Source organism: Ornithorhynchus anatinus, chromosome 18 (assembly GCF_004115215.2).
Source record: "Ornithorhynchus anatinus isolate Pmale09 chromosome 18, mOrnAna1.pri.v4, whole genome shotgun sequence".
Classification (NCBI taxonomy): domain Eukaryota; kingdom Metazoa; phylum Chordata; class Mammalia; order Monotremata; family Ornithorhynchidae; genus Ornithorhynchus; species Ornithorhynchus anatinus.
The window spans coordinates 9,526,057-9,598,145 of record NC_041745.1 but is presented as its reverse complement, the minus strand read 5'-3'; the positions used below and the strand labels follow the sequence as shown (position 1 = coordinate 9,598,145).

The window sequence follows — 72,089 nt, the reverse complement described above, 5'->3', positions numbered from 1 at the left end:
AAATAAAATTTTGCTGTGCTAGGCATGACTCTTGGAGTTTTGAATTGGGCACTTTCCTCTCTGACATTTGTCAGGGCTGCTAAGGAAATTTTTTGTTTTCCCAAGTGTCTGCAGCAATAACCACACAGTTATTTTCCAGGACCGGCAGTATTCTGCAGTAAGTTTTTGCTGCCTGTGTTTTAATGTTGTTTCCTTTTGTAAAAGCAAATTCCATTTGATAGTGACCTCATCTGGGCAGCTTTTTGCACTTTTTATATATGTTTGATAGTTCTCTTGCAGATATTTTGCCTCAGTGGTATTTACTGAGCAATTGCTGTGTGCAGAGCACTGTACTAAGTGCTTGGAGTTGTAATCATGATTCTTTGCCTCAAAGAGTTTACAATCTAGAAGCAATGTCCTGGGTCATGTTAGACTCAAGAATGGTGATTTTTTAGGGTGTGCTCCCCTGGCCTCAGAAAAGGCCAATGTATCTGTCATTTGGAAACACACATATGCAATTCATTTCAATCAGCCATATTTAGTGCTTACTGTGTGCAGAGCACTATACTATGTGCTTGGGAGAGTATAATATAACAGTGTTGGTAGACATGCGACCTGCCCACAAGGAGCTTAGGGTCATGTCCTGGCTTTTGAGCTGTGCTGTTCTTATCTTTGGATTAATGGGCCTGATGTGAGTCCTTTCAAAAGGCTTTGGGAAATCCCTGTTTAAAGGAAGACAGACCCACCAATAGTTAGGTTGCTTTGCTTGTCACAACTGTTTAAGGGCCTTGGAGGGAAGTCCATTTTCCAGTGATATTGAGGAAAATGTCAGTCATTAGAACATTTACTACATTTTTTCCCCTCAAGGTAACCCATTATATTATGTTCAATCATATTTATTGAGCACTTACTGTGTACAGAACACTGTACTCTGTGCTTGGGAGAGTGCGATATAATAAGCAGACACATTCCCTGCCCACAAGGAGCTTACAATCTAGAGGAGGGAGACAGACATCAATACAAATAAATAAACTACAGATATGTACATAAATTCGGTGGGGCTGGGAGGAGATAGACAAAGGGAGCAAGTCAGGGTGACACAGATGCGGGTGGGAGATCAGGAAAAGTGGGGCTTAGAATGTGAAAGGCTCTTGGTTGAGATGTGCCTTCAATTAGGCTTTGAAGCCTTATCCCACAATTAGCGGTAGGAGCCCAGATCACCATTTTTTTTGGTGTGGCTTTTTCTTAAATGCTTAATATGTGCCAGGCCCTGTACTAAGTGCTGGGGTAGATGCAAGTTAATCAGTTTGGACACTGTCCTTGTTCCACATGGGGCTTGCAGTCTTAATTATCATTTTACAAATGTGAAAGCTGTGGCACAGAGAAGTGAAGTGATTGCTCGAAGGTCACACAGCAGGCAAGTGGCAGAATGGGGATTAGAACCCAGATCCTCTGGCTCCCGGGCCGGAGCTCTATCCACTAGGCCATGCTGCTTCTCACCCTGTAACCTTATTACTGTTGGGGAAAAAAGGAGCTTGTGACAGGTTTTTCATATAGTCTCAAAAGGGTCACCAATATGGGGTTAAACACCTCTGTGCCCTCCCTGGAAGAGATTAGAAATGGTTGGCCAGGCTCTTCCTTCACCAGAGTATCAAATATCTGAAACTGTTTTTGGGGAAAAAAAGAAAGAAAAAGAGTTGATTATTTTTTTCCCCAAAGCACTAGGAGAGGGACTCTCTAGTTTGTCATTTATTCAGCATACGCTACCTGAATGTTCAAAAGTTTAGTGCTGTGACGCTATAATCACCAGGGGTGATTCCAAACCCACCAGCCATATGCTTCATTTCTCAAATTTTACCAAATTGGAGGAAATTGGAAGTTTCTTTGCTACCACTAGAGAACCAAGAAAAATACCTTCACTCCACCTAGTCAAATATTTAGGGCCAGGCAAACTCCTTGGGAAAGCTTAATTTTATTATTACTGAGTTATGAGTCTGGGAATGAAATGTTTTAGGGACCTTGCCACAAAGCCAGGAAAAATCAATATTTTCTTGTTAACAGGCAAGCTGTCATATAAACAAATAAGCTAAAAACCAGTACAAAACTGTTCAGACAAAATGCCTGCTACAAATGTGTACTTAAATCGAGGGGCTTTGCTTTGATTCAGCCTATGATAGAAAAAAAGCCTTTATCTAGTTTATGTTCAGTGCTTTTTGCCCTGTAGGAAAACCAAATGCCTTTGTCAAAGGAATAGATTGTGGGATTATTTTTTTGAGCTGAGAACAAGATCCTGGGTTTTGGGACGAGGTGACAAGGTCTCTCTCCACTTCCCCTTCAGAGACAAGGATGATGCATCCCAAAGCCCAGCACAAGTTTGAAGCCATCTTTATCAGGAGGAAGGCTGAGGCTTTCTGTCAAGTTTAACTATATTTCTCTGGGCTACCCAGAGCAACATCCAGGATCTGCTGAACTCTGGGTTTTTGTCTTGCCTCAATTCTAAAATAAGACCAATCAATAGTACAAAATGGGGGTGCAAGCGAAAGATATGCAGAGGGCCAGGGAATCACTCAACTTTCGACAGCAGGAGAGCATGCAGGTCATTCATTCAGGCCTATTTATTGAGTGCTTTCTGTGTGCCGAGCAATACTAAGCGCTTGGGAGAGTACAGTACAACAATAAACAGACATATTCCCTGCCCACATTGATCTTACAGTCTAGAGGGTCCACAGTCCTTGATACTCCAGAACAAACCTTTCTTTTTAAATTCCAGGTAGAGCAATTTTTGTTTAGTGGTCATCCTGGTAATAGTTCAACTCTTGACTGCTGGTGTTTCTACTCTTAGAGCCTGGGCTTTATCAGCCTGAAACTAGAGTTGGCCCCCAGGCCTTGTTGGAGAGGAGGTAGATAGCCAGCTGCAGGAGAACTAGTCTGGGAACCAGAGTAATAGCTTCTACCACCAGTTTTACTCAGTTGATCTTGAAGTGAGAAATTGACTTTGCTCTCTCCAGATCCGAAAAGAGGGGTGGGTTCATTGGGGACAAGTTGAAATAGCGATTGAAAGTTGATCCGTCCCTTTGCAAAAAAGGGAATGAAAGTCAGGGCCCTCTGACTCCCAGCAAACTGTCAGTCAATCAATCGGTGGTATTTATTAAGTACTTATATGCAGAGCAATGGACTAATCGCTTGGGAGGATACAATCCTTTAGAGTTGGTAGACCTGAATTCAGATTCCTGAATTCAAGCTTACAGTGTACAACCAACACTCTAAACACAGTGGATGTTTTGTTTTGTTTTTATGGTAATTGTTAAGCACTTGCCTGACACTGTACCAAATGCTGGGGAAGGTACAAGATAATCTCGTTGGAGACAGTCCATGTCCCACCTGAGGCTCACCGTCATAATCTTTGTTTTATAGACGAGGTGACCGAGGCCCAGAGAAGTGAAGTGACTTGCCCAAGGTTCACACAGACAACTGGCAAAGCTGGTATTAAAAGCCAGGTCCTTTTGACTCCCAAGCCTGGGTTCTAACCCCTAGGCCATGCTCTGGTTTTGTGTTCCTTTCTTCTGCTCTTTAGTCAGTATATTCAGATTTTTATGCCACTCAGCCTTCTCCCTCCAGCTCATCTTCCCAGTTCTTTGTCTCCTTGTCCCCATCTATCTCTTTGGGCGCTTCAGGGCCTCAACATATCTATTTAGGGCCCAGCACACATTCAAGGTCTTAACAGCACCACGGTTGAATTGTAATGATGAAATCCTTTCTTTGGCGCCGCGGCTTTCAGTGGAAGCTTTTCTCCAAAGGAGATTGGGGAAACTAATAGACCGTAGTTGAATGTATTGAAAAATAAATTATTCCTGGATGTTTCCCTGCCGATTGTTAGGTTTCAGGGTTTGTTGGTGTTTTTGTCAGGTCTTCCGGTCTCTTGGTGAGCTCGTTTACTAGACAAACTGGAACAGAATGGGCCTCTCCAAAGCTGGGCTGATTGCTATCATGCCACTTAGGCTTGCCATACTTGAGCAGACATTCTGTTCTCTCTACTTTGAAGAATGAGCTGGTTTGTTAATAAGGCTGCAGCTGCACCACGGTAGCTGGACTTGACCTGCGTTTTGTTCTCCCTCCACTCCCAAAGTCTCCCTGCTAGGTGTCAGCTGTTGAGGTGCTAAAGAGGAGGGCTCAGGAGACTGGGGGGGGGGGGTGGAGTTGGCCTTCCTTTTCCAAGTAAATTTTCCGCAATGCCAAGCCCTCGGGGAAGGAATGATTCTGAGCGGGATAGTGGGGGATGAGGCTATTTGGGACAAGAAGACTTCTCTCCTGCTCATCAGTCATACTCACTGCATGGCCTCCTGGAAAGAGCTCAAGCCTAGGAGCTCTAATCCTGCCTCCACCTCTTGCTTGCTGTGTGACCTTGGGCAACTCACTTAACTTCTCTGTGCCTCAGTTTTCTCACCTCTGCTATGGCAATAAAATATCTGTTTTCCCTCCCCATTGGACTGTGACCTCCATCTGAGCCTGGGACTGGATCGGGCATGAATTTCCTTATCTACCCCAGCACTTGATACAACCCATGTTGTAAGGGTTTTACATGCAGTTGCACAGTGTAAAACAGTGATGTCACATTCAGCTGCTCTGTGGTAATAGTTTTGTGATCAGTGACAACTTGGCAGGTCACCTGCACCTCACAGGGCACAGAAACTTTCAGGAAATCTCTTCCTGAAAACCCCAGTCTTAGAGGGAAGTCCTAAAGGGATCGAGTTTTCGATTCTGACTGAAGTGAGTTTTCAGCCTCGTGAAATCCCCCAGTACATTCTCCCTTGGATTCCTCTGCGGTCTCCAGAGAAGATTCAGCACAGCTACAGTGAGCAGATGGGAAATCTCTCCCCGCTGTCTTCCCCAGAGGCTCACACAGAGTTACAGAAAACTAACTCTGACTCTGTGCTGGTTCTGTGGTTGCCTGCTGTCTCTATTCCAGGTTCCTTAACTTGAGTGGGACTGGAGAGGGTCTCCTATAGTCTGTAAGTTCCCTGTCTAAGCCCTGGTTTCCTCTTTTCCCTCTCCCTTCTGCATCACTCTTGCACTTGGATTTGCACCCTTTATTCACCCCACTCTCAGCCTCATAGCACTTATGTGCATATTTGTAAGTTATTCGTGTTAATGTCTGTCTCCCTCTCTAGACTGGAAGCTCGTTGTGAGCAGGCAACTTGTCTACCAAGTCTGTTATATTGTACTCTCCCAAGCTTTCATTACGGTGTGAAGATTGTTCTCGAATGTCCCACGTTTTCACAAGTTCTGAGTCTCTGGTCTCAACTGCTGGTCTGCTAGTATGGCTCAGGATGTGAAAGTGGAAGAGGACTAGAAAAGGAAACTCTGGGAAAAAGAGTCTGGGCAATGTGACCTGAAGACAAAACTAGGGTGGGGGTGAATATCAAACATCTAATAAAGGGAAAAGATCCAAGTGCATAGGTGATGCAGAAAGGAGAGGGAGTTGGGGAAAAGAAGGCTTATTCAGGGAAGGCCTCTTGGAGGAGATGTGATTTTCAGTAAGGTTTTGATGGTGGGGAGAGTAGTGGTCTGTCATAAATGGAGGGGGAGGGAGTTCCATGCCAGAGAGAGGACATGGGAAAGGGGTCAGCAGTGAGATGTGAGATTGGAACCCACTGAGTAAGCTGACGCTAGAGGAATAAAATGAAAAGACCGGGCTGTTGTAGGAGATCCGTAAGGTGAGGTTGCGGGGGATGGTAAGTTGACTGAGTACTTTAAAGCCAATGGTAAGAAATTACAGTTTGATGTGCAAGTGGTTGGGCAACCACTGGAGGTTCTTGAGGAGTGGGGAATTGTGGGCCAAACCTTGTAGAAAAATGATCCGGGGAGCAGGGTGAAGTATGGTCTGGAATGGGGAGAGACAGGAGGCAGGGAGGTCGGTGAAAAGGCTGATGAAGTAATCAAGGAGGAATATAAGTGCTTGGATCTGCCTGGTAGCTGTTTTGGGTGGAAAGGAAAGGGTGGATTTGGTGACAGATGGAAGATGTGGTTTGAGAGATGAATTGAGGATAATGCCAAGGTGATGAGTCTGTGAAATAGGGAGGATAGTGGTATCATCTACAGTAATGAAGTCTCAGGACCAAGGCTGGCCCATCATTCTTATACGGGAGACTTCCTTCTTTGGTCCCCAAGAGAATGGGTGAGCTCTAAAGATGTCTTAATGGCATTTCAGTCAACCAGTCCTCCTACAAACATTCAGGTAGCGTCATCAGACAGGTGTGATCCTGCACACAGCCAGCTTCACGCTTATAACCTTCAGTCTCAAGGTTGTCATGAAACTCAGGGTAACTGGCTAGCTGAACCAGGCTTCAGAAAGACCACCGAAAGGCCCACTCTACAATGGTGGGGAAAAATGAACAATCATGATTGATATTTCAGAAGACTGCGTTCTCTGCCCTAAGATCTTTCTCCATCTTTGTTTTACACAGTACGGAGATTTTTCTGTTTGGCAAAGAACACATAAAAAAAAAAAACCCCAAAACAAAAACCCAACCCAGAATATCACTGCAAAACACTTCTAATAGGAATGCTCCCTTCCCTTCGACCTATACTGATTTAATTTTAAGTTTGGAGATTAGTTCTGACCTTATCTATCAGGGGCTGGGAGTTGTTTTAAGGGAAACGCAGCTTGAGAGTCTCTTTCACAGGCTTGCTTGCATATTATAACTTAGAAGCTCTGGGTTATCACCGATGCTTGCTATTGCTATGGAAACTGAGTTCATATGCATCTTTCGGAGAGCCCGTTTGGAAAAAAATAAGAGCAGGACAGGCCTCTTGAAAGAGCAAGTTATTTAGCACTCAGATTGCATAGGCAGGTTGAGACGTGGAAAGACTCTGTCTCCAAAAAGACAGAGGAAAATCTTTGTTTCCAGGAGCAGATACGGAAGTCGTAGAGCCACATTTGTTCTGACATACCAAAGTGTCGTAGGATTTCCTGCTAAGACTTCCCTTTGTTTTCAGGGAGTGTATAATCTGCCTAGCAGTCTTCAGTGTGCTCTACCAATTGTATTGTACTGTACTCTCCCAAGCACTTAGTACAGTTCTCTGCCCACAGTGATCACTCAATACCACTGATTGATTGATTGCTACAGACTGCAAGGAGTCAGACAACGATCCCCCCATCATCAAAGAAGCCCATAGAATTCAAGTGTCTGAGCGTCATTGGTTGCAACGCACGCTGAGTAAGGCCATCTTCTCTTTCCACTTGACCAGTCCATCCCCAGGGGTCTGGGAAAATCCTAGTTTTTAAATGGCATTGTGGGTTTGCTTTTTACACTTCTCCCGTTCAAATTGAAGAACAACTGGGACTTTGGCTGACCATTGCCCTCCCCTCATTCTGCCAAGGGGTAGCGGTATCATAACGTATTGGCCTGTCTAGCTTTTGATTTTAATCAATAAATGGCCGTTATTGAGTATTCACTGGGTACAGAGCACTCTACTAAGCACTTGTCTTGTTTTATGCCATCGAGTCGTCTCCGACCCATGGCGACACCGTGAACACATCCCTCACAGAACATCCCACCTCCTCCTGAAATTGTTCCGGTAGTGTATCCAGAGAGTTTTCTTGGCAAAAATATGGAAGTGGTTTACCATTGCCACCTTCTGTGCAGTAAACTTGAGTCTCTGCCCTCGACTCTTTCCCATGCCGCTCCTGCCCAGCATGGGTGAGATTTGACTTGTAGCAAATTGCCTTCCACTCACTAGCCACTGTCCAAGCTAGGAATGGAATGGATATGCCTCTGCTTGACTCTCCCTCCCATAGACGAGACTGGTAGAGTACTGGAAACTCTCCAGGTGCGACCCTGAGACGACACTAAGCACTTGGGAGAGTACAGTACAAGAGAGTGTGTCATCCTATTCCCTGCCATTTGGAAGCTTACAAATCTATTTTTACAAATTTAACATTCACTTTGAGTAAGAGCTGTGCATTTTTTCTTGTACAAATTTGACTTGGATGTACACAGGGCTAGGCCTTGTCCAGGATGGGAGCCTATATTAAATGATATTCGCCATCCTCCCTCGTTAGACTATAAGCTTCTTGTAGGCAGGCATCATGGCTACCAACTTGAATGTGAACAGTGTTCTGCACACAGTAAGCACTCAAATACCACTGAATGATTGCTTGTTCAGAGAAAGATAGTTGAGTTGTAAGCCCAGTGTGGACAGGGATTGTCTCTCTCTATTGCTGAATTGTACTTTCCAAGTGCTTAGTTCAGTGCTCTGCACACACTAAGCTCTCAATAAATAAGATAATAATGTTAATAATGTTGGTATTTGTTAAGCGCTTACTATGTGCAGAGCACTGTTCTAAGTGCTGGGATAGACCCAGGGGAATCGGGTTGTCCCACGTGGGGCTCACAGTCTTAATCCCCATTTTACAGATGAGGTAAGTGAGGCACAGAGAAGTTAAGTGACTTGCCCACAGTCACACAGCTGACAAGTGGCAGAGCTGGGATTTGAACCTATGACCTCTGACTCCAAAGCCCATGCTCTTTCCACTGAGCCACGCTGCTTCCCCACATATTGAATGAAGCAGTGGGCAGAGGGAAGGCAACGAGCAAGATTGATGCGGGAGAGAGCATGCAGGGCCAGGGTAGCAGAGTAGTGACTGCCCACTTACTCAGTATAGTGTGTTGCATCATCTGGGATGTATAAAATAGTGACACATTCCAGGCCCAGTGAAGTGACCTGCCCAAGGTCCTACAGCAGTCAAGTGGTACAAAATAGTGACACATTCCAGCAAGGCAGGTGACTTACCGATGGGCCTACAGCCAACAAGTGGTACAAAATAGTGACATATTCCAGGTACAGAGAAATAAAGTGACTTGCCCAATGTCGCAAATGAGGCAAGTGGCCAAACAAGGATTAGAATTCAGACTCTGAGTTACAGGGTGAAAGATTTTACAACAGGTGGGGATGGGGACTGTGTGTATGTGTGTGTGCTTATGTGTGCACGCGTGCACGTCCAGTTTTTCTGCCACACTTACCTTGGTCCCTTTTCATCTGAGGTGGCAGTGGAGGAAAGGAAGGGGGTAAGGGCAACACTTAATTCAGTCACTCAACCACAACGCTGGTGGCTGGGTTATTTATCCCAGACAAGCATTAATTCTGAGGTAGTTTACCTAAAAAGGACTTTCTGCATTATAAGGCTCTGTTGTGCTGCCAGGGCTTTCAGGAACTTCAAAAGCTGATCTATTAGGATATGGGAAGCCCATCAGGTAAGTCAGGAAAAAATCTTTCATTATTCCAAAATAACCAAAGCTTTCCTTTAAAGCAACTAAGGGAAGAGGTATCTCAGTTTAACACAAACACCATTTATCTTCCCAGCTGATAGGCTTAAGGCGGAAATGCATCTTTTTGGCTGTAAAGAAAATGTCAAGGGAGGCAGCAATTCCGTTGCAACACTAGTTAGCTTTTTTGTGTACAACACATCCCCAGGAGGCCCCCGTACATACCCTGTAATCTCTAGACTGTAAAATCCTTATGGGCGGGGAACATGCCTGCTGTTGCTGTTGTACTCTCCCGAGAGCTTAGTATAGTGTTCTGCAGCACTCAATAAATACCACTGATTGAGTGATGTGCTGTACACAGCACATAGTGCGGTGGGTTTGGCGGCTTTTCAAGATTGTTTAGGCCAGGAGAGTGACTCATGTATCATGAGAACTAGGGACTGTAATTGGCCTGATTTTCTCATATCTTAGCACCGTGCTTGGCACCTAGTAAACTTAATAATTACCACAAATATTGCTTTAAACTTAGTATTTCAAGAAAGATAGAGAAATTGTTAGAATTTCCAATATCACTTAATCGGTCGAGGCTCTTTTCATCTTCATGGTGTCTTTTCCTGTCTCTCTCTCTCTCTCTCTCCATCTTTCTCCATCACCATCTCTTTCCTCTTTTCCATTTCTGGAGGTCCCCAGTTCCGACCTTAACGGACTCAAAACTCTCACTGACAATAACAGTGTGCCCACTTACATTCCTACCTCTTTGTTCCTGTTTTCCAGGTTATCAATTTATATATGCATAAAAAACCTGATGGCCCAGTGGGGCTTCATCATCATTTTCCTTCTGATAATAATAATGATAGCATTTAAATGCTTACTATGAGCTAAGCACTGGGGTAGATACAGGATAATAGGATCAGATAGTCTCTTGTTCCATATGGGACTCTCAGTCCAAAAAGGGAGACCAACCTTTTCACAGTCTAAGACATCATCAGGGAGGCCATGAGGTTGAGTGAGTTTTTTCAAAGGGAGAATCAGTGAAGGATAAAATCTTTTCAACCAGAGGCAGTGGTTCAGCGGAGCCTGGAGAGCCTGAGTTGCCACAATTTGGATGAGACTCTTTCAAACAACAGATTTCGGGGAGAGCTTGGGTTGAGAAGACGAGAGAAGGTTGGGTTTACTCCAGAGAGGCTGAGAGAGGAAGTCCCGAATCTATCCAACTGAGTCAACGAGAGCGAGCAGATAGAGGATTTCCAAAAACAAAGCAGGGTATTTTTGGCCTGTATCCCACCTTGTAGAGAGAACTGGCAACTACCTGTTCTAAGGGTTAAGTAGCGGCAGATCCGTATGTGACGGGGAAGGAAGTTGGAAGGTTGGCCAGAGCACCAGGAGACTAGTGGTCCAGCAGGCTAAACCTTTACCTAGCCCAGTAATTGGGGTACAGGGCAAAACTGCTGCCTTTGGGTTCCTCCCAGAAGGCAAGCTATTTTCAACAGACCGTAGGTTACTCAGTGGCACCAGCTGGAACCCTGCCAATTTAAATGGGAAGATTTGGGCCAGGAGGAGAGGGTTAGAAAAGCAGGGAGAAGCAACACTCCCATCAGGAGAAGTCTGGTGAGGCTCATATATGAGCAATGTGTGTCCAATTTGATGATCTTTTATTTGCCCAAGCACTTAGGACAGTATTTGGCCCATAGTAAGTGCTTATGTGTCATTGTTCTTCAATAAATCAGTGGTTTTGTTGAGCGCTTACTGTGTTCATGGAGGAGCTGCTAAAGGAAGCCAAAGAGTGGCTCAGGGTAACCAGATCAGAGTAAGATTCTATTCTGGATATTTATCACTACGATGCACATGAGCAGTCCTGGCTCCAGCACTTTCCTGTGTGTGATCTTGGGCAAGTCCTGGGAACTGTAAGCTCCCCCTGTAGACTATAAACTCCTTGTGGGCAGGGAAAGTGTCTAGTAATTCTGTTGTGTTGTACTCTCCCATTTAGCACAGTGTTCTGTACACAATAAGTGCTGCATAAATACCAGTTTTCTCATCTGTAAAATGGGAATGAAATACCTGTTCTTCCTGTTTGGATGGTAAGCCCCATGTGGGACAGGGACTATGTGCTACCTGATTATCTTGTATCTACCCCAGTGCTTAGTGCAATGCTTGGCACGTAGTAATCACATAACAAATACCATAAAAAGAAGGGTGACAGGAAGCATCATGGAATGAGAGAGGCCTAGGGGAGAGTTTGTTAGATCTGTCCTGAGGCTTCTTCAGGGATAGGAGTCAAGATTTAGAAGGTCACACTCAGAAACTGTTATCTTTGGAAATATAGATCCATGTTATTCCTGTTCCTAGAGAGAATTTGAGAGATGTGGGAATTGGATGGAAGAAAAGAGGTTCAATAATTCTTCTTATGATGCTGACACTGAAACCCAGCAGGCCCTAGAAAATGTGGTTCAATACATGGTCTACATCCTAATGAATGACTCAACCGGGATGTTCTCCACAGGGAGGGGTGGAGAGATACTGTCACAATTTCAGGACCTGAACTGTGGTATTTTTGACTACCAAAGAATATCAGCTAGTGAATTATTCTGGTCGACATAGCCATCTTCTCTTTGACATCTGTCCAGCCTGTCTAGTTAATGCATTTCAGCTGTAGTGGGCATGAGTAAATTGAGTGGCATTTGGTGTGTTTTACCGAGGCTGCCCACACTCACACATGAGACCTCCATTAGTCGCCCTGCTTTGGTGACCTCTCTCTAAACCTAGAGGAGTGAGCAGAATATACAATCTCATCAGGCCTTGAATGGTCTACTTCCTTTAAAAAAAAAAAAATCTGCAGGGTATCCAAGACTCTGAAAAATTAATGCACCCCTGTGATCTTCTTTCTTGCATTCTTATTTGGAGGGGTGCAACTAGGCATTTCCCTCTTAGATCTTCCATTTCACCCCTCCCTTTTTTTTTTTGCATTCCTGTTTGCTGTTTGTTTCTTGCTGGCGTGGGAGGGGAATTATGGGCTTTGAGGCCTGTCAGTGCGTCTTGCAAAATGGCTTTGTGAGCCTCACTTTCAGGCTGCTGTTGGATGAAGTTGGCAAGACTTGTGGAGGTTTGATTCACTTCATTCAGTCATACTTACTGAGCACTTACTATGTGCAGAGCACTGTACTAAGTACTTGGGAGAATACAGTATAACAATGAACAGACAGATTCCCTGTCCACAATTAGCTGACAGTCTAGAGGGAAACCCAAGACTTTGGATAGAGCAGTGAGGGGTCAAGGCATGCCCCCTCCCTCCAAAACCTCCCTCCTCTTTAGACTGTGAGCCCGATGAAGGGCAAGGGACTGTGACCTACCTGAGTAACTTGTATCTACCCCAGCACTTAGGGCAATGCTTTACACATAGTAAGTGCATAACAAATATCATTTTAAAAAGTACTGTGATATGTTGTTCTTCAGTTTTATCAATTTCTTGTAGTTATTGAGCTTTTACCTTGTGCAGAGCACTGTACTAGCCCTTGGGAGGATACAAGAGAGTGGGTAGACATGTTCCCTGCTGCAGTGAGTTTACAGTCTAAAGCAAGGCTTTTTTTGTTTAGTATGATTTTGGTAATCATTTAGTTCTTATTATGCCTAAAAAACTGTGTTAAATGTTGATGGTATGAGATAATCATATCAGGCACAGTCTCTGTCCCACACGGGACTCACAGTGTAAGAGGTGGGGAGAGTGAGTATCTTCTCCCCATTTTACAGATGAAAAAACTGAGGCACTGGGAGGTTGTGACTGGTCCCAGATACCAGATTGAGTAGGAACATGGCCTAGTGGGAAGCGCCGTGGCCTGGAAGTCAGAGAACATGGCAGGCAAGTGGTGGAACTGGGATTGGTTCTAATCCTAGCTCCGCTACTTGTCTGCTTTGTGACCTTGGACAAGTCACTTAACTTTTCTGGGCCTCTGTTTACCTCACTGAAAATTGAGATTAATACTGAGAGTCCAGTGTGGGACAGGGACTGTGTCTAATCTCATTATCTTATATCTACCCCAGTGCTTAGTACAGAAAGTGCTTTACAAGTATCATAAAAAAAAAAATCACACCGCCGACAGTTGGCAGCGTAGGTCTTCTGACTCCCAAGCGCAAGTTCTTGTGCTGTGCTGCCTCAAAGCATGTATCTCCATGGCTGCCTCCCCAGCTTATTTTTTCATACCCTTGAGGGACAGGACTATATCAGAATGCTTCATCTTGTAGCTCCTAGTGCTTTGTGCAGGGCTCAGGATGGAGTAAGCATTTACTGAATGCCATTATGGTGATAATAATGATGGTATTTGTTAAGCACTTACTATGTGCGAAGCACTGTTCTAAGCCCTGGATAGAAATATAAAGATGATGCTTTCCACCCAGAACATCGCTAGTAAGTGAGGTGGATTATAAACAGGGACAGTCCCCAGGGGAATTTGTATTGGAGAGATGGATTTGGCTTGGGTAATAAGCATTTTTAATAGTGTCTTAAAGACTATCCCTAAAAATACCAGGTCTGAAGAGCTAAGACACAAACATGAAGTGAGACCTTTTTAGGTGAGGCTTATAAAACCACATATTTGTTATATAAAACCACGTATTTGTTATAGTAATGACCTATCCATGTCAAAAAGGAAAAAAAAACCCTTTCAATGTCTTTTAATAACAATTCTGATTGTTAGAAAGGTACATAGAGGAGAAATTCATTTCCAGATAGACTCCAAACTGCAAGATGAAAATCAGTAGTATGACATGCAGACATAAATAATGCATGGCCATAAAATTGATGCAGGATGCCTTATTGCAGATGTGAAGTAATGTATCAGAAAACCACTATGATTTGATGCTTAAATATAACCTGCTCCTTCTTGCCAGTGTAATGAAAAGTTTCAAGGCATGCTTATGCTAAGCTTATTACACCAATGTGTTTCTATGGTTTCATTCTCTAAAGTGTGTCAAGGCGAATGCCGTAATCAGGGTGGGAAGAATGGGGATGAACACAGAAATTCCCAGAGGCCATTAGTTGATTTTTGGGACATTAAACCCCATCATACAAGCTAATCAGGTTGGACACAGTCCCAGTCTCACTTGAGGCTCACATTCTTAATCCCCATTTTTCAGATGAGGTAAGGGAGGCCTAGTGAAGTGATTTCCCCAAGGTGACACAGCAGACAAATAGAGGAGTCAGGATTAGAACCCAGGTCCTTCTGACTCCCAGACCCTTCCTCGATCTACTAAGCCATGCTGCTTCTCTCTGTGGATATGAACACTGAAATGTTTGCCCTCAGAATGGCACATGCACACACCAGTACAACTTTATAAGGGAGTTATATTTGAAAAGCATTTGTATTAATCGAGAACTATTGACTAATACCCTTAATAAGCACCCAATGGCAATGGATATGCCATTGTGGAAAGTGTTGCGTATGGTTAGTTACAAAGATGCAGCACACGACCCTGGCCCTTAATGATCAAAAGGAAAGTGCACTTCAGAGAGAAAATTGGCCATGAAGAATATAAAATATTAGAAGATTAGTGGCCATAAAGAAAGGGGTTTTGGGTGCATTTTGATGAGAAGGAAGAGTCATGATGTGAAAAATGCAGAATATTTTAATTTCTGTTGCTTTTCCTGACAAGTTCTGGTTTGCAAAAATAGGAATGATGTTTTGTGAAAAAGACATGCAGAATTTGCCTATGGCTTTTGAAGTTTCCTCTTCATCTTATTTTCAAATTCAAATGTTCAGAGGGCCAGAAATACTTCTGAAGAACAAAATGACTATTTTGCCTCTTTTTAAGAGGTTTTACCCATTTAAAAAAATTCTACTCCCACTTTCCATCATTTTCCCCCGTTTCATCTTGACTTTATTTGTCCCATCATGTAAACTATTAGCCAGACTAAAGAGAAGCTCCGATTGATTAGAGTGATTATCATATGTTTCCGGAAATACCACGTTAGAAACAGTTGCGGATAAGATGATGTCAAAATCCAAAGGAAACAAAGATCAGAAATACAGTATAGGAGAGTCTGAGGCATGAAATATATAGAAAAGATGTTAGATTTTACTCTAGAAAAGAGGATTCTGGCAAGAATAATTTCAGCAAAGAACAAAAATAATGACTTAAAAAAAGGAATTGTAAATATGCTGAAGAAAAAATAATTTGGCAACTGAAAAGTAAAACTCACACTTTTTTTGGAACATAGCTCAAGAATATCATAAAAATGAGGTCATATTTTCAATCATTGAATTTATCAATCTTTCAATCGTATTTACTGAGTGCTTACTGTATGCAGAGCACTGTACTGTGTCCAGAGTGCTTGGGAGAGTACAGTACAACAGAGCTGGTAGGCACATTCCCTGCCCTCAAGGAGCTTACAGTGTAGAAGGGGGAGACAGACATTAAAATACTTATAGTTATGTGCAGAAGTACTGTGACACTGAGGGTGGAAGGAATAAATGGTACAAATCCAAATTTAAGGGTGACAGAGAAGGGAGAGGGAGTAGTGGAAATGAGGGTTTAGTTGGGGAAGGCCTCTTGGTGGAAATGGGCTTTTAATAAGTCTTTGAAGGTGAGGAGAGTGATGATCTGAAAGATATGAAGTGGGAGGGAGTTCCAGGCCAGAGGCAGGATTTCCACCTAGCCTGTTTTATTAGGGATCGGTTCAGGTTCAGGAGCCCAAACAAGGCTTATAGTGGCCCATATGAAATCATCCAAGTGTCCAACAAAATGAAGAGCTGGTTAAAAGACATAAAGAGGCATTTTGTTTCAAGCAGGAGCAATGAAAGGAAACCTGAAAGGAGCAGGGAGATAAATATACCAGTTCTTAAATCCCATGGGAGATAAATGCTGAGTTCAGAGGAAAGCTTGTGTTCTCACTGGGTTCTCTGCCTCTCTTTGTCGCAGGTGTCGTGGGTGGATTTCTTTTTTTTTTTTAAATGGTATTTGTTAAGCACTTACTATGTGACAGAAACTGTATGAAGTGCTGGGATAGATACATAGTAATCAGGTTGGGCACCGTCCATATCCCACATGGGACTCAGATTCTTAATCCCCATTTTCCAGATGAGGTAACTGAGGCACATAGAAGTGAAGTGACTTGCCCATGGTCACACAGCAGACAAGTGGCAGATCTGGGATTAGAACCCAGCTCCTTTTGACTCCCAGACCCGTGCTCTACCCACTAGGCCATGCTACTTCTCATGCCGTGCTCTCCCAATTGCTCTGCACACTGTAAGTGCTTAATAAATGCAATTGAATGAATGAATGATTCCCCTTATGCTGGCAAGTTCTGTATCCACCGTGCTAAATGAGATTGAGCCTTCCTACGTGACCCCTGGAGGACATTTCCCCTCTGCACACGACCATTTCTTCCAACACCCACGTGGGCGGGAAAGTCTTCCCTAATAACGCCATTCAGCTTGTAGCCAGAGCAGAGCTGTGGGGAGGAAGAATGAAGTTTTCCTGAAGTTGCCTCTCCCTCGGCAGGCACAGGGAGCCATACTGTCCCCATGAAAGCCCGCTAAGGGGAAATTGTCCTCTTGGTCTTGTAGAGGTTCTCTGGAAAGCTTGTTGCCATAAGGCAGGATATAAATATCGATTTATAGGTAATGGCTGTAATAACAAAGGGTTAGATACAGTGGTGGAACAAAGAAAGAGCGATGAGACTATTTAGGCTAATACCACATCTCTCTAAATGCTGTATAACCCTCACTAATCCAGGCACCGCAAATACAGAATTTAAGATTATTTGTACGGCAGACTGATGACTCTCGTACTTCTCTGCCTCTATTTTTGTCGCAGGAAGATAGGTTTTCATCCAAACAGGGATGATTTATGGGATTGTGGGCTCTGATTAGTAAATTAATCTCTGTTAATCTCCAGACCCTCTGGGATGCCAAAGACCATGGGAGCTGAGCAGGGGGGAAGCAGAGAGGCCTTCTGTCAACCCAGCTGCTCTACAGACAGGCTATAGTCAGAGAGAGAGACATACCAATCAAGCCTCTAGGAAGGTGAAGCCCTTGAAATGCACTCAGCCAGAAGCCAGCCAATCAGTCAGTCAGTGGTATTTATTGAGCGTTGACTCTGCGCAGCACTATGCTCAAGCAATTGGGGATGTACAATGCAGTAGAGTTGGTAGACATGATCCTGTGCCCCCAGAGAGCTTAGTCATAATGGGAAGCCAATAATGGGGCTGTCCTAAACAGACCAAATTCTACAATATCTACACATAATAATATTGATGGGATTTATTTTTATTAATAATAATAATGTTGGTATTTGTTGAGCACTCACTATGTGCAGAGTGCTGTTCTAAGCGCTGGGGTAGATACAGGATAATTAGGTTGTCCCACGTGAGGCTCACAGCCTTAATCCCCATTTTACAAATGAGGTAACTGAGGCACAGAGAAGTTAAGTGGCTTGCCCAAGGTCACACAGCAGGCATGTGATTGAGCCAGGATTAGAGTACAGATCCTTCTGACTCCCAGGCCTGTGCTCTATCCACTAAGCCACATTGCTTCTCCACATCCTTCCCAGCGTTGTATCTTCCTTACCACTTAGCACATAGTAAGTACTTAGTAAGCACCATTGTTCGTATTTTGACATTATTACAATTCAAGTTTTCACTAATTCAGATTAGTGTCTCCAATCCAATTTACTGAGGCTTTGCTATTTTGACAGGTTGTCACAACCGTGAAGTCGCTACTCCACAGGAGAAGCCCTATGTGACATCCTTTTTTATGTTATGGTATTTCTTAAGCGCTTATTACGTGCCAGGCACTGTACTAAGCACTGGGGTGGGTACACACTAATCAGGTTGGACACAGTCCATGCCCCACATGGGGCTCACAGTCTTAACCCCCATTTTACAGATCAGGTAACTGAGGCACAAAGAAGCTAATAGACTTGCCCAAGGTCAGACAGCAGACAAGTGGGGAACCAGGATTAGAACCCAGGTCCTTGTGGCTCCCAGACCCATCCTCTAGCCACTAGGCAAGGCTGCTTCCCAGGCTCATGCTGTCTTCATGTTTCTTCATCTGTATTTTTACGGACAAAGAAGCACAAAGTCTGCACAAGCCTGGGTCTTCTTTGCCAAGGCTTGAATTCGGCTTTTGAGCTTCCCTGGTTGCTGTTGGATAGATCAAGTGACTTCCAGGTAGTTCTGATGACCTGGAATTTTGAGGGATCCAATGCAGAGGAGTGCTGAGATGTCTTTGTTCTAAAGGAACTTTTTGAGAGGCTCTCTCAAATTCTCTGTACTCATTTGAATTGCCACTCTTCTCTCTTTAAAATGTAAGTCATTTTGCCAGACAAGATGTAAGGGCTCTATCCCAAACAGTGATACGAGTAAACTAGGTCAAGTCCAGTATATGTGACCACTGAAAGCACTCAAAGTCCCGGGCATGGAGATGCACCTTTCAGCCCACACATTTGTGCGGGGATTTTGTAAGGAGGTGTCGCATATGCCATTTTGTGAAATTCCACCCTGTTCATCCTAATAATAATTGTTGAATTTGTTAAGCACTTAGTTTATGCCAGACAGTCTACTAAGCCCTGGGGTGGATACAAGCAAATCGGATTGGACCCAATCCCTGTTCGACATGGGGCTCATAGGCTCAATCCCTGTTTTACAGATGAAGTAAGTGAGGCACAGAGAAGTGAAGTGACTTGCCTGAGGTCATTAAACAATTCGCCCTAACCTGGAGGGCATCTCTGGGGCAGTAACTAGGTCCCTCTACTTGCTCCAAGGCCCGACTTCTCCTCTCTCAGGTTTTCTCTGAACACGGAAGCCACAGCCGACCGATGAACTTGGTGGGAGGGCCTGAGCTCTGGAAATAAAAACACTGCACATAAAGGTGGCCTGGGCTGCATTTATGGTGGACAAAGGACAGGCCAGCTGGGAATGGGACTGTCCAATATTTAGCCAATGACTGGTCACCCCAATTCCCAACCCTGTGGTACTGTGCTGGCCGAGAGGCAGGGAGTGGAGAGCAGGTACCTAGGGGCTTATGATTCTGCAAGGGGTAGGACTAGCAGGCAGAATGCCACCCAGCAAACTGGGCTTCCTATGGAGGCTGAGCGATACAGCTCTGTGGGACAGGGAGGAAGTCAGACTCCTAACTAGAGGTCAAACAGCCCCTTAAAACACTTTACTGATTTGGAGTCAGAGCCCTGGAAAATGACCCCTGCTGGTAATTCAGAGGACAACCTTGTGCAGAGCACTCTCCTAAATGGTCGGAAGAGTGAGGTAGAGTTGGTAGCCATGGTTCCCTGCTAACAAGATGCTTTTCATCTAAGTGGGGATTACAGATAGGGGAAGCCACAGAGTATAAGGAGATCTTCTTAAGTGCCCTGGGGGTGAATATCAAGGTACTAGGGAAGTATGAACACAAGTGCATAAGTTCATTGTCAGTTGTATTTACTGAGCGCTTACTGTGTACAGAGCACTGTATCAAGTGCTTGGGAGAGTATAACAGACATGTTTCCTGCCCTTAATGAGCATACATTCTAGTAGCCACAGAAGGGAGTGGCTAATCTCCCCCGATTAGACTGTAAGTCCGTCAAAGGGCAGGGACTGTCTCTATCTATTACTGATTTGTACATTCCAAGCGCTTAGTACAGTGCTCTGCACATAGTAAGCGCTCAATAAATACTATTGAATGAATGAAAGGGAGGAAGAAGCAGCGTGGCTCAGTGGAAAGAGCACAGGCTTTGGAGTCAGAGGTCATGAGTTCGAATCCCAGCTCTGCCACTTGTCAGCTGTGTGACTGTGGGCAAGTCACTTCACTTCTCTGTGCCTCAGTTACCTCATCTGTAAAATGGGGATTAAGACTGTGAGCCCCACGTGGGACATCCTGATTCCCCTGTCTACCCCAGCGCTTAGAACAGTGCTCGGCACATAGTAAGCGTTTAACAAATACCAACATTATTATTATTATTGTTAGGTTGGGGAGGTGAGAGGTGAATTAAGGAAGGCTTCATGGAGGAGGTGTGATTTTAGGAAGGCTTGGAAAGTGGAGAGAGATCGGCGGTCTGTCAGATATGAAGGAGGAAGAAATTCTGGGTCCAAGGAAAGATGTGGGTGAGCATAGTTGGAACGCCAGCTCGGAGCACTGCGGAAGAGCCCTTCACCGTACATTGGCCCGAGAACGGCTGATGGGGATGGATTTACTCAATTTTAACAGCTCGGTTCTGAATCATTATGGGCTCTCGTGACCCTCCGTACTTAAGTCCTTTTTGAAGAAGCGCTACTTAATTGACAGATCAGTACAGCTTCTTCAGAGTCATTACTGTCGATCATACTGCGGCAGTCTTAAGTGTGGGGTTGTCATTACGTTAATAACGAATGTATATATATTAGCAAGAGATATGAAGAAAAGTTACTGCACAAAGGAATGAATGATGGAAAATGCAGCTTAACCTTAACTATAGCATTGTGAACGGGTGGCTATAAGGCATGCCATTTTAATGGATAATTTAGTGGTAATAAGGCTGCACCTCTTAAGAATAGTTCTCCTCTCCCCCAAAATGCATTAGGTCCGCATTTTCCGAGAGAAGTCTGGGTTCAGCTTTCTTAGTTGCCGTTCCAGCATTTTCTTTCCAGTTAAGTCCAGTTATGGTGTGAATAAATTTAGGAGAGCAGCAGTCAGTTTTGGAGCATAATAATCCTAAAAAGAGAGAGGAAATTATGGGCCTGGGGTCCTCCTTTTGAGAGGGTGAGTAAAACCTTGTTCACCAGTCAATTAGTGGTGTTTAGTGAGGGTCTGAACTAAGAGGACTGAACTAAGCATTTGGGAGAGTTCAGTGGTGTTGAATATAATCCCTCTTCTCAAGGAACTTACAGTAGAGAGGGGAAGACAGGCACAAAATAATTCACAGGTAGAAAGAAGAAAAGGAAAAATGCCACATTTCTAGTATACGGCTTGCAGAGACTGACACTTCTCTAACTCCTGGAAAGGTCCCAGCTGATCACAAGGAATCCCCAAACGATAAGCTCCTGGAGGGCAAGGATCATATCAACCAATTCTTTCGTATGATACTTTCCCAAGCATTTAGTCCAGTGCTCAGCTCACAGTACACACTCAGTAAATACCATTAATTGACTGATGTTTTCAAAGAAAGGGAATGTTGGAAAAAAAATACTCTGGAAACATGGGACGTGCAGTTTTTACCAAGACTTTGAACATTTGTTTTATGTGTATTTGTATGTACTTTCATTGGATCCAGTTCTCTGTGGGTTTAAATCTCTTCCCTGTGATGAAGCTGACTCCTCTGGAAGCTGCCATTCTCCCTTTCATACCACTGGGACATTTAGTGCCTTGAAACAGTAATTTACCCAAAGGGTAATCCAAGTGTCTTCAAAGAGTAATTTTACGAAAGAGTAATTTTCAGTCTGAAGGCATGAATGTAGCCCAGGCTTCTGCCAGGCTTAGAGAAGGTTTTCAGCCCTTCCAGATTTTCCTTGTCCTGTTGCTAAAGGTGGCAGGTTTTCATCTGGTAGGATGCTCTGGTTGTTGGGGTTTTTTCTATTTAAATGGTGTTCGTTAAATACTTACTATGTGTTAGACACTATACTGAGCACTCGGGTGGATAGAAGATAATCAGGTAGGGCACAGTCATTGTCCAACCTAGGGCACACAGTTTCAATCCTCATTTTACAGATGAGGAAACTGAGATACAGAGAAGTTAAGTGACTTGCCCAAGGTCACACAGGAGACAAGTGGTGGAGGCAGAATTAGAACCCAGGTCCTCTGACTCTCAGGCCCCAGGCTCTTTCCACTAGGCCATGCTGCTTCTCATTTCATTGGTACTCCATCTCCAAGTGGGACTCACAGTCTAACTAGGAGGGAGAACAGGATTTGAATCCCCATTTTACAGATGAGGAAACCGAGGCACAGTTCAGTTAAGTGGCTTGCCAAGACAGCAGGCAAGTGTTGAACTGGAATTACAACCCACCTCTCCTGACTCCCACTCCTGTGCTCTTTGTAGCAGGTCACTAATTCTTCTCAAGCCAATTTCCTAGAAGAGAGGACTTGAGTGTCTGTTTATTATTCAATGACAGGATTTTATTGGCTCCTTTTTGCTTTAAACCTTCATATTTACCGTCTTTTATCAATCACATGCTTGTAGTTTGTGCCCGCTTACATCATTTCAAGGGAAGGCGACCTTGTTTAGGGCGGGGAACCGTGGCTTTTATTTTGATGGTACATTCCCTGTGCCCTTAATTGTGCACCAGGTCTCAGCGAGAGTGTGGCTGGCAGGGAAGCGTGTGAGTAGTTTTGTGGTTCCCTTCCAACTTTCCCTTTCTCCCAGGCAGGCTCTTCGCCCACTACTTTCTGGCTCGCGCTCTGTGCTTTTTTTCAAGCTCACTTTCTAACTGTGTCTCATTCTCCATTCTCCTGCCTTCAATCCCTACTCACATAGTTCCTTCTACATGGAACTCCGAGTCCAGCAGAATGCAGCACTCCTCATCTTCAAAAGCCCTCTTAAAAATCCTACCTTCTCCAGGAAGCCTTCCCAGACTAATTCCCAACAGTTCAAATCATGACAACTCAACTGCCATCCTTAGGTCTTACATACTTGAAGCTAGCCTCAGCACCTATTCAAGTATGCGTAGTTGATTATGTATTCTGGTATTTCATCTTGACATTTATTATAATCACTGTTATATTTTTGTTCCTCCTACTCCCATTGTTGACCAGTAATTTGTGTCTGTCTCACCTAGTAGGTGGTAATAATAATAATGTTGGTATTTGTTAAGCGCTTACTATGTGCCGAGCACTGTTCTAAGCACTGGGGTAGACATAGGGGAATCAGGTTGTCCCACGTGGGGCTCACAGTCTTAATCCCCATTTTACAGATGAGGGAACTGAGGCACACAGAAGTTAAGTGACTTGCCCACAGTCACACAGCTGACAAGTGGCAGAGCTGGGATTTGAACTCATGAGCCCTGACTCCAAAGCCCGTGCTCTTTCCACTGAGCCACGCTGCTTCAAGCAAAGACATGCTCCCTTCATTCAGGAAGCTAATGTTGTACCCTTCCAAAGGCTTAGTACAAGCCTTCAATAATGGCTCAGGAAATGCCATCTGCATATTGGTGCAAAATGGTGAACAATTTGTCAAACTGAAACTCGTTCCCATAAAAGGGTTCCCTATGACACATGAAAATCCAAGTAGAATTCTGGACACTGCAAGCATTTAGAAGGTGGAGGATCGACATCCTATCTGCAGTGGCAGTAACAGCTAATTCGCTCCTTTACTGAGGAAATAAATAGTGACTAGAAACGATGAGCAAGGACTTCAGCAGCTTGATTTTTATCTTAAATTCTGTTCTGTGCAAATAAAGATGCTAGAGAAGATAATGAATTGTGGAGGTGGTGCCAGGCTGCTTTTCTCTGTCCTTCCAGCACGGGGTAGGCAGGCTGGGCGGGGGCGGTTCGAGGCAGGTGGGCTGGAAAGGAAGTCCGTCAGTGACATGGAGGAGAACCGGGACGGGATCCCGTAGAAGCAGCTGAGGGTACACTAGGGAAAGATGCCGAGGACCATCGACAGACATGGGGAGGAGTTGTGTAGTGGTCCCATGGAGAGACACGCACAGCAAACACCCAGCAGCGGCTTTAAGGCCACACGCCTGGCCGTGCTTTGTGACAAGTGGCCCAGCGAGTCAGTGGGATCGAAGCCCCTGCACCTCCTCCCGAGGGGAGAATTAGCGACTTCGTCCTCGCCCAGGCTACTTCCAACACCCCGTCAGTTGGCAAACGTTATTCGTTTTAAGAGAGTTGCTCTTCCACTGGATATATGTGGAACTGGGGCCGACCATTGCTCTTTATTGAACGCTTACTGTGTGGAGGGCACTGTAGTAAATGCTTGGGAGAGTACAATGCGACAGAGTTAGTAGCAGCTTGCAGTGGGGCACGACTCGATGTCGAGTGGCTTGCTCGTCTCAAAAAGATGAGAATCTTCTCATTTTTAGAAGAGAAACCTAAGCAGGTTAGAGGTCTTGGTTCTTCTGGTAGTCGCTGTTTTATGTGATTTTTGCTTTTTATTAAACTTGTGTATATCTCATATTGCTTCTCACAGCCCTCTGCAGCAGGGTCAGGCCAGGCTAGCTTCAGATCTCTGGCAGTGGGTGGGCACGCATTAGAGAGAGAGAGAGTGTGTGTGTGTATGTATGTATTTCATTCTGGCTGAAGTGCTGGAGAAACAGAATGAAATATTGGAGGTGGATTTCTCCCTCAGTAAAAAATGATCTATTCTTAAGGCCCTATGTGGGAAGTATTTTTGTCTTCCCTTTGCTATCTCTGCATGTTTGACCCTATTATGTAATTCAGTGTGACTTAAGGTGTCCCTGAATAAAGTAAGCCTTTCTACCACGTGTAGTTGGTAAAGCACAGCTGTTCTAAAGGGAGCACTGGTGGGAGGATCTTGACGGCCAGAAGATGCTGGGCCCTCAGGATGCCCTGGCTGAAGGTTAGGCATTATTTCCGAGTAAAAATATGGCTGAGTCTGCCCGGATTGATAGGCTGAAGAAGAACTGCCTGCTGGTGGCTGGGAAATATAGGGCCAACCCAGAGAAAGGAATTGTTGAAATGTAACCAGATTGTAAGAGAGACTTAGCAGAAAAAGCTTGGGAGGCACTGCTCTAAACTCTTCTCCTTCCTCCTTAGACTGTGAGCCCCAGGTCTAACAGAGACTGTGTCCGACCTGATTAACTTCTATTTATCCCACTGCTTAGCACAGTGCTTGACATGCAATAAGTGCTTAACAAATTCTGTAGTACTTATGCTGTCGTCTCTGACCCATAATGACTCCAGGGTCAGGTCTCTCCCACAATGCCCCACGTATGCAATCGTTCTGGCAGTGTATCCATAGAGTTTTCTTGGTAAAAATACAGAAGTGGTTTACCATTGCCTCCTTCCACATAGTAAATTTGAGTCTCCAGCCTCAACTCTCTCCCATGCCGCCGCTGCTGCGCAGCACAGCTGAGTTTTGACTTGTAACAGATTGCCTTCCTTCTACTCGCTAGCCATAGGCCAAGCTAGAAATGGAGTGGGCATGCCTCTGCTTGACCCTCCCTCCCATAGCTGAGACTGATAGAGGACTGGAAATTCTCCAGGTGTGATCCTGAGAGGGTTCCATAGTACTAGTAATAATAATAATGCAACCTGATTAGCTTGCATCTATCCCGGCGCTTAGCCTATAACTTAGTAAGCACATAAATACCATTTAAAAAAAAATGGTACCTTCTCCTGGTCTCAAAGCCCAGTTTAGACCCTGAAATTGTTTCCTTGGTTGATAGCAGCGGTCCTTCCCAGAGCATCCTTTCTGTCGACTTCCCAGACACCTTCCAGGGTTGTCTGGAAGTCTGGGAAGTCATCAGCTTGAGCAGAGGTGAGGGACCCCTTATAGCTTCAGGCGGCAGAGGGAGGTGTCAGTTATCGTACTTACTGACCCCTGAGTCCAGAATCCCATGATGTCCTTCGCCATTCTTTTCTCTCACATGTAACTCGCTAATGCCCAATTTGGTCTTGTTTAAAGGGAAAAAAATCACATCCATCAAATATGTCATTTCTTCTCTGACTTAATGACCAGTTGCCTCTTGCTGTTGCTTATCGCTTCTTGCCTAAGATAACCTCTCTCTTCTCCACCCCCAACCCATGCCATGCCATTCATTCAATCTTTCATTCACTTCATTCAGTTATATTAATTGAGCGCTTACTGTGTGCAGAACACTGCAGGAAGCACTTGGATAGTACCATTCAGCAACAGATAGAGACATTCCCTACCCAGCAATGGGCTCACAGACTATTCAGGGGGAGACAGACAACAAAACAAAACAAGTAGACAGGTATCAATATAAATAAATAGAAGTATAGATATATGCACATCATTAATAGAATAAATAGAATGTGTACCTATGCACAAGTGCTGTGGGGTGGGAGGGTAGAGCAGAGGGAGGGAGTCAGAGCAATGGGGAGAGGAAGAGGAGCAGAGGAAAAGGGGGGCTTCCTAGAGGAGGTGAGCTTTCAATAGGGCTTTTGGGGGAGGTCGTCTCTGTCTGTCTCTGCTCCCCCTATTCATCTTTGTCTATAGAGGTAGGTGATGGATACATAGAGGCTGGGTAGAAGATCGATGATTGATAGATGACAGCTAGATTTCAACTGGACAGATAGGTAGAAACTGTGACCAGGAAAGGGGAGTCCAGGTTGGGGAAACTTGGCAGACCCTAATATTTAAGGTAACCAACATCCCTGAAAATCTGAGCCATTACTTGGAAATGGGCCAGAAGAATACTAAGGCATTTACTCATTCTCTCTTCCTGCCTCTTGCTCCTGTTAATGTGTAGACAAGTAGCTTCCTGTTTGGTATTCAAGCCTCATTTACAAACACAAACAAGCTGTGAATCCAAACATATCCGCAGAGCCTCCAGGTCACAAAAGTGGAGGGCTAACCCTGGCGGGTTCAAATGTTCAGGGCCTCGTTCTGAACTCCAAAGGACCTCCCTCGCTTCCTCTCGTCCTCCCTCCCGTCAGTTGAGGATGACTACGCCAGAGAGGCCAGAGGTTGCCACACAATGGATCCTTTCAGCAACGACCCTGCATTTCCAAATGGAGATGTTTTTCTTCCCAAATCTCGAGGTAGTGAATCCTGACCAACATCATTCTGGAGCAGAATCATTTCACGAGAATTTGGGCATTAGCCCGGTTCAGGGGCTGGGGTGGGGACGGGAGGAAAATTGAAAGCATAGAGAGAGGTTCCAGTCCAAACTAAGGAAGAGATAGAGCAGTGGAGAGAGGCTCAGACATTCCGTTTAACCAGAATGTGCAATCCACACAGCTGGGATGCTTCTCTTGTGAGATGAGATCATAAAACACGAACACGGTCCCTGAACACCCAGCAGCTTCCCGACCTGCACCATTTCCTGTTCTTAAAGAAACAGGTCATGTCTTGTGCTGCCGTGCCCCCACCCTCGGTAAATACTAATACAGGCTGCCGATGAAAATCATCCATCACCTTAACCTCTTGCCTCGCCGGCGCAGATGAAAAATTTTAGTTGTGCTACCTTTGTGATTTTGGCCTCCTGGAGGAGCACACGGGGAATTAACTCAATCCACCGGCTTTGCGAACTAAACTAGCCCCCAACACCTGTGGCCTCTGCAGACACAGGCTATACCCAAACTGCTCGGTCTTCCTTCTCTCCTGCTTCCAGTTGCCTCAGCAGTCGGGCAGGGGAAGAGATAGGAGGATTGGACTCCTTTTCTGACTTGGACCAAGCACTTCTTTCTTACTTAGGCAGTGAGCCCCGTGAGAGACAGAGACTTCTTCTGTCCTGATTAATCAATCAACTGATGGTATTTACTGAGTGCTTTAATTAATTTAATGTTTAATGTTGATATTTGTTAAGCACTTACTATGTGCAGAGCACTGTTCTAAGCGCTGAGGTAGATACAGGGTAATCAGGTTGTCCCACGTGGGGCTCACAGTCTTCATCCCCATTTTACAGATGAGGTCACTGAGGCACAGAGAAGTTGTGACTTTCCCACAGTCACACAGCTGACAAGTGGCGGAGCCGGGATTCGAACCCATGACCTCTGACTCCCAAGCCCGGGTTTTTTCCACTGAGCCACGCTGCTTCTCTATTTACAGTGCTTTACAGTACACTGCTTTACAGTACAGAGCACTGTACTAGGCACTTGTTATAGCTGGGAGTCAGAAGATCATGGGTTCTAATCCCAGCTCCGCCACTTGTCTGCTGTATGACCTTGGGCAAGTCATTTCACTTCTCTATGCCTCAGTTACCTCATTGATAAAGTAGGGATTGAAACTCTGAGCCCCATGTGGGAAAGAGACTGTGTCCAACTTGATTTGCTTGTATCCACCCCAGCTCTTAATATAGTGCCTGGCACATAGTAAGCGCTTAACAAATGCCATCGTTATTAATGTGCTTACAGTCTAGAGGGACTTGTATATACCCCCGGGCTCACCTCATAGTAGGCACTTAACAAATATCTTGTCTTACGCTGTCGAGTGGTTTCCGACCCATAGCGACACTATAGACACATCTCTCCCACAACGCCCCGCTCTCCACCTGCAATCGTTCTGGTAGTGTACCCATAGAGTTTTCTTGGTAAAAATACAGAAGTGGTTTACTATTGCCACCTTTCACAGTAAACTCGAGACTCTGCCCTCAACTGTCTCCCATGCCTCTGCTGCCCAGTATGGGTGAGTTTTGAGTTGTAGCAGATGGCCTTCCACTTGCTAGCCACTGCCCAAGCTAGGAATGGAATGGGTAGGCCTCTGCTTGACTCTCCCTCCCGTAGCTGGGACTATAGAGTACTGGAAACCCTTCAGATACGACCCTGAGAGGGGTAACAAGTATCACAATTATATTAAAATGTTTAATCTACAGCTCGATTTAGCACCATCCCACCTCTCTGCTGCTCCTCTGAGACCTTGAGGCTGTTGTTTCCCCCCTAACCGTCTGAAGGTGGCCCTGGATAGGATTCTAGGCTGGTGAGAAAGTGGACTTTTTCATATATTCATATGTCTAGCTGTCCTTCATATTCCAAGAGGACACCATCGACAGTGAAGTTCACTTATGGGTGCATGTTTGTTGGAAAAGGGTCAGAAGCCTAACTGGAAGAAATTCCTCAAACTCTTTCTAGGAAGCACGGAAGATTTCAAGGAAGAGGTTTGAGGCTAGGGAAGGGGTTGACATAAAGGAGGGTTCTCCCTCCGCCTAAAGCCCAATAAAAGTTTTCATTTGGAGCCAGACTCCAGGCTGGGAAAAGCCATTCTCTTCAAGCAATAAAAAGCTCATAACCTCAAAAAATATTTCCAGAACACCATTCCATCTGAGATGAGTCTTTTAGAGAGTTGGCTGGATGACTCACCAATAGGGTGTTTTTGTATATTATACATTTTATCTCACTTGAAATCACCTGTTCACCCGTAAATTCCCCTGATAAATTAAAATCTCCCCAGAGGAAAATGTATTCATTCCAAAATAAATGGCAAGACAGAACTTTTAACCTATGTCACTGATAGCGTTCATATAGTTTTTTTGTTTGTTTTTTTTAGCAAACCCAGGTGGCTTGCCTCTTACTGAGTCCATAGAAGTCAAGGGTTATGCTAGGATTTCCATAATATATTTTCATTGGCTTACTAAAAAAACCCCACAAAAAACTGTAATCCACTGCATCGCTTCAGGGATGAGTACATCATAATATTATGGATCTTCCATAATGACACCTAAGAGTCTAGCACCCTCGCAGAAGATTTGTTATCCAAGAGATACACTTGGCTAATATAGATAGGGTGGGAAGAACAGATCTTTCACGTGAGAAAATTTGCAAGAATGTGGAATGGCAAGTACAGTGTGAATTTTTGTCCACTCCCCTCGTCTTCCATCCCCTCCCCTCGACTCCGGGGGCATAGTAATGCTTCTGTATAATGTCCTAGGTTCTCCTTTTGAGCTGCTGCTTTGGTTGGCCATTAGCTCTCCAATCACAAGCTGGACTTTGCCAGTCAGTGGTATTTATTAAGTATTTACTGTGGCAGAATACTGTACTGGGCGCTTGAGTGATGCAATATAATAGAGTTGGTAAACACGATCCTAGCCCACAAGGAGCTTACAAAGTAGAGGGAGAGACAGTCAATAAAATAAAGTAAAAGGGAAATGACAGAATATAAGGATTGGTACATAAGTGCCATGGGGCTGATGAAAGGGAACAGATCTAAATGGACAGGGGAATGTAGAAGGGAGGGTGACTAGGTTGAACATGGGCTTAGTTGGGGAAGGCCTCATGGAGGAGATGTGGTTTTAGAAGGGCTTTGAAGGTGGGGAGAGTGGTGATCCTTCGTAAATGAAGCGGGAAGGAATTCTTGTCTACAGGTAGGATGTGAGCAAGGGGTCAATAATGAGACAGGTGAGATTGAGGTGGTAATAATAATTATGGTATCTGTTAAACCCTTATTATGTGCCAAGCACTGTTCTAAACAGTGGGGTAGATACAAGGTAAGCAGTTTGTCCCAAGAGGGGCTCACAGGCTCAATCCCCATTTTACAGATGAGGTAACTGAGGAACAGAGAAGTGAAGCGACTTGGCCAAGGTTGCACAGCAGTCAAGTGGCGGAACTGGGATTAGAACCCATGACCTTCTGACTCCCACCCTGTGCTGTATCCACTACACCATCTCGTATCTGTCTGCTCTCCTGTTGACTGAGACATGAGAAAAGGTCTCAAGACTGTTTATTTTCCCCACCTTCAAAGCATTATTGGAAGCCCATCTCCTCCAAGTTCTCCGACTAACCCCTCATTTCCTCTTCTCCTGTTCCCTTCCGTGTTGCCCTGATTTGCTCCCTTTATTCATCCCCACTCCCAGCCCTATGCACTTACATACATTTGTGTAATTTATTTATATTAATGTCTGTCTCCCCCTCTGTATTATATGCTCAATGTGGGCAGAGTATGTATCTGCCAATTGTTCTATTGTACTCTCCCAAGCACTTTATACAGTGCTGTGCACACAGCAAGCACTCAGTAAATATGATTGATTGACTGAAGCCTTTTGTTTAGATGAACACATCATGAATTAATTGATTAATTTTGGTATTTAAGTGCTTACTTTGTGTCAAGCACTAGTCTAAGCACTGGGGTAGATATGAGATAATCATCATCAGTGTCTATGTTTTATCTTTAAGTTTGGCTCCTGGGGCAGTGGTTTCCCATTCAGCTCATTCTTCCAGATTCTTTAATCCTCTGCTTCTGACATCGGCAATCTGTTCAGCGTTCATACTTCTTTGTTTTAACAGAATGAACCCAAAGACACAAGTATCTCCGTAGCAGACATTGGTTCTCAGGAAGCCTACGAGTGAACCAAGTGAAAGAAGTCAGTAAGTTAGGGATACTGGGACAAAAAAAGGCAGCCTCTCTGGTTTCTTCCCATTATAAAAATAACTGTGGGAAGTTTACCAAAGAGCTCACAGCACCCTATGATTTATTTCTGGAATGTTTTCTGCCTATCCCTGTCTTTACTGGTTTTCTGCTTGATGTCTCAGGGGGTTCTACAGAGGCTGTCAGTGTGATTTGTAGCATCTGAGTACGAGCTTCTTGAACCTTGGGGAGGAAATGGCAAATGCCCACAATAAGCTTTCAGTCATTGTAAGTTTCTAAAGAGGGGAAAGTTTCTAATTGGAAAATTGAGCACTTGACCCGGAATGGACAAGGCATATTTCATCTTGCTGACCCAGAAAGGTGGAGTTCCCAAGACAAGGACAGATCTCAGATATCTGGCCGTGCTGATGTGGGGAGAATTTTTCCAGTTCCCATCTGTGTTCCATACGACGGCACTGCGTTACCGTTTTGCCAATAACTGGGTGAATGGGCATGGCCTAGCGGAGAGAACATGAGCCTGGGAGGTAGAAGGACCTGGCTTCTAATCCCAGCCCTGCCACTTGTCTGCAGTGTGACCTTGGGCAAGTCAGTTTGCTCCTCTGGGTCTGTTACCTCATCTGTAAAATGGGTGAGCCCCATGTGCGTCTTGGACGATGTCCAACATGATTAGCTTGTGCCTACCCCAGAGCTTAGTACAAAGCTTGGCAGTAGTAAGCACTTAAAAAACCCCAAAACATAACAATGAAAAAAAAAGATTTCTCTGCCCCCGCTCCCACCTCCACATGGTCCACTGTTGGGGCACTAGGGTTATTTTGTTCTGGGACCCAGACTGTACCCTTTCTCACTACCAAAAACCTCCCAAGCATGGCCATAGGAATTGGGATGGGGGAGAGGGTTTGGCTGGCTCAAGCCAAACCATTACCACTTCTGCAAAAACAACTCCAATCCCTGACAGTAGGTCATAACTATCCTGCTTAAGTTTTGGTGTCTAACTAATGCTCACCCCAAAATGAAAAGCTTTCTGAAAAGGTGCTGTGGTGTATTCTCATTGGCCCAATATGCAAGGGTGCAAGAGTTTTTAGCATGAAACTCAAACCCATGAATACAATCAGTAATTTTGTCTTTGAACTGAAAGACAGCCCTGTAACTATGTGCACATTCATGACATACTCATTCCTCCCGCAAAGCACACTTGGATGTGTACGTGTGGATGTGTAGTTTTTCCAATAGGGCTCATAGCACCCCAAATGATACAACCTGGAGTGACCCTGCCTAGATTGATGTGTTCAGGGCAAAGAATCTGTGGGGCAATTTTATTAAAGGGAATATTGCATTAGTTTTGGCTCCTGCCCAAATCCACCGTAAGTGGGTTATCATGGCTTTCTATTACATAAACACATCGCACGGGCAACTCTTTAGTATCTGGGAATCCCCCTGAGATTGCCTGAAAATCCAGAGATAGATTGAAACCATGCCTTCCATTCACAGTTCTTTCATAATGTGTTAAACTACGGATTTATAATCTTCCCTATGAAAACTAAATTAATTTTCTGGCTTTTTTTTCATGGCGAGAGAGGCGAGTATAATAAATAATCCTTTCTCGTACCTTTGGAGATAATTGGCCGGAAAACTATTGGGTGATAATTGTTAACCAACCTGAGGTCACCTCAGCTGAACATCAGCACCACTGAGGCATGCTTCTGTGTAACGAGGACATGCCCTTCAGACAAAGATTAATTAAAAGCAAAAGTTAAAAGGGAGAAACAGATGAATCCACAGCATGTGTTGGAGAAGAGAGGTGCAATCCATGTTAATGGCTGAGTTAGTCAAAGAGAACTTTCTGAGACATTCCATGCATCTAGTTTAAAGACCGACATTCATACTAATAATAAAAAATTAAAATGAAAGGGAGCATGTCCTAATGCCAAAGGTTTTCTGAAAAAGGAATGATCTTTCTTTACAGAAGACCTTATTCCCAATTCCCTCTTCAAGTTTCAGCCCGAAGACAAACAGCCTTTGCTCTTCCATCTTCAGCTGGTAGAACTAAAATTCCAGCTCAGTTTCCCTTTCAGAGCACTCATCCAAGTCCCAAAATATGGACTGGTTGAGACTTCTCCTTACACAATCAGCATTGGCCGAAGTTAAGTCCACTAGGCTTATTCATTTCTTTTGGGAAAGAAATACCCTGTGTAATATACTTCATCACTTGAAATTTAAGCTTATTCCTGCAAGATTTGAACTCAAGAAAATGTTCACTGAGCTCCGTGATATAATGGTAAAGAACAGATTTTAAAAGCCATCACCCATTAAGATTTGAACGTGGCAATCCTCTGACTTCCAACTAGTGTCTCCCTTCTAAATTTGAAACTGCTCGGTCAATCAATTGTATTTATTGTGTGTTTACTGTGTACAAAGCACTGTACTAAGCTCTTGGGAGAGTATGATTTAACAGGGTTGGTAGACACTTTCCCTACCCACAGTGAACTTCAGTCTTGAGGGATGTGATCAAGGAGTGTGTCACGTTCTATTGCAGACATAAGAAACTCCATTCTGGGTCAGAACTGTGGTCCCTTGTGTTCAGGGTTCTGTCTAAATTTAAAAAGGATGCTTGGAAGACCGGGTGACCGAGGTTCTTTTTGTATATATAATTTTTTTTTCTGATGTATCTGTTAAGCTCTTACTATGTGCTAGGCACTGTGCTAAGTTCTGGGTAGATACCTAGCAATCAGGTTGGACAGTCCATATCCCACATGAGGCTCACAGCCTTATTCTCCATTTTACAGATGAGCCGACAGAGGCACAGAGAAGTGAAGTGACTTTCCCAAGGTCACACAGTGGACAGACACAGGGCAGACCTAGGATTAGAACCCAGGTCTTCTGGTTTCCGGGCTCATGCTCTTTGCATTGGGCCACACTGCTTCTCCGCTTTTCATTGACATCCGTCCTCCCGAAGGTCATAATTGCAAACTATCTGCGATAATGGCTGGAAACCCAGTGATGGAGGAGTCGCCGCTGACGTTTGCAGATGTCGCCAACATAAAGAAAAGCTTTCTGTGAGCATCCGGACCAGGTAGGGGGTAGAATTTGTCATCATTAGCCATGACTTTGAACACTAGAAATCTCGCAGCATATCTCAAGTTATCGATTTGACTTCTGGGATCTGGGCTTTTTCTCAACATCTATGTTGAAATCCCAGGCAGATGCATATGAGCTGAGTGTAAGGGTTTTGTTTGAGCACTGGAAGGAGCCTGACCCTCTTACCCTGGTAATTTGCAGGCTGCCTTTAGTACAAAGAGCTCTGTGTTCTCAAGGGTTTTAACAGTTCCATAATTTTCAGAACTTCAAGGCCACATCAATTTTCATTCATTCAGTCAGTAGGATTTATTAGGCACCTATAGTTATTGTAATAGTAGCCCTTATTGAGCACCCTCTTGGTGAGGTACACAGTACTAGGGGCTAAAGTAGTTCAGAATAATCAATCGCACAGTGGTATTTGAGTGCTTACTTTATGTTCCAGGAATTGTAACTATGGAATGTGTTAAGCGCTTACTTAGCACCAAGCACTCACTAGATTGTAAGCTCATTGTGGGTAGGGAATGTGTCTGTTTGTATAAGTCTATATAAGTGCTTAATATAGTGCTCTGCACGCAGTAAGTGCTCACAAAATATGATTGACCACAACGAGCTTACAGTCTAGAGGGGCATATTACCCAATAGGATGCAGTTCTGGAACCTTGCGGAAATGCCCCCTGCCGTTGGCTCGGTCGGGGCAGAGGCATGCAGTCTTTGATGTGCACCGTGCGTTCACCATGGCACACGGCTTTTTATACACTCACAGCGCGGATGTGTGATGAATGAATGTGCTCCGGTCCGGCTCTCCTTTGCTGGAACTCTGCCTGTGTCAGAGAGAGAGCAGACAGAAAGAAGGGTAGTGCAGAAAATGGAGTTCAAACTATTCAAGTGCCTGTTTACTTTCTTAAAAGCAGGGAAGCACATTCTACAGTGTGCCCAGGCACAAGCGGAATCCCCCGACATGGGCCTGCAAAGGCAATCGATCCCTGGGCATACCAGCCTTGCTTAAAAGAGGCAGTAAGAGGAAGTGCTTACCTTATGCAGAGCCACTATAAGTGCTTGGGACCCTTTAGACGGTAAGCTCCTTGTGGATAGGGAGCATATCTACCAACTCTATGGTATTGTACTCTCCCAAGTGCTCTGCCCTCAATAAGTGCTCAATAAATACTATCGATTGGTTGATGGGAAGAATACAATGCAGTCGATAGATACAATTCTCACCCTCAAGGAGCTTACAGTTAAAGCAATAAAGAAAATGGCACAGGCCATGTCTACAAGGTCTATATGATCTAAAGAAGGAGACAGACATCAAATAATTCAATTCTCCAAATAGCCCATAATCTGGACAATAGGTCCTTTAATCAAGAATAAGTCATTTGGGCAGAACTGTGGAGCACAGGCCTGGGAGTCAGAAGGTCATGGGCTCTACTCTGGGCTCTGCTTCTTGTCTGCTGTGTGACCTTGGGCCAATCACTTCACTTTTTGCCTCAGTTTACCTCATTTGTAAAATGGGGATTGAGACTGTGAACCTGATTTGGGACAGACACTATGTTCAACCTGATTTGCTTGTATCCACCTCAGTGCTTAGTACAGTGCCTGGCACACAGTAAGCGCTTAACAAATACCACAATATTTATTAATTATTATCCTTACTGTGACCAAATGCAGAAACGAGAACCCGGGTTTGGGGTCCCGAGATCCTCATGGGCTGAATCACCAGGACCTGTTCAACATCTTACCTCAGCTGTCACTGTCAGGCATCGTGCTTGGGGAGGAACAGACACACAAGTCTTCAGGTTCCATCTTGAAACCTAAAAACCAAAAAAGGGTCAAGCACAGTAGGAAGGCTGCTCTGGCAGATTTTCATCCCGAATGCTGGATGTTTTCAGATAGGCTTCCCTCTGCTCCCTTTTCCCCTAGCACCTGAGTCTCCCAGGCATTCAGTATCATGTCATGTGAACCGTTTCTGCTGCAAAAATCGTTAGAGCTGAAAACCCAGCCCATTCATTCAAGACATTAGCTACCTGCCTTTAGAACTTGGCTCCTGCTCATTAAAAGGGGCACTAACTGACCAAAGGATTCTTGATTTCCAAAATGACAGATTTGGGTTTTCAGTTTTTCTGGCAAAATGTCTGTGAGGGATAAAATACCAGCGATATCAAAATGGCAGTTTGTTTTGAAAAACACACAGTAGAAGGTGTACTTATTTTTTCCTGTACCATATGTGCCACATTATATCATTTATGTAGGACTTTACATTGATCTTGAGGCAGCAATCACTTCCCATTACTCTGTGTCAAAGACTTTTGGAAATGCTATGCTAAAAATAACAGGCTTTTAATGTGGGTTACAGGTTACTGAAATGAAAGTTGCTATAGAAACAGAGGATGCAGTTCAGAAAATGAGAACGCAGAGAGAAATGATATTTATCAGTTGCAGTGAATAAGCAAAAAAAAAAAGAACAACCTATCTGTACTCTGTTCTAGTTTTTAGGAATAGAATAATAGTTTATGATTCTGTTTTCCTAGCGCACTGGTGAATCTGACCCATTTCTGGGAGGGAATGGGGATTGACTAGCGGCAGGCAAAGTAAACATGATGGTTCTTCTTGGTTACTTGACAGTGTAGCCCAAACCCTGCCAAAATCACTCTATCCCCTCAGACCATCAGCTCGGTGTGTGCAGAGGACATTTCTACCGACTCGGTTATATTGTGCCATCCCTAGGCTTATTACAGTGCTCTGCACACAGTAAACAGTCAGTAAATATGATTGATTCCAACAGGGGTATCCCAGCTCCCCAAAACCATGTTTTATTGGTGGCCATGCCCCCTGCTATGGCTCCATAAGGAACAAGAGACATGGAATCACTCTTCTTGATAGTAGCATTCCATGCTGGTCTGTCCTTGGCAATCCTTTCAAGTTTTCACGGAAGAGGATGGATGGTGAGAAAATGTTCTCTGGTTGCAACAATGGACCGGTGAATGGTAATTTGGGCACAACACTTGTTTTGGCAATTAGGCCAAGGAGGGCAAAACCAATCTATAATTAATATCCTCACTAAATGTGCCTTAAGCATAGATGGGCGCTGCTGAATTGACAAAGTGGGAATATGAACTTTTAGGACTAGGTAGGGTATCCCTCACATCATAAATCCGCACACAGATTCCCTTGGGGAAAGGTGGGCTACTTCGATGTAATGGTTAGAGCCCAAGCCTGGTAGTTGGAAGTTCTAATCCTGGCTCTGCCACTTTTCTGCTGTGTGGCCTTGGGCAAGTCACTTTACTTCTCTGTGCTTCAGTTGCTTCATCTGTAAAATGGGGATTGAGATGTGAGCCCCAGGTGGAACAGGGACTGTTTCCAACCTGATTTGCTTGTATCCACCCCAGCACTTAGTACAGTGTCTGGCACAGAGTAAGCACTTAACAAATACCACAAATATTATTATTAGGTCAGAGGTCCTCACTGTGGGATTTCCCTCCTTCCCATACACACTCCACACAATTCCATGTTGGAGCAGAGTGGGAACAAATGGAAGTCTTTCTGGGAAAACAGCCCCATTAGAAAATGGAGATATCCAAGGGTTTCAAAACTCATGCAGTGGCAGGATGTCTTGCCACTGGGTTGTGGTACCTATCTGAGCTCTGTCCCTTCAGGAGGTAAAAAGACCCAGAGAACACTCCCCCAGGTCAGGAATGGGGAATTCTATTTGGGAAGGGAGTAGTGTGGGGAGTGATGAGTGGACACTCTGCCTTTGTCCTACTGTGCCTGGCAGAGGGTGTTTTTTTTTCTTTAATGGTACTTGTTAAATATTTTACTAAGTACCAGGCAGTAAACATTGGACTGTGTCCAACCTGATTATCTGTATCTACCCCTGCGCTTAGTACAGTGTCTGGTACATAGTAAGTGCTTTAACAAATACCATAAAAAAAACCACACACAGACCCTGTCTCAAATGATGATCACACTTCATTTTGATTCATTTTGATTATTACCATTAATTAAAACATAAGAAAATCTCTATTAATTTATGTGTTTTCTATTTGAACGTGCAGGCATTAATACGTCAAGGCATAGGGAGGCAGTGTGGCCCAGTGGAAAGAGTATGGGATCTGGGGAGCAAAGAACCATGTTCTAGTTCCAGCTTTGCCATTTATTTAATAATAATAATAATGTTGGTATTTGTTAAGCGCTTACTATGTGCCGAGCACTGTTCTAAGCGCTGGGGTAGACACAGGGGAATCAGGTTGTCCCACGTGGGGCTCACAGTCTTAATCCCCATTTTACAGATGAGGTAACTGAGGCACCGAGAAGTTAAGTGACTTGCCCAAAGTCACACAGGTGACAAGTGGTAGAGCTGGGGTTCGAACCCATGACCTCTGACTCCAAAGCCCGTGCTCTTTCCAGTGAGCCACGCTGCTTCTCAACAAGCAGGGGACCTTGGATAAGTCACTTAAATTGTGGTATTTGTTAAGCGCTTACTGAGTGCCAGGCACTGTACTAAGCACTGGGGTGGATGCAAGCAAATCAAATGGAGGCATTCAACTCTAGGTGGAGAAGGACCACTGCAAACCTTGTGGTTATTAGGTTGAAAATTTCCCTTGTTACTCCGGAAGCTCTCTGGGTCTCAGTTACCTTACTTGGAAAATGGGGATAATAATAATAATGGTTTTTATTAAGTGCTTAGTATGTGCCAAGCATTGTTCTAAATGCTGGGGGTAGATACAAGGTAATCAGGTTGTCCCACATAGGGCTAACAGTCAATCCCCATTTTACAGATGAGGTAACTGAGGCACAGAGAAGTTAAGTGACTTGCCCAAAGTCACACAGCTGACAAGTGGTGGAGCTGGGAGTAGAACCCACGACCTCTCACTCCCAAGCCCGTTCTCTTTCCACTAAGCCACGCTGATTCTCAGGGATGATACCTGCTCTCCCTCTCTCTCTCTCTGTGTGTAAGTCCTGTGTGGCTGAGGGCCTGCGTCCAAATGGATTATCATTATCTACCCCAGTACTTGGCCCCTAGAAAGTGTGTAATAAAGACCACATCTCCTCGTTATTTCATTGAGCATGTCCATGCCAGCAGGTTGCACGCTACGTGGACAGACTGAGCCTTCCAAGAGCCGTGGAACACCTCTCGTCCCAGGAGTTCTCTCATTTCTATTTGTTTTCATTAGGAGAAATGAAAACAAATGGAGGCATTCAACTCTCAGTGGAGAAGGACCACTGCAAAACCTTGTGGTTATTAGGTTGAAAATTTCCCTTGTTATTCAGAAAGCTCACCATCTGACTGAATCTTCGCCTACAGCCTGACTCTTCGGGGAACCCGGAGGCATTATTTTAAATTATGTCAGAAGAGGGTGCTCCCAGCCAATCAAGATGCAGCACTAATGTCAGATTATTTTCCATCAAATGACTGCTCCGTTGACTAAAAGCCTCTGCAGACATCACCACACTTCTCATTCTCTTCCCCGCTTTCTCTCTCAGCCCTGTTTTAACCCTCAAGGGCACAATCCACAGCCCTCAAAACAGTGAATCTTTCTCAATTTCCCTGGGAATTCCATATGTATGGGGAGCTCATCTGCAGTCCAGATAGCAATGGATTTCTTCCTTAAAGTTCACTTCCCCACTTTTTCAATTCAGTGGCCCCCGTCCACATTTGAGATACTTTTAATGTGACCGTTAATTGTAGACCCGTTTGTCCTCTTTGACTTAGCTGCCGAAACAGATGTTTCATCTGAATCACCATTCATGTGTCCACCACTGCTTCCAGAATATATCTCCTCACCCATCCTGCGCATCTTCTTTCACACATCCTTTGCACCGTTGACTGTCTTCTTCATCAATTCCTCCAATTGTTGTTGATTCCCAAGGCTCTCCTCTCCACTCAGTCTTTTTCTCTTGAGTTTCCCCCATGTCTCATGCCAGTTGGAAATTTAAAGGGCAGTCTCCGTTTGTCCTGTAGTGCAGGAAGCGTCATCCTGTTTTCAGCAATGGAATCTTAGAGTCATTTCTGAAGAAAAAATAAGTCTCAATAGTGCATCCCCGCTGAGAACTTGAGAGACAATTGCCAAGGAAAGACTGGCAAAACTCCTTTCTGCTGTCGAGAAAGGAGTGACTCGTTTGGAGCAAAGGCTCCATAAGGAACAAGAGACGAGGCAAAGGCAGCCCCAGGTGTTGCAAACATCAAATGTAACAACACAATAAGGGATGGCATTTTTGTGTGCACTTAATGAGCGGGACTGTGGGTCCCACATTCATCTTTTCAGTCACACAAGCACTCAGAGGTGCATTTCCCTGTATCTTTGAGTACAGAGGGACCTATCTAGATATAGGCCTTTGCTGTTTAGCTTCCCAAACCCATGAATTGTGTTTCCTTTAACTTCAGTTTTTGGCACTGATGATCATCTTCTCAGCTACTGGCATTGCCAAATGTCTGTAGAAATTTTCTTTCTACTCATGTAGTAATTGAGGTAAAGTACTTATAGTGTGCCTAGCTCTGTAAGAAGCAGTGGGGCAGATAGAAAATAATGACATCAGACAAATCCATCAGGCCCTCCTTCAAAGCCGTGTTGAAGGCACATCTCCTCCAAGAGGCCTTCCCCGACTAGGCCCTCATTTCCTCTTTCTCCCACTCTTCTTTTTGTCACCATCACAGTGGAACTGGACTTGGAAAATTACTTAATACTTATCTGACTACTTCACAAACAGGTTTTCACTCTGGATATCTGCTGCTTAACAAGATCACCTAGCATCTTGATATTTTAGGAAGAAATGTTTGTTTTCTTGACATGTACTAATTTTCTACAATACTAGCCTTTTTTAATGGTATGTGAGCATTTACTTTGTAGTAGGCACTGTACTAAGCTCTGGGATAGATACAAAATAATCAGGCTGGACACACTCCATGTGCCTCATGGGTCTCTCGGTCTTACTCCCCCTTTAGCAATTGGAGTGACTGAGGCCCAGAGGAGCCAAGTGACTTTCCCAAGGTCACTCAGCAGACAAGTGGCAGAGCAGGGATTAGAACCTAGGTCCTTCTGACTCCCATTCCCAAGCTCTGTCCACTAGGGCACTCTGCTTCGAAGCATTTGTATACTAGCTTGTATATTTTCTCTGGACAGTGAGCTTGAGAGATAATTGCCAAGGAAAGACTGGCAAGACTCCACTTCCCGTGGAGGTAGGAAGCTGATTCTATGCACTGCTCTTTGTAAGTAAGAAGCTGTGCCCTACAGAACAATAATGTTTATGCTGCAGTCTAACATTTAGTGGTTTAGAAAGTAGAGTAATTTAGCACCTTGTTTACTTAGTGCTTTGTATTCCTTCATTACACTTCATTCCGAAGGACAGTTCTGTTAGGTAACTCTGTAACTCCTTTTATAGAAAGAGACAAGGAGGATGAGAGAAACTAAATATTTTGTCCCCAAAATGTAATTTTTAGCAAGTCCACAGTAAAGGTAGGAACAAATGCTGTATTTCTGTAGGGTCCCCTCAACATGAAATATCTTCTCTGACTTCCAAAAATAGTTTTAACCTCCATGATGCAGAAAGCAAAGTAAAAGCATTTGGAATTCAATCAGTGGTATTTCTTGAGTGCTTAATAAATGCAGAGAACTGTACTAAGTGCTTAAGAATGTGCAATAGTGAAAGTAGACTGTAAACTCATTATGGGCAGGGAATGCGTTTGTTTAGTGTTGAATTGTACTCTCTTCAGTGCTACACACATAGTAAGCGCTCGATAAATACGATTGAATGAAGTAAACAGGATTCCCTGCTCTCCAGGAGCTTAATCAAGTGGGGGCAGCAGACTAGAAAATGATTTCAAGGGTGAGGATTAGATTCATTCTCTGGGTACAGAAAACTTAAGGGATCATGCAAGAATGATTCTGTTCACCGCTCAGTCAGGTAAGGGGAATGATCTGGTGGAAAAAGCACAGGTCTGTGAGTCAGAGGACCTGGATCCTAATTCTGTTTTTGCTACTTGCCTGATCTGTGACCTTGGATAAGTCAATAAGTCAGTGGTATTTATTGCATGCTTACTGTGTGCTGAGCACTGTGCTAAAGACTTGGGAGAGCACAATACAACAGAGTTGGTGGACATGTTCCTGCCCACAGTTTCCTCATATGTAAAATGGGAATTTAGTACCTGTTATCCCTCCTACTTGGACTGTGTGCCCCATTTAGGACAGGGGCTGTGTCCGACCCAATTATTTTGTATCTACCCCAGGGCTATTACAGTGTTCAGCACATAGTAAGCACTTAAATACTGCAGTTGTTGTTGGTATTAGCTTTGCTATTGTACTGGGAAACCCAAATGTTGTAAGGATGCAGAGAGCCACCGGAAAGCAAAAATAATAATGTTGTGAATTGCATTTCTTTTCTAGAGAGAAGATTGTTCCTGACGCATCAAGATCCAGACATTGGTGCGGGTGAGTCAATTACAACAATCTGTTAGACTGTTCTAATTCAACTCGTAATGCATTTGGAGTGTTTTGATTACAGTAACACTCGAACTCGGTTGAAAGCTGTAACTTAGCAAATGTGTTTCAAAGACATGTTCATCCTGTAGTTTAAAAAAATTGATGTGAGTGGCACCTGATTTTATTCTTTCGATGATAAGCTGTGGCTGATTAATTTGTTACAATTTGTTATTCACTTCCATCATTCGTCCCGATTCTCTCTCTGTCTTTATCCAAGAAGGTTGGCAACAAGAGTGAAGTTTTTATCATTTGCACTTACTCTCTTTCTCTTGTCTGTAATTGGATGTTTGCTCCTTGTATCTCCTGGTCTCCCTCATGTGATTGCAAACTCTGGAAGAGCAGTGATCATGTGTCCTGCTTGTATCATACTCTCCCAAGTACTTGGCCAAGTACTTTGCCAACGGTAGATATTCAGTACACAGATGCTCATGCCAAAAAAAGACGTGGTCTAACAGAAAGAAGAACAAAGGTATGGCAGTCAAGGAGCACAGATATACCAGGATAAATAAGCTGGAAAAAAGACCTTAATATGTAAATAAAATTATGACTTGGTGCCTAAGTACTGAGGATAGGCGCTCATTTTTGGTAGGGAACGTATTTGCTATCTTTGTTGTGTGAAACTCTTCCAAGCGCTTAATACAGTGCTCTACACATAGTTGGGGCTCAATAAATACCTCTGGTGATATAAATGCTAAGGGAGGCATTGAGTTGACTGGAGTGTTTTGAATTAATCAGGGAAGGCTTCCCAGAGGAGGTGTATTATTTTTCTAAAAGCTCAATAAATGCAACAGCTATTAGCGATGATGATGAGGTGGAAAAGACAGTTAAGAGATAGTTCTGAACCCCGGCTCTGTATGGCTGGCATGTCGATGATACCTGCCCACTTATCCACAACCCAAAGATCGATTCAGTTTCAACCGTGATTCATCTTACAAATCAACTTGGCCAACTATCAGGCTTGAAAATCAATTACATTAAATCCAGAGCCGTGTTTACAGATCATATACCAAAGGGCACATTTACAAAGTTTTGACCTTTCAAGCTGGTGGGAGCCAGTTCTGTTGTTTAGTGTTGTTGCTCTCAATAATGCTAAGTCAATTATATCAGGACTATTTCAGGTCTGTGACCAAGTGAATATAGGAGAGTTGAGTCACTGACTCTTAACCACTTGGGAAGAACAAATGTTTTTGAAATGACAGCATTGTTCTCTATTGCTGATCTAGACTAGCACACCTACTGCCATGCAATCGTTTTTTCTGATGGGGTACTATTGAAGAGCCAACAGAGTTAATTATCAGAGTGGATGGAATAAGACAAATGATGGCCCTGACATGTATTTAGCCAAGTGTGAAGGGAGACTGTTGGATGTGACCCAGGTAGCAGGGAGTTGGGCCAGTTCCAGATTCTCTAGATTTAGGCCTCCGGGGGTAGACAGGGTGTGTGAGCCCTGAAATCTGTTGCCCCTTTCTAGTAAGTCAGTCAAATCATGTATATTAAGTGGTAACTGTATGCAGAGCACTGTAATAAGCGCTTGGGAGAGTATAATATTACAGACACATTCCCCGCCCACAATGAGCATAGGTCTAGAGGGGGAGACAGACATTAATATAAATTAATTACAGGTACGTACAGAAGAGCTGTGGGGCTGGGAGGGGAGATGAATAAAGTGAGCACGTCAGATTGACAAAGAAGAGAGTTGCAGAGAAGGAAAAGAGGGCTTAGGGAAGGCCTCTTGGAGATGTACCTTCAAAAAGGCTTTGAAGGGGGGAGAGTAATTTTCTGTTGGATATGAGAAAGGAGGGTGTTCCGGGCCAGAGGCAGGACGTGGGTGAGAAGTCAGTGGCGAGATAGCCAATATTAGCTACATTATTATTAATATTGAGGTACAGTGAGAAAGGTTGGAATTAGAGGAGTGGAGCATATAGGCTGGCTTGTAGTAGGAGAGAAGCGAGGCGAGGTAGGAAGGGTTGCTTTAAAGCCAATGATGAGGAGTTTCTGTTTGATGTGGAGGTGGATGGGCAACCAGTGAAGGTTCTTGAGGATTGGGGAAATGTGGAAGAACATTTTTGTAGAAAATGTACTCCTAGAGGCCTAAATCCCAAGACTGGGTGCCACAGAAATATATTCAGATCCTATTTTGAGGACATAGTTGAGATAATGGAGCATAATATATTTGTGAGGGTGTGTGTATATATGTGGCTTTGAAAGGATAATCAACTATTTTGGTCAGATACAGGGTAAACAAGGAGTGTTCATTTGGTGAGCATTTTTATTCCACTCGGAATCCCAAACAACAACAGAAATCCTTTTCTCCCAAACTAGAGAGCAGTGACTGACAGACCCGAGATGGTTCCAGAGAAGTGATGATGCTGTCTCTGCTAAATTATAGCACGCTGTGGGCAGGGGTCGTGTCTGCTAACTGCAGTGTACTCTCCCAGGTTCTCAGTAGAAGCAGCATGGCCTAGTGGATAGAGCACGGGCCTGGGAGTCAGAAGGACCTGGGTTCTAGTATCAGCTCCTCCATGTGTCTGTTGTATGACCTTGGGCAAGTCACTTCTCTAGGTCTCAGGTACCTCATCTGTAAAATGGGGATTAAGACTTTGAGTCCTATGTGGGACACGGACTGTGTCCAACTTGATTAGCTTGTATCTGCCTCACTACTTAGTAAAGTGCCTGGCACATAATAAGCACTTAAATACCATACAAAAAAAAAATTAAAAACCCAAATAGTCAATAGTACTTGGGTAGCTAGATTCCCTGGTGGAGTTAAATTCACCACTAGACTATAAGCTTCTTATGTTTGCCAACTCCATTGTACTGTACTCTCACAAGTGCTTGATTGATTGATTCACCATCCGTGGCCGTAAAATGATGCCTTCAGAGGTTCACCATATTAAAGCAATATTTCTTATGTTAAGCCCTCATGCACATGGCACTGTGCCCAGCTTCTCCAGAAGTTCTCCTCAGAGTCTATACCAGCCATGTCCTATTCACAAGTTCAAAGATAAATGGATGAGAGAAAGAGTTAGCATGCTACTATTACAATGCAAGCATCGAGAGATGGTGTGGTCTAGTGAAAAGAGCACAGAGTTGGGATTCAGGACCTAGTCCTGGCTCTGCTCCATGAGCAAGTCACTTATCCATTCAGAGCCTCAGTTTCCTGATCTGTAAAATGGGGATGATGATACCTGCCTTGGCCTACCTCTCATCTACTCTATGCCTTGAGACATACTAAGTGCTTAACAAGTATCACAATTAGATAGGGGGATTGCTGGGAAGAACGGGGCTTGATGGGGCAGAGATACCTAGGTGAATGCTTACCTACTCTGTGAGCCCGAAGCTGTTCACTCTGGCCTCATCTAACAGCCTGTAGTCACAAGGGGTTTCTCTCCACATTGCTGTTTCTCCTGTTCAGCCATCATTTACTTCCACCCTCTACTTCTCCCAGATGGTTAGAGCATGGGCCTGGGAGTCGGAAAGACCTAGATTTTAATCCTGGTTCCACCACTTGTCTTCTCTGTGAACCTTGGCAAGTCACTTCACTTCTCTGTGCCTCAGTTACCTCATCTGTAAAATGAGGTAAATTGAGACTGTGAGCCTGATGTGAGACAGGGACTGTGTTCAACCCAATTTGCTTGTATCCACCCCACTACTTAGTAAGTAGTAAGCATGCAGTAAGTGCTTAAGAAATACCACTATTACTGTTATTAATAATAGTGCTATTTGTTAAGCACTTACTATGTGCCAAGCACTGTTCTAAACGCTGGCATAGATACAAGGTCTGTAGATACTGTTCTAAACGCTGGCATAGATATCAGGTTGTCCTACATGTGGCTCACAGTCTTCATCCTCATTTGACAGATAAGGTAACGGACACAGAGAAGTTAAGTGGCTTTGCCCAAGGTCACACAGCAGACAAGTGGCGGGATTAGAACCTACGACCTCTGACTCCCAAGCCCGTGCTCCTTCCACTAAGCCACGCTGTGTGAGCAAACAGAGCAGCAAAGGCCCAGGTTTAGGCTCTGGAGATCCTCCTGGCCTGAATTGCCAGGTCCTGTTCAGGACTGTAAGCCCAATGAGGGACAGGGACTGTGTCCAACCTGATATGCTAGTATCTATCCCAGCACTCAGTACAGTACTTGACACAAAGTAAAAGCTTAACCAGCGCCATCATTATTATTACTGATTGATTATCAAATACCACGATTCCTATCATTATCATTAAAACCAGGGGAACCTGAGAAGGAGTGTAGTGACTCCTGTAAGGGCCGGAGAACTAAATGTTCTCCACCCACCTCCAGTCTGACAGCTCCTCTCTGCCTTGGTGTTCATCCAACCCAAACCTGAAAGTCTGGTGGGATGAGGTCAGGGGGTAGTGTAGCTCACTCTCTCGGGAGAAGGGACCTAGGCCCCAGTTACAATAGGATGCAGGCTAATCCCTAGAGGGGGCTGGAGCCTGATGAGATCATTCGGAAACCAAACAATACAGCTGCTCCTCGTATCCCTGGAATCTGGCCCGAAATCAATTTGGTTTGATTAAATTCATGAATGGGAAGAATGCAGTGTGAGATAAAAGATCCATCTGTTGTCTCTGTCCTTTATTCATCTGCGCTGCCTAATACTTTATTCCAGCCAACACCTGGGCCTGGCTGAAAGGCGTGGAGACGTTGACCATGTGGCCTTTGTGCCAGTTAAATATGAAACAAAGACTGATCATGGAAGGACCACTCCATTTTGGCCTCTAGTTGTGGTGGCCAGGAGAGGAGCCATTCCATTCCAGTGGCAAATTTAAAAAAATACAATAGAGGGGATAGGGAGCCTGGAATTTCAGTGGTGGGGTCTGCTGGAATTCGCCATTGGTTTTTTTGTTTGTTTGTTTGATTATGGTACTCGTAAACTCTTACTGTGTACCAGGCACTGTTCTAAGCGCTGGGGTGAATACAAGCTAATTAGGTTGGATACAGTCCCTGTCCCACACGGTGCACACAGTATAAGTGGGCGGGAGTAGGCTATAACCCCCATTTTACAGAGGAGGAAACTGAGGCTCAGAGAAATGAAGTGACTTGCCCAAGCTCACACAGAAGGCAAGTGGCAAAGCCAGGATTAGAACCCAGATCATCTGACTCCCAGGCCTTTGACTCTTTCTGCTAGGCCGTGCTGCTTCTAGTGAGTATTCATTCTCTTCTGCTGGGCTGCTAGATGGGTTATCGGTGGTAGAGCTTCGTGAAGCTGAGGGCCAGCACATCGTATGTAGACTTCTGCTCAAAGCTACCTACCAGATACCTTAATGTATTAATAATAATAGTTAGGCATTAGATAAGCAGTGTGGCCTGTTATCTTGGAGGAAAGGAGAGGGTCTCAGCTCAGAGCAGTAGATCAGACTGTGGAAAGGAAAAGAATAGAGAATGAAGCCACATGTAATTTTTACTTGGCGTGATTTAGCTACGTAGTAAATAAAGTGGTTCCCCTGATGAGCTAAGAGGGCCAAACCCCTCCAGAATTTATCATGAAGCAGGGACTGAGTGAGGGAAATGACATTGTACCTCTCAGCAACAGTATTCCTTAAAGTCATTGTGACAGTTGAGAGTCCAACTTGTCAAGTCTCGAAGACGTCTGAATGGGTGAATATCGGAGTTTCCGTTGGCTTGGCAGGTCTAAGCTTCCTTAATAACACAATACTTATCAGTTGCCCAAAATGAAGTGTCATGAACACCAGTGGACTGAATGCACCATCGAAAACATAGCTCTGTTGCAAACATTCAATAACAAGATAGAAATCTCCAATATGGAAAGGGAAGTTCCAGTGTACCTCTTCAGGGAGAATAAGCAGGAAATGAAAAAGTCTCAGTTGAGGAAAATGGGTGGATATGAGAAGTTATTCTAATGAAAATAGATATCTAAGGCAGAAATATTCAGCGGATGGTTCAATTTGGGCAAACTGAAGGGCGATTTCACAATTACTTGTCTCAGGAGATGGCAGAACTGAGTAACCTGGGCTGAAAAATTCACCTTGTCACCTTGAGCTGGTTAATCACTAAATCTCTCCCTCATTTTGTGCTGGGTGGGCACAGTCTCCCCTGAGGGTGATTCTTGTTGGTACTAACTCCTGTCCTTTCCTGCAGCGGGTGTTGGGGAGAGAGGGTGGTAGAGAGGGCTAATAAAATCAATGGGAAGGGAAGGAAAGTTATCTCACATTTTTAGCTGCACTGAATATTGTGCAGGAGAACAGAAGAGAGGCACTTTGCTCTTGGACCTCTAATTGTACTTTTAATAATGAAAATGATAATGGTATTTAAGAGCTTACTATGTGCTAAGCACTGAACTGAATCCTAGGGTAGATATAAGATAATCAGGTCCTATGCAGTCTGACACATTTAGTTCTCACAATCTCAGTGGAGGGAGAACCAGGGATCTTATCCCCATTTTACAGATGAGGAAACTGAGAGGCAGATAAGTTAGGTGCCTTGACCGAGATCACACAGCAGGCAAGTGGCAGAGCCAGTATTAGAACCCAGGTCCCTTGACTCCCAGGTCTGTGGTCATTCCTCCAGGCCACTCTGCTTCTCAGGGTTTGGACACCCTGGAGTCTCGATTGCACTGCTCAGAGCGGCTCAGTTGATCAGATAGTTGAAACTTTCCAACCAGGGGAAAGGATAATCGATCAATTAATGGTATTTAGTGAGCACTTACTGTGTGCAGAGCACTGTTTTAAGCACTTGGGAGAATGCAGTGTAGCAGAGTTAGCAGATATGTTTGTATATCCTTTAAAGCTTCCTCAGAACAAGTTGCAAACAGAAAGCCCAAAGTAGTTGAAATTTAGAAGGCCTGGTCCAGTGAGGCATTGAGAGGTCATCTGGCTTAGAGAACATGGACACAGGCACTGCTTTAGAATGTTTCTTGAAATGAGGCCAAACAGTTTCACTGGTCAAGTGTACGGGTAGCTTCAAATGCAAGTCCAGTGACCAGGGAAGTGCTTAAAGTCATTTTGGAATCTATGAAGCCTTTCTGAACCAGCCAAGGAGAATTAGAGGGTGCTTCAGTAGGGGATAGTGAATCTTGTAGCGTGAAAACGGTTTTGCTTCATGTACACCAAGGAGTGGTCTCCTGAAAGTACAGCTTGATTTAGAGGAAAGAGCGGTCTCTTTTTGGTGGATTATAAGCAAGATTTAAGCCATTGAATTGAAAAACTGTATGAGGATTTTTAGAAACGGAGAAGATGTCTTATACAGGAAAGAATTGTTTATTCCAGGAGCATGAGTGTGAAAACAGTATGACCTGTTAAGTGGTCATAGCAGGAAAGTTAAAATGATGCTGTTCCAGATGCTTACTTGCCCAGTGCTTTCCCATCAGGGGCCACTATATGCTGGAACTGTCTTTAAGAGATGCTTCTAGTGTATCTGGATATAGGAAAAAGAAGAGTCAACTTGACGCCTGTTAGCTGGAGAAAATGGCATTTGAACTGTTGGATAAAGGCTGCTTTAGGTGGTGAGCCCTATGTGGGACAGGGACTGTGTCCAGCCTGATTATCTTGTATCCACTCCAGTTCTTAGCACATAGTAAGCCCTTAACAAACACCAATATTATTATCAGGGAAGCAGCATAGCCAGTGGAGAGCATACGGGCCTGGGAATCAGAGGACCTGGGTTCTAATCCCAGCTATGCCATTTGCCTGCTGTGGGACCTTGGGCAACTCACTTCTGGGTGTCTGTTTCCTCATCAATAAAATGGGGATTAAAGCCTACTCCCTCGTACTTGGGCTGTGAGAAGCATGTGGGACGGGCTGTGTCCAACTTGATCTTGTCCACCCTAGTGTTAAATTCAGAGTTTGGCACATAGTAAGCACTTAATAATAGCATTAATATTATGGTATTACAGTGCTTAATAAATAGCATAATAGTATTATCCAAATTTTTCTTGAACTTAATAGTGATGATATTTGGTAAGCGCTTACTATGTGTCAAGCCCTGTTCTAAGCCCTGGCATAGATACAACCTAATCCGGTAGGACACAGTCCCTGCCCAACTTGCGGCTCAAAATCTTAATTCCCATTTTACAGGACTTGATTCCCTCAAGCCGATTCCAGCTTTGAAGTCTCAAGACCAAGGCTCATGTGTTGTTCTCCATGTAGGACTCCTTCCTTGGCCCATTAACGTCCTGTACAGCATTGATTGTTGATTGGATTGTGGGTTTGCAGTTGTGCCATCCATAATTGGCAGTGTCTTGGCATGAGAGGCTCTAGGGTACAGGCAACAAGATTCAGTGGGTGGGCAGCTGCCTTGAAGTTGGAGCTGTAAATCCTAGTCCCAACTGTGCTACAAACACAATATGGTACCTTGGACAAATTCATAAGACTTTGAACCTCCCTGAGAATGAGATTTCTCTTCTGGAAAGAGGTTCGGAATACTTTGACTAACTTGCTCCCAGGGCTGTTAGAAAAAACAATGTCTAAAGATGATGTAAAGCACTCTTCAAAGAGATGAGGCTTAATTTTTATTTTTTTTGTTACCTGCTGGATCAATTGAAACTCTGTTGCCAGTATCTAACGTGCTTGAATTCGGCTTCAGGTGGTTGTGAAATCTGTGACTTGATTTTTTGTTGAAGTGTTTTTAATGATAGCTGGGGATGTTATCTTTTGACAGGACATTTTTCCCCAATTATTTCTCTCCAGTTTTCTATTCCTTTAGAATAAGTATGCACCTAAAGTTAAAAGTAGTGGGTAAGTTTTAGAAATTCATTGGGGGAAAAAAAACCCCTTAAAATGATTACTGTGGTTGATATTCTACCTATCAAACGTTTTCTCAGTGGTATCGAATGCCCAGCATTTGTACAGAAAACAGAACTGGGGTGTTGTCCAATCCCAGATTGGATGGCCAGCTTCTGAAATTGTCACCAAAGCAACAGTTTAGGATCATTTTCTCTATGGAGTCGAAACAGTTGGGCAGGCTTCCAGCCTCCATGATCTGTTGTTCAGAAACTTCTCCCATATACATGGAGATACTTTTATACGTGACTAGGAAAACGTTTTGTAAACTGAGGTACAGTAGTTTATTGTTAAGACTCTACTCTAGGAAAATCACTTAAATGTCAGTTCACAGGCAAATGAAGGCATCTAGGTTTTTGGCTTCCAGCCCTGACAGTTTGAAGTTGTGGGTATAGAGTGTTGTTATAGAGGCTTATTTAAGATCCTTCAGAAAAACCCTATTTTTTCCTTTTCCTAAAGAAAAATTCACCCACATAATGCAAACCAGCTGGTTGCCAGGCTTTAAAAATACTTTCTGTTTATCCTAATGGAAACTGAAGATTTATCCTAAATGAAAGGGGAATTGTGAGATGAGACTGTTCGACTGTTGGAAGGAAAGGCCAGTGAGAACTTTTGCAGTTGTAGCCTACTGGAAAAAGTCCACAGTCGGGAGTGAGGGAACTGGAGTTCTAATCTTGGCTCTATCACTGGCCTCCTGGGTGAGCTTGGGCAAGTCACTTGCCTCTCTGGGCCCCAGTTTCCTCATCTGTGAAATGGGAATAAAGATCCCTGCTCTCTCTCCTTCTTAGACTCTGAGCCCCAAGCAGGACGAGAACCATATCCAGTCTGATCATTTTATATTAGTGCTTAGCGTAGGCCATGACACAATAAGTATTTAAATAGCTTAATGCTGCCAACATTCATTTACTATGGTATTAGTTAAGAGCTTACTATATGCTGAACACTGTACTAAGCATTGGGGTATAACCAGGTTGGACACAGTTCTTGTCCTAAATAGGGCTCAAAGTCCAAGAAGGAGGTAGAACATATTAAATCCCCATTTTATAGATAAGGAAACTAAGGCACAGGGAAGTTAAGTGATTCAATACTAAGACATTGGGAAAGGGTTAGGTAATGAGCCACCTGATCTCAGGGTCCTATATACAGAGATTAATCTCGGAGAGCATTGGTGTTGACCTATCATTTGACTAGGACCTGGGTTCATTTGGGGTCATTAACCAGTTGCCAATTGAGAGCCATTATTTATGCTATCCAGATGCATATGGTCAGATCCTGGTTCTTTTTCTGGCAGGTCTTCACTGATTAAATCCAAATATTTACAGCAATTCTTATTGCTCTTTGGGGTTTGTTTTTTTTGTTTGTTTTTTTGTAAATCATTATCACTTTCCTTCAAAAAATTATCAAATGGGGTTGGGTGGAATTAAGCCCATCTTTTGGCTAGAAATTAACTTCAGCCAAAGTCATTTTGCGTGAGTAGGAGACTATAAATTTGTGCCAGTCAGTCATATCATTTTTCAGCTGCTTTAATAAGGGAATGTGATTTACATCCATGGCTGATAGAGTTTTAATATATGGAGTTATAAATATTCCTAAATATTTAATATTATTCTGACCTGCTTAAATTTACATTTGTTCTAGAGCTAATCTTTGTAACCATAACAGATCGTGGCTTGTTTAATACTTATATTCAATAATAATTTTGGGTTCAGAGCCTGTGCTCATCTATTCTGAAATCAGGTTGAGACTATGACCTGCTTACAAAAACTGTTTAGAATCAAAGCTTCCCAAGTAGGTTTTTTTTAAATATCAAGACAGATATTTCCATAACTATAATAGCCAGAATAGACAATGAAGACCATCCTGTCTCTCTTCTTCCTGTTAAACCGGAATCATCTTGAGGTTCTTCACTTAACTTTAGTTTAGCTACAAAGAAATGGAAATTGTTTCATCATATATTTTGGGTTTGAACATCTAATTCCTCATTTCAGCAGGCTTCATTCAACTCAATCCAAGGTTTTCTCACCTGGAGCGGAGGTGACAGAACTTGCCAGCATAAGGAGAATCAGCTTAACATGAGAAGCAACATGGCCTAGTGTATAGAGCACGGGCTTGGGAGTCAGGAGGACGGGGGTTCTGATACTGGCTCCGCCACATGTCTCTTGTGTGAATTTGAGCAAGTCACTTCTTCTCTGGGCCTCGGTTACCTCGGTAAAATGGGGATAAAGACAATGTGCCCCTCGTGGGACATGGACTGTGTCCAACCTGATTATTTTGTATCTATCTCAGTGCTCAATACAGGGCCTGGTTCATAGTAAGTGCTTAACTAATCCCATAAAAAAAGAAAAACCAAACCCTTCGGTCAACAATGGTATGTAATGAACTCTTGCTGTATGCAGAGCTCTGTATTAAATGCTTGAGAAAGTATAATTGAGTTAGTAGATATGATCCCTGTCCTGAACTTCCATTGTAATCTGTTATAATCTGTGAATTTTGGCTGGATTCAGTATAGTGACCTAGAAATCCCAAGTCATGGCTTTATTAATTATCTGTACTATTCTTTGAAGTCAAGACTTAAAAGGCAGACTAAAACAGTCAACATTAAATATTGTTTCGACCTTTATCATAAAACAAAGTTGAGCAAAGGATTTAGACATATTTTGTCCTATATGAATTGTTTTGCTTTCATAGGCAAAATAATTCTACCTTCCTTTCAGCTAAATAGGTGTTCTTTGTTTATTTTGACTATCTCTAATAAGTATTATCCCTTCGGAGTAATTTTTAAACTAAGATATTTTCGTTTTTTCCCCATTAAAAAAATCAGTTAATTTTCCCCTAAGATTAGTATGTAAAGAACTGGTTCTATTTTGTAAATTTAAATTGAGAACTTTCCCTTTCAGACTTTTTAAAAATGTGAGTTTTTACTAATGAATTAGCCTCTAATCAATTTTTTGTGCTTATTCACTGTTAGATTCCTTTGGATTTCCTGATTTCTAATATTTTTAAACTGATTTTCTTCTCTTTCCCTTAAAATACCCCTAACCATCAAATCTTTGATTCTTCCATATTTTCATGTCTGATCTCTGAGCAATCTCCAAATTCTGTCACAACTAGAACATTTTTCAGCCTTTTTAAATATTCCCAGGCAGTTGCAGCCATTGCAGACCTGAATGTTCCTGGCCTTTAAAGTCTGCTCTCCTAGTTGTTTTCACCTTCCTTTCCTACTGCACCCCTAATTCTTTAATGAGAAAGAGATTGCTTGTTTATTTCGCCTCTAACAAAGAAGTCCATCAATAGTAAGGTGACACCTCTGTGCTGCACCCTCAGCTAATCAGGCATCATTCTGCACTTGCCAGCAGTTAAATCATTGTTTCTTGCATGGCCCCCAAAAGAATTACCACACCAGAGTGTCTTAGGGCCAGCTGCCCCTAGTTTTAATTAGGCCCCCTCTGAGAATGCATGAACTCATTTGGTGAGGTGACCCATCTCTTTAATGCTTAACCGACTTTCACTGTTACCATCTAGTTACTATTTTTCAAAAGGGCATTCTCATGGGTGCATGAACTACCCAAGTTAATAGAGAGGGTCTTAGGTGATCTTGGGGCAGGAAGAGAAGGGTGAGAAATGTTAACTTTTGATGTTGATTGTGTAAATGAACCAGGATTTGGGGAGGGAGTGTAAACTTCCAGAAAATGGGGTTTCTGGGAGAAAGAATATCTTCTTCTGCCCAGTTGACCAGCTTGGCAACGTTTCAGAAAACTCACTATCCCACTTTTCTACATTTTACAAAGCCAGCTGTTTTATAGGAACCGCAATTGCAAATGTCAATGCCCTTCTTAGCATCCAGCCCCACCTCTGCCCCTACTTCCTTTCCCACTGTTAGAGACTTCATTTTCAGAGTCCTGCATATGGATTCTTCCAGCTGTATAACTGAAAGAGTGTGAGCACAAGCCAATTGGACTTGTGGCACAGGCTTTATTCTTCAGTCCCTATTGGCAGGAGGGCCCAGTCTCTCTGGCTGAAAATGTTGGCGATCCGCTCCCGACTACTATGGTTCAGAACCTTGGTGAGTAAAGAATTACTTTGAGGGGATAAACAAGGCCAAAACAAGTGTATTTCATTCGCAACTCCCAGCCCCCGTCCGAATTATTGAAACAGCGTGGCTCAGTGGAAAGAGCACGGGCTTTGGAGTCAGAGGTCATGAGTTTGAATCCCAGCTCTGCCACTTGTCAGCTCTGTGACTGTGGGCAAGTCACTTAACTTGTCTGTGCCTCAGTTACCTCATCTGTAAAATGGGGATTGACTGTGAGGCAGTATCTCGCTTCCTGATTAGCCTGAGTGTTTGTGGCAACTGCAGGTCTGCTCGCCTTTTGATAACGAGCCATTATTCGCTGTTAGGTGCTGGGGGAAACCTTGTGCTTGGGGCTTGAAGCGCCCCCCCCCCCCCCAATGTCCTCTCACGTCCTCAGTATACATGCCTTGGACTGCCTACTCGCTGTCTCACTAGGCCCTTAGGGGTGCGCTCGGGGAGGGGGGCTGGACCAGCACAGTTGCGAGACCAATGGTCGCTGCCTCCACACTTCCAGCACGGCCCAGGCAGGAAGGTTTGACCTCCCCGCGTGGACTGAGCACGGGTGGGGCAATTACGAGCCCAGTGGCTGGGTTTCCTGCATTTATAACAGGTCTGTGCCGTCTGCGACCCCCTTTTGGGTTTGCCGGGCGAATCCCTAAGGCTGCCGCGATCATGTTGGCCTGGGCTTGAGGCCGGACCCTGGAGTCTTTTCTCCGCTCCCGATCTTCCTCGCGGTTGTTAAAGGCCCTAAAGGCCTGGGCAGGGAGATCTACCATCGGGGTTTGGGGGCCCAGCTGCATTTTCTGCAGTTTCCTACGAATGTCTTCTGCAGACTGGGTGATAAAATGCATATTCAGAACCACCGAGCCTTCAGGGGAATCCACATTCGTGTACTGTGGAATAACGTCCGTCAGTCTACCATGGAATGCAGCAGGATTTTCGACCTTCCCCTGCACAACCTCTTTTACTTTGTCATAATTCCTTGTTTCTTAATTCCCTTTTCCATAGCAGTAAGGAGTAGGGCTACCATTATGTCTCTCAACCCCCCATCTCTGCTCCCTTCCTGATAATTCCAGTCTGGTTTTTCCCGTGGGCAGGCCGTGGCTCCAGTCGGGTGGCATCCTTGAGATTCCACTGCCCGTTTATTCCCTTCCTGGACTGCCAGATCCCACACCATCTTCTTATCAGGGAGGGACATACAGGTGGAGAGAAGCAAATTAATATCCTCCCAGGATAGATCGTATTGAAGGGTCAGGGATTGGAACTCGTCCCTAAAGCCGGAGTATGAGCCCATTTGACTTTTCGCCTGAGCTAATTCAGTTAAACTAAAGGGGGCTTGCACGTGCATAACTCTATTACCCTCCCCTGCAACCTCACGAAGTGGACAAAGGAGGTCTTGTTGTGGGGGGAGGTCTTTAGTCAGGGGGTCTTTAGTCAGTGTCCCCGGGAGTCCAAATTGGGTGCCATGTCGAGTATGTGGTGGGCTTAAATGCGGTGTTGGGGCTTGTGAAGGGGAGTATGGGGGAGGGGGATAGAGCAATTGGTTTGAGAGCGGCGGGTAAATAGTAGGGGTAGTGGGCGCCAGAGAGGTCTGGGGTGTCACGGGAGGGAAGGGGAAGAAGAAGACGGCTTCACTGAGTGGGGTCTCAGATTCAATAATAAATCTCCCTCCTCCCCCGCCGAACCAGCGGTCGAGGGTTTGGGAGATCCAGTAAAACAAATACGGCACCCCTTACCCTCCGGACTCAGACTTAGTCTTAGTGCCATGAAAGCTTGGACATAAGGAACCTCCAACCACTTTCCCAGGCGCCTACAGAACAGGTTCAACTGGAGGACCGTGTTATAATTTAGAGACCCATGCTCTGGCCAGATTTCTTGATCCTCGAGTTTGTATTGGGGCCACTAGGTTGAGCAAAGAAAGATTGTGTTCAGTCCTCAAGGACGGAAGGCCAAATTTATCCTTATTCTTAGGATTCAGTAAACAACGGAGTGGGGAGTCGGGGGTAATAGAAGGGCCCTGCCCCATGGTGTCTTACCTGAGCTGTAAATCCACCTTTGTCTCTCAAAGGCATCCTGCAGAAACGATATGGGCATGTCTCTCCCCTTCTTAAACAACTCCAGTGGTTGCCTATCAACCTCTGCTCCAAACAAAAACTCCTCACTCTAGGCTTCAAGGCTCTCCATCACCTTGCCCCTTCCTACCTCTCCTCCCTTCTCTCTTTCTACCACCCAGCCCGCACGCTCCGCTCCTCTGCCGCCCACCTCCTCACCGTCCCTCGGTCTCGCCTATCCCGCCGTCGACCCCTGGGTCACGTCCTCCCGCGGTCCTGGAACGCCCTCCCTCCTCACCTCCGCCAAACTGATTCTCTTCCCCTCTTCAAAACCCTACTTAAAACTCACCTCCTCCAAGAGGCCTTCCCAGACTGAGCTCCTCTTCTCCCTCTACCACCCCCCCTTCACCTCTCCGCAGCTTAACCCTCTTTTCCCCCCATTTCCCTCTGCTCCTCCCCCTCTCCCTTCCCCTCAGCACTGTACTCGTCCGCTCAACTGTATATATTTTCATTACCCTATTTATTTTGTTAATGAAATGTACATCGCCTCGATTCTATTTAGTTGCCATTGTTTTTACGAGATGTTCTTCCCCTCGACTCTATTTATCGCCATTGTTCTCGTCTGTCCGTCTCCCCCGATTCTACCGTAAGCCCGTCAAACGGCAGGGACTGTCTCTATCTGTTGCCGACTTGTTCATTCCAAGTGCTCAATAAATACTATTGAATTGAATGAATTCGCAGTCCCTGCAGTCCTCAAGGGCAAACGACTGTCTCCAGTCCTCGGCGGCATCGTCCTTTCGGACAACACCCTATGCGAGGGCAACACCGCCTCACGCAGCTTTCCGAGGGGGTCTGAACTGACCACCCTCCCCAGCCTCAGGTAAGAGACTCAGTGGGACCCCTCGAGCCCCACGTTGGGCGCCAAAAATGTTGGCGATCCGCTCCCGACTACTATGGTTCAGAACCTTGATGAGTAAAGAATTACTCCGAGGGGATAAACAAGGCCAAAACAAGTTTATTTCATTCCCAACTCCCATCCCCCTGTCCGAATTATAACGCCAGGAATTTAAAAGTGGCGGGCGATCCCTCGAGGGAAGAGAAGGGCACCCAAGTCCTTTGTTCTTCTCCTTTTATACTTTAACATGCTCCTAGGCATTGTCTCACTTCCTGATTAGCCTGAGTGTTTGTGGCGACTCCAGGTCTGCTCGCCTTTTGATAACGAACCATTATTCGCTGTTAGGTGCTGGGGGAAACCTCGCCCTTGGGTCTTGAAGTCCCGCCCCGCGTACTCAGTATACCTGCCCTGGACTGCCCACTCGCTGTTTTTGGGCCGTCTTTCTGTATTCGCCCATGGCCACCCTTCCTCAAAAAGTGGTAATACTTTGCTTTATTATTATTATTAATAATAACAATAATGGTATGTGTTAAGGACTTACTATGTGCCAAGCATTGTACTCAGCTTTGGGGTAGATGCAAGATAATCAGGTCCCACAAAGAGGTCACAGTCTTAATCCCCATTTTACAGATGAGGTAACTGAGGCATTCATTCAATTGTATTTACTGAGCACTTATTGTGTGAAGAGCACTCTACTAAGCGCTTGGAAAGTACAATTTGGCAACAGAGACAATCCCTGCCCAACAATGGGCTCTCAGCCTAGAAGGTAATAATAATAATAATAGTGGTGATGGTATCTGTTAAGTGCTTACTATGTGCCAAGCACTGTTCTAAGTGCTGGGGTGGATACGGAGTAATCAGGTTTTCCCACGTGGGGCTCACAGTCTTCATCCCCATTTTACAGATGAGGGAACCGAGGCACAGAGAAGTGAGGTATCTTGCCTAAAAACTCACACTGGTCTGATGCCTAATAGGAAAATGATTGTTCTCCAAAATTGCTAACAATGCCCTGGTTTTCTGTCTGGGGAAGACACACAAAGAAAGTGCCTTGTCTGCGGGTGAGAGGCTGAGAAGCAGCTTGGCCCGATGGGTAGAGCATGGGTCTGGGAGTCAGAAGGATCTGCCTACACCACTTGTCTGCTTAGTGACCTTGGTGATATCACTTAACTTATTTGGGCCTCAGTTCCCTCATCTGGAAAATGAGGATTAAGATCGTGAGCCCCTTGTGGGACGTGGACTGTGCCAACCTAATTAGTTTCTATCTACCCCAGTGCTTAGTACAGTGCACAGTGCCTGGCACATAGTAAGTGCTTAACAAATGAGATTTTAAAAGAAAGTCAACCTGTCCTTGGTAAAGTGGGAGGCAGCAAACATTTCTCTCCAGCAGATGTCCACTCAAAGTCTCAGGGCCCATTGTTGTTATCAAGTCGATAGGTTGGATGGCCTGTGTATTAACTCGAACACAGCATGTAAGAGGCAAGTAAAGATGTGATCCATTCTACCTCTCTTATCTGGTCTTCCTTTGGTATTTGTTCACTCTGAAATGAAGAGCATGGCATTCCTCTCTTTGATAAAAAAGGTTTCTTGGAAATTTCATTTGATTATATATATCCCCTTTTTTGTTTGTTTTTCATTTACACTTGGTCACCCTTGATTACAGAAAACTTAGAAGCAACATCTTTGAATAGGAATAGAGAAGTAGTGCAGCCTATTGAAAAAAAGCCCAGGACTGGGAGCCAGGGTACCTATGTTCTGGTCCAGGCTCTGCCAGTTGTCTGCTGTGTGATCTTAGACAAATGCCCCAATCTCTCTATTCCCTCTTTTCCTCATCTGTAAAATGGGGATGAAATACCAACTCTCCAGCCCCCTTAGACTGAGCCCCAGGTGGGTCCAAGACTATGTCTGAGCTGATTGTATTGTTTCTAGTCCAGCACTTGGCCCATAGTAAGTGCTTAACAAACCCCAAAGTTATCAAAATTTTGAAAAATAAGTACACTGTATTTGAGGAGGGAGGAGAAATATGAGTATATGTGTGTATATATAATGATGATGGTTTTGTTAAGCGCTTACTATGGGCCAAGCACTGTTCTAAGCGCTGTGGGGGGATACGAGGTAATCAGGTTGTCCCATGTGGAACTCACAGTCTTAATCTCCATTTTACAGATGAGGTAACTAAGGCCCAGAGAAGTAAAGTGACTTCCCCGAAGTCACACAGCTGACAAGGGGCAGAGCAGGGATTAGAACCGATGACCACTGACTCCCAAGCCTGTGCTCTTTCCACTGAGCCACGCTGCATCTGAAAAACCTCTAGGAAGCAATCTAAAAAAAAAACCAACCCCGACTTTTCTCCCTAAAACCCATTATCTCAGACTTTTCAAAGGAAATGTGATCAGCAGCATGCATTTTGGCATTGCCAAATGCAGATTTTCTGAGTGGGGCAATGGAGGTGATTTCTGATGAACCCAGAGCATAGCCCAGTTTCCCTAATCCCTCTTATATCAGTACAAGTGAGCAACTGAAAAGGATTTTCTTGTTCTTGTCTTTTATTTGGGAGTTTCTGGAAGCTGAATGCATCATGAAGTCATAAACCAGCTCTAAGTGTCAGATGAGCCAGATTCTCTTGCCTCTGCTCCCCAAGGCTCACGGTGACCTGGGGAGTTGTCATTGTTGGCAAATCATAGCCTTTCACCCGGATGAAGAATGTTTTAAATTACCCTGTCAGCCTACATTAGGTCACCATGGAGCGGCAGTTTATCAAAGCTGTGATTACCGTGGGATGATGGGGCTTCCATTGAGCTTGTCCTTCATGTAACCTGTGGTGGGGATGAAAGGGAGGAGGAATAAGAAGGCTCTTGACGGTGTATGGCACGCCTAAACCCCTTGCTGCCAGAGAGGACTTTGGCTAATGGGGATAGGGTACACTGAGCATGCATTGCGAAAGTAGTAGTAATGGGTGTGATGCGAAGCCCTCAGCTCTTGGAAGAATATAACATGTACATGAGATACGCTTCTATTGATATTTATTAAACCCTTAACGAGTTCCATGCGCTGGGGCAGATACAAGGCAGTCAGATAGGACACAGTCTCTATTCCATACAGCGCTCACGGTTTGAGGGAGAGGGAAGAGATATTTTATTGCCATTATACAGATGAGGAATTTGAGGCATACAGAAGTTAAAGGACCAGCCCATAGTCACACAGCAGGCCAGTGAAAAGCATCGTGGTCTAGTAGAAAGAGCACAGGCCTGGAGGTCAGAGGTCCTGGGTTTTATTCCTGGTTCTACCAGTTGCTTGCTGTGTGACCTTGGGCAAGTCACCTAACTTCCCTGTGCCTCAGTTTCCTCAACTGCAAAATGGGGATTCAGTACCTTTTCTCCCTTTTAAGACTGTGAGCCCCCCATGTGGGACAGGGACTTTGTCCTACCTAACCAGTTTGTACCTACCCCGATGCTAAGAACAGTGTTTGACATATAGTAAGTGCTTAAAAAGTATCAAAATGAGCAAGTGGCAGAGCCAGGCTAGAACCTGGGTCCTGGGCACTGCTACTTGGAGTGTTTGTTCTCTAAGGGGCATGATGCAACAGGCTGACCAACACACCACTCCATTTACATCGTGTCACCTTTGTCCAGGCAGTCCAAGCGTTTCTGGGGGGAAAAAACTCCAACAACTTATTTCTAGCCAAACCTTAAATCAATCAGTGGTATTTATTGAGTACTGGGTGCAGAGCACTGTGCTAAGCACTTGGGAGAATACACTAGAACAGAGTTGGTAGACACATTCCCTGTCCACGAGGACCAGTCAGTCTCAAGGAAACAAAAAACAGACCTACAATTTAAGGAGCTGAATCCTTGAAGACCCCTTTCCAAGGGGGAAAAATTATTCTCTCTTGTCAGGCTAGTGCCCTCCCTGCAAAGGAGCACTGAAAAAAGGGAGATGCCTACACACTGGGAACTGTGAAGGTTGCCAAGGGAGTAGGGTCAAGAGGAAAAGGAAGCTGGGTAATATTCGTGAAGCACATGAGCATCTGATTCTGTACCACATGCAAGCTGACTGGGTATCCTTCTCCAAAATTACAGCTTATCACTTTGCTCTAAAGGGGTGGTTTAAGTTTTATTGCCATTGTTCTTGTCTGTCCGTCTCCCCCGATTAGACTGTAAGCCCGTCAAACGGCAGGGACTGTCTCTGTCTGTTGCCGACTTGTTCATCCCAAGCGCTTAGTACAGTGCTCTGCACATAGTAAGCGCTCAATAAATACTACTGAATGAATGAAAGTGTAATTTTCAAGGTGCCCTAGCCCTCTCTGTGGTCAGTCAATCTCAAAGGTATTTATTGAGTGCTTATTGTGCGCAGAGTTCTTAATCTTGGCCAAGTGCAATTCAACAGAGTTGGTTGACAGGATCTCAGACCACAAGGACCTTACAGTCTTCAAGAGAGACAGATATTAAAATAAGTTAGGGCCAGGGGTAGAGTAGATGGATAGTCTTTGCAGCTGGATCAGATCCAGTTGTAGAAGTGGGGTTCGGCATATTGCCTTCGCGCACTGCTTCCAGATATGTAGGGCCTCATTTTGACAGCCAGACTGTCCTCTCCTGTGGTAGAGTTCCAAGGATCAATTCATGAAGCTTCTTGTATGTGAAGACCTTCAGAGAGCTGCTTTTAATAATCTCAAGGAACTCCCCCGCAACTCACTGAGCAAAATTAGAAGTAGAGGCCCCCCCACCCCCCCCCCCGACTCCAAGGAACTGTGGAACTGTGTGCTGAAGCTTTTTCCAGTTAAAGGCATTTTTCATCATTCTGAAATGTAATTCTTGCATAGTCTATTTACTTAAGGCCTCATTAAGTATTTCTGAGGATGTTTTGGTAGGGGGGAAGAATAGTGTTCTTGTAATTTCATTAGTTTCTTTTAGAGTAAGTGTTCCCAGATGGCTCCTTCTCAGCCAAAATTCTAATATTTTCATTGTCTGTTGCAATGAATAGTTCATGTATTTTTTTCCTCTATGATGCCACTCTACCATTATAGAGAGGTTTACCAGCTAAACCACTAATCAGCGGTGCAGAATCTTGTTCTCTAATTTTCTTGCCTGACAAAGCTACCACCTGTAATGGTTTCTGATCTAACAGCCTGCTATCCTTCACCCTTTTTCTTTTATCTGACTCCATAGATTGATGCTTGACATAAGCACTGTTTCCTTAGGGCTGTAATAATAACAATAATAATTTTGGTATTTTAGACTGTGAGCCTCATGTAGGACAGGGACTGGCATATAAGGCTTAGCAAATACCACAATATAATGCTAAATATTATTATCACTAAAATCACATCTCCTCCAGGAAGCCTTTCCTGATTCATTGCTCATCTCCCAACATTATCCCCTCCCTCCCCTGCAACTCTGTCACTTATGCACCTGAATCCTCACCCATGAAGCATTTACTCACCTCACCTCCTCCCACCAGCAGCAGTTAAATCCATAACTTTATACTCAGTTGCTTCCCCAACTGTAATTTAGTTTAGTGGTAATCTCTCCCTCTAGATTGTAAACACGTTGAGGTCAGGATTTTGCCTAATAAATGATAATAATTGTGTTACTTGTTAAGCGTGCCAAGCACTGTTCTAAATGTCTCACAGTCTGAATACCTATTTTACAGATGAGGTAAGTGAGGCACAGAGAAATGAAGTGCCTTGCCCAAGATCACACGGACACGTGGCAGAGCCGGGATAGGAACCCACATCCTCTGACTACCAGGCCCGTGCTCCTTCCAGTAGACCACAATGCTTCTCTAATAACCAAGAGCTTAATTAAGTGCTTTGCCCAGAGTACACTCTTAATAAATACTGGCGAATGATTGACAAATGATAAGTAGAGTGTAAACTCCTCCTCCAAGTATACCCCTCCAGAACAATTGCAGATGGAGATGGGGTGCTCTTGGAGAGATGTGTCCATGGTGTAGCTATGGATCAGACACAACTGAATGGCATAAGAAGAAGCTCCTCCTAGGCAGGGAGTGCGTGTGTTCTGTCTCTTTTCAACTTTTCCAATTGCTGAGTACAGTACTTTGAGGTGGCCCTCAGTAAACACCAGGGATTCATTCATTCACTGATTAACTGCAGTTGAATAGAATGTCATGTGTGATACCTTAAATTATCACTAATTCATAAGGAAGTTGAACAACCATATTGTGACTACTCGGGTTTTCATAATATCTCTCTGAGAATGTAATTCACTGAATGTACCAGCTTGCCACGTCTATACCTATGAAATAACACCTTTGCCATCAGGTTTAATGAGTAGCTATAAACGTGCATCATTTAAGGACAGGTAAGGGTGAACTTTAGAAGCTGGGCACTGGCCCGGACCACACTATGAATTCAAACAGTGACGGTCTTCTTTGGCTCGAACCCGTTTTTTCTGCTTCTGTTCAATTAAAGCTGGGGGCCTTTGCGTTCGAAGGGGAGTGGGGTTGGGTTTGGTAGCCACCCAGGAGAGCAGTGGACCCTTCTGTCCTGGGGACCCTCACTAGCTGCTTCAAGCAGGCAAATTTCCTATGAGATTTTTCCGATCCAGTTAGAGGTAGGTCAGAGACTGCGTTGACTATTTGGGAGAAATTAAGGGGAGGGATGAGATGGTCCACTAAAATAGAGATAATAAAAGGTATTTACCCGGACACTTTATTGACTAGCTGTGTCTACCCACTGCTTAGTTCAGTGCCTGGCATGCAGTAAACACTTAAATACCATAAAAAAGTCTCAGAATCAAGGCTGAGCTGTCATAAAGCTCAGCAAGTTTAAAACTTTGGGGAAAGCCCTATCTGAGAAGGGAAGACTGGAACTTTATGTCTCTGAGCATGCATTTAGACCACCTTTTTCAGCTTGCAATTTTACACAGAGTGCCTGGGTTTCAGATATTGAAGGGGAGGTCTGTTTTAAAAGCTCGTTTTCACTCTCCAAAGAGCTCATTAATGAGATTACCCATATCCAGTGCCCTATTTCCACAGCACAGTGACCAGATAGTTCGCGCAGGGAAGTGGATTTGCATTTCACCACATTGAGATTGCCTCTCTGGCTGTTCCCGTTGACAATGGGGTGAATGTGTTTTCCCCTTGCAAATGAGTTTGAATCCTAGTATGGTAAAGAAATATATCTGGCAATATGTATATAATCCAGGTTAAAAACAAAGTAATGACAGTTTGCAGGGTTTAACACCCTATTCTTTGGAGTCCATATAATGTAAATCCTCTCATTTCTTTATTGGTCTTTGTGAGGTGTGATCTTAGATTATAAACCTGTTGGGAAGGAATTGTGTCATTTAATTCACTAATGTAGGTAAGTTCCAGGTAAAGGGCCATGAACACCAAGCGGGGGTTGATCCATATCACTTAATGATGATGGTGATTCTTGATGTAAAGCAGTGGAGCAGTTAGGGGTTGGAGGAGACTGTCATTAGGACAATGATCTCCAAGGGTGAAATGTTCTGAAATTGGAACCCTGTGGAAGATTTTGGAGGGGACCCAGGAAGGAAGAGTGAGTGAGAGCAAGGAGCAGCAGCATAGCTTCGGAGGAAGAGCTTGGGCCTGGGCTTCGGCCACTTGTCTGCTATGTGGTCTTGGGCAAGTCACTTCTATGTGCCTCAGTTTTGTGATCTGTAAAGTGGGGATTAAGACTGTAAACCCCCTGTGGGACATGGACTGTGTCCAATCTGATTATCTTGCATTTTACACTAGCACTTAGTACAGTGTCTGCATATAGTAAGTGCTGAACAAATGCCATTTTGGGGAGGGGGTTGGGGGCAAGGAGGGAAGGGGTGTAGAGGGAAAGGGAGGGGAGTAAGGAGCCAAAAAGGGAAAGAACAAAGACTCCAGATCTGATTTTCTTCCAGGTCACTTAGAAGTCCCACCTTCCAGCAGGTGAACACTGTTCACTCCTACATACAGAATGGAAAAGTAGCTTTCCTATACTGTTTGAAACTTTTTATGACTTCTGATGGTAATATGAAGTTTCTGACCTATGCTAGAGGGTATTACATCTAAGGATTTTCCCAAATTTACATCTCATTAAACAGTACCAATCTCAAGGAGCCATCCCAAAGAGAGATTGTAAATTCACAAAGAATGATTTGGAAAGATTATAGACCCCAGACATGCATGGTATGACTGTGGGGAAGGGAAGGTGGCGCTTGAACTGGGTATTTGATGTTGGCAGGGAACATGTCTACCAACTAGGTTATATTGTGCTCCTCAAAACACTTAGTACAGTGCTGTGCACACTGTAAGCACTCAGTAAATACCATTGATTGATTGATGCCCCAAAAGATTGGTGAAAGTGTATCTCTAGCATTTAGAAGGCCTTGAAAAACAATAATGTTGGTATTTGTTAAACGCTTACTATGGGCAGAGCACTGTTCTAAGCGCTGGAGTAGATACAGGGTAATCAGGTTGTTCCACGTGAGGCTCACAGTTAATCCCCATTTTACAGATGAGGTAACTGAGGCATAGAGAAGTTAAGTGACTTGCCCACAGTCACACAGCTGACAAGTGACAGAGCTGGGAGTCGAACCCATGACTTCGGACTCCGAAGCCCAGGCTCTTTCCACTGAGCCAAGCTGCTTCCCCTTGAGCCAAGCTGCTTCCCCGTTAATAATGTGAAAAAACTGAAGAAAAGTGAAAGCCTTATTAGTTTAAGTGCTTTTCAAATATAACCTTTAGGACACGAGTTCAAGAAAAAACAAATAATGTTTCATGTTAGATATTTTAAAGAACTTGGTGTCTTGGAACCTGGTTTCACACAGAATTATAATTAAAATCGTCCTAGTAGTCTGCAAAAGCCGTTATACTTGGATGAGAGAGAAGTTCATGATTATCCTGTCATTATCAAGCCACTTAAGAAATGAGGACGAGAAATTCAATTTTAATTCATTCAGGGAGAAGGAGGGGAAATAGATGGAATCAAAATGCTTACACATTGCTTCACAATTCACATGCTTCTGTGAACACAAAAGCAGACCTCCAAAAATACTCAAAGCTCTATAAATCTATAAGCTCTCTTGGAGCTGAACATATCTTCACTCCAAACAGACAGGTGGGTGAGTGACAGCCCCTCCTCTCCTGAATTTGTAAGCTCTGCTTCGTTTATTGACTGACTCTCATCTTCCTTCCAGAACCTTCCAATCTTCCAAAGGATCTAGGGAAATATAGTTTATCAGTACTAAGTGCTGTGGTAGATACAAACTAATCGGGTTGGACACAGTCCATGTGCACACATAGAGCTCACACTCTTAATCCCCATTTTACAGATGAGGAAACTGAGGCTCAGTGAAGGCACATCTCCTCCAGGAAGCCTTCCCTGATTGAGCTTTCATCTTCTCCCACTCCCTTCTGTGCCTCTCATACTTGCCCCTTCATTTATCCTCCCTCCCTTCCCCACAGCACATACATATGTGTATATATCCGTAATATATTTATTTATCTATCCATTTATTTATTTATATTAATGTCTGCCTAGCCCTCTAGGCTGTGAGCTCATTTTGTGCGGGGAATATGTCTGATGTTATATTGTACTCTCCCAAGCACTTAGTACACTGCTTTGCACAAAGTAAACAATAAATATGATTATAAAAATAAGAGACTCATCCATGATCACACAGGGGGCAAGTGGCAGACCTGGGATTAGAACCCAGGTTCTCCGACTCCCAGGCCGAGAGTGGTTCTACTAGGCATGCAGTTAGCATGGAATTAGAAAGCCTTAATAAAATCCCCCATTTGCTTTACCAAACAATAGTGGTAGTGGCCCATAAGAATCCTTACAGTAAATCACCAGTGCACTGTCACAAAAAGGAACTGTTGAAGTCCCGTAAATTCTGTCTACCAACTCTCTTTGGCTCCCTGTGCCCTTTGAAATATCCGTAATCAGTGCTCTTAAAATGCTTCATAAATCAGAATTATCCCACATGCCAAAAAAACTCACCACCACATGCATCACTGGAAATAGAAGCAATATTTCTTTGGATGCCACAGAGAGAATGGTCACCTTCCCCCTGGGATGACATTTTGTGTCTTTTTCTCATTTCCGCTCTCTCAGGAGTATTCTCATTTTCTGAATTTCTGCTGCTTTTTTTTTTTTCTCTTCATGTCTTGTTTGCTCTCTTGGACACTCTGTGCCCTGCCTCACAACCTCCTTTTATTTATTAAGTGGCAGGCTGCCTCTGGATTTTTATAAACCAAACGATCATTGCCGGTTTTCTGCCCCTCCCTCATTGGCTGCAGGGCACTCCAGAGTCCATTACTTCGGGCTGCTGAGAACTAATGGATGTTATCAAGTAGTGAGGAGGCAGAAAAAATATTTGAAACCGCACAAGCCAGTCCCAGTACTTTGAGAACACTTACATCTTAACTTTTAAAATGCTGCCTGCTAAATTGAAGAAAAAAAGTCACCAAGATGATTGTAATCAGTCAGTCATGTGTATTTATTGAGTGCTTGCTGTGGGAATTACTTGTCAGTCATCTCAGAAACTGTCTTACTGACTAGAGAGTCAATCATGTTTATTGAGCCCTTATTGTGTGCAGGGCAGTGTATTAAACACTTGGGAGAGTACAGTGTCATAGACATATTCCCTACCCACAAAGAACTTACCTTCTAGCCAGGGAGACAGACATAAATATAAACAAAATTACAGCTCTGTTCATAATGTTGTGCAGTTGTGGGCCGGGTTGGGTGGGAGAGAAGGAATTAAGGGAGCAAGTCAGGGTGAGGTAGAAGGGAGTGGGACAAAAGGAAATAAGGCCTTAGGGAAGGCCTCTTGGAGGAGATATGCCTTCTATAAAGCTTTGAAAGTGGGGGAGCGTCTGTCAGATATGAGGAGGGAAAACATTCCAGGCCAGAAGTAGGATGTGGGTGAGAGGTAGGTGGAGAGAGAGATGAGAGGGCCAGAGGGCCCCTTCAGTTTTGTTTCCTCTCATCATCCCCCAACCCCTTTTTCTCAGTACAGGTAAGTGTACATTCGTGTGAAGATTCCTCCTCGAGACCCTAAGCTCATTGTGGGCAGGGAACATGTCTACCAACTGTGAAGTGTACTCTCCCAAGTGCTTCGTTCAGTGCTCTGCACCCAGTAAGTCCTCAATAAATATCATCGACTCTAGGTGAGTTCCATAAAGCTGATCTCTCAACTCAATATTCCTTTCTCTCCCTCCTGGTGGCCATTAGGTTTTGCATTTGGTCTTAAGATCCTCTTCTCACTGCAGGAGCTAAGCACCTCAAGTCACCAAAGGGTCTGTATCTACTCTCGTTGATCTGGTGACTTAATATCCAGCTCACAAACCAAGCTCCTCAGCCGCTTCCTTCACTTTAACAAAAGCAAAGCAATGTCCTGTTTTTTTCTATTTGACCCCTACCTCTTATTTCAATATATGTATATATATAAAAATGTAGGCAGTTTCCTTTTTCCTCCTATTTGTAAGTGATTTCAGTATCTGTATCTCCTGTTTGATTGTAATAATAATGATAAGGGGAGACAGAAACTAAAATAGAGTTCAAAAATATATACCTATGTGCTTTGGGGCTGGGGAATGAGTAGAAAGACAGGAAAAGAAAGGAGGAACCAGATATTGATGGAGGACAGAGGGAGGGAGGAGAAGGAAGAGGGGTCGTTACCCAAAGGAGCACGAGAAAGACTAAAGGGGCGGAGAGTGGGGAAAAGACCCCATAACCATGATTTCTACTTGAGCTTTCTCTGTATTTTGATTGGTCTATTGGAGGTTAGAAATGATTTTCAAGTAAGAACTGAGAAGATCTGGGAAGTTATTTTGAGAGGCATGAAGGTCTGGCTAGATCGGTCATTGAGTCGCTCTAATCTATTTCAGTTGTTAATGTTTGATAATAATAACTCTGGTATTTGTTAAGTCTTACTACGTTCCAGGCACCGTACTAAGCGCTGGGGTGGATACAAGCAAATTGGGTAGGATACAGTCCCTGTCCCTCATGGGGCTCACAGTCTTGATCTCCATTTTACAGATGAGGTGACTGAGGCACAGAGAAGTGAAATGATTTGCCCAGGGTCAAACAGCAGACAAGTGGTGGAACCAGGACCTTCTGATTCCCAACCCTGTACTCTATCCACTAAGCCATGCTGTTTCTCACCCCAAACAGCCTCCAGTGACCCCAAAGACACCAGTTTTGGTAAAATCAGAAATTCCCCAGACTCAGGATTTCACCAGTTACTCTGTTTAAAAAGAACACATCCATTGTTCAGGTCTGATCTCAGGCTCCATGTGTGATGGCTTTGCTTGCATCCTGTTTCCACAGTTTAAAAGAAACAAAAACGAGACTCCATACACTCTACAGAGGCTCTACAGTTTTTGAGCAGGGCTAGAGCCATGTGGTTTTTAGTCGGTAGAGGCCTCGTTGAAGGAAATCTCATCCTCCTTGGGATATGTGCTTTAAAAAAAAAAAAGTGTTTCTGTGGATCATTTTGAGATTACAGTTCTAGTCTCTGTGCCTGAAACCCTAAATACAGACCAGCTCCATTGAAGTCTGGAAAAAGATATGAATGGATCGAATGCTAACAATGAGCGATTGACTAAAATCAGAACAGAAAAATTGAATTTAGGGATTTGCATTTGAATAATTGGTATTTTACAAATTCCTTATTCTTTTTTGTGCCTTGGTAGGAAATGCAATTTTTCACTGCCAAAATTAGTGCAGTCTTGGCCAAAAGGAGATATAAATCTTTCACTAGGCCTTAAAAAATGTAGACCCAGGCTTTCAAATGCCTGTAATTTTAACACATAATCTGTTTGGCCTCTAGATTTATGTTGGCGATCCAAAGTATTTAACATGCCGATTAATACTCAAGACAATGAAACATATTTACTCCGTATGGAAACTGACTTGGGAAGTTTGAATGTGTGGGTGCATAATATGCATGTAAAGGGAGTATAATAACTTCCTAGGCCTTATACAGCTCCCAAGAGGCTTGTTTTCTCAAAACAATAGTGAAACTGAGCATTCCCTCTGAGGTAGAATCTGCTGAGAATACAGTATGTCCACAGATTCGGTTTTGGACTTAAGTGGAAGACGTAACTATATTAACGGGTGGTCTCATTAGGGCTGGGCACTGACTGGGGTCATCTTCTCATTCCCCAAAGGGGAAAAAGAGGAAAGAATTAAAACCCCAGCTGTAGGATAGATTAAATGATTTCAGGCTCACTCCAGTACAAAACCACTTATTAGGTGACTTTGGGACTTTGCTCCTTAAAGTGTAGTGGATAGAGCACAGGCCTTAGAGTCAGAAAGTCATGGGTTCTATTTCCAGCTCAGCCATTTGTGTGCTGTGTGACCTTGGGCAAGTTACTTCACTTCTCTATGCCTCAGTTACCTCATCTGTTAAATGGGAACCGAAACTATGCACCCCATGTAGGACAGGGACTGTGTCCAACCTGATAAAACTGTACCTATCCCTGCGCTTAGTACAATGCCTGGCACATAGTAAATGCTTAACAAATACCACAATTATTGATTTTATTGAAGAGACTGTGGAACACCCAAATTCTAAAAAGAACCAAGGTGACTGGTTCTTTTCATCTCTTGCCAATTCAGTTGCAGACCAGAAGACGGAACAGTCATAAATACAGTC

The 72,089-nt window shown here is 44.1% G+C and overlaps 1 long non-coding RNA gene and 1 other non-coding gene across 3 annotated transcripts; both read right to left on the bottom strand.

Annotated features, from left to right (window-relative positions):
• Nucleotides 1-7,689: 7,689 nt before the first annotated feature.
• On the bottom strand, nt 7,690-7,827 carry LOC114805587. The gene has a single exon (XR_003753558.1). It is a non-coding gene; the product is annotated as a small nucleolar RNA SNORA7 (small nucleolar RNA).
• A 26,948-nt stretch (nt 7,828-34,775) lies between these two features.
• LOC120638972 lies at nt 34,776-68,641 on the bottom strand. 2 transcript variants are annotated; one of them, XR_005661036.1, is made up of 3 exons: nt 68,426-68,641; nt 35,957-36,028; nt 34,776-35,041 (listed from the first exon to the last, which is right to left on the bottom strand). It is a non-coding gene; the product is annotated as an uncharacterized LOC120638972 (long non-coding RNA). The 2 variants fall into 2 exon arrangements; XR_005661037.1 differs by lacking the exon at nt 68,426-68,641 and adding an exon at nt 42,951-43,134.
• Between the last annotated feature and the right edge of the window lie 3,448 nt (nt 68,642-72,089).